At 39.9% G+C, this 54,315-nt stretch overlaps 2 protein-coding genes across 2 annotated transcripts in view; one reads left to right on the top strand and one right to left on the bottom strand.

Annotated features, from left to right (window-relative positions):
- LOC139471305 (microfibril-associated glycoprotein 4-like) overlaps nucleotides 1-13,618 on the top strand; it is a 23,882-nt gene extending 10,264 nt beyond the window's left edge. Inside the window, exons 2-5 of the mRNA XM_071253613.1 lie at nucleotides 6,415-6,533; nucleotides 8,494-8,590; nucleotides 11,497-11,661; nucleotides 13,358-13,618. Of these exons, the coding sequence (XP_071109714.1) occupies nucleotides 6,415-6,533; nucleotides 8,494-8,590; nucleotides 11,497-11,661; nucleotides 13,358-13,596 (620 nt within the window). The 3' untranslated portion in view covers nucleotides 13,597-13,618. The remainder of the gene's footprint in view (nucleotides 1-6,414; nucleotides 6,534-8,493; nucleotides 8,591-11,496; nucleotides 11,662-13,357) is intronic.
- A 22,843-nt stretch (nucleotides 13,619-36,461) lies between these two features.
- LOC139471387 (F-box/LRR-repeat protein 4-like) lies at nucleotides 36,462-45,974 on the bottom strand. Its single transcript, XM_071253749.1, has 5 exons — nucleotides 45,661-45,974; nucleotides 45,223-45,286; nucleotides 38,750-38,858; nucleotides 37,524-37,697; nucleotides 36,462-36,832 (listed from the first exon to the last, which is right to left on the bottom strand). Exons 1-5 carry the CDS (start codon nucleotides 45,968-45,970, stop codon nucleotides 36,731-36,733), a joined length of 759 nt encoding a protein of 252 aa, XP_071109850.1. The 5' UTR covers nucleotides 45,971-45,974; the 3' UTR covers nucleotides 36,462-36,730.
- Nucleotides 45,975-54,315: the final 8,341 nt, after the last annotated feature.

Consider the following 54,315-nt stretch of genomic DNA (forward strand, 5'->3'; position numbering starts at 1 on the left):
TGTTTATTCATTTTGTCAGCATTTAAATCGTTGCATTCCTGGCTCAATCATTCATTTGACGAAATCTTGTTACCTGTTTTGAATTACCGTCAGTTCCAGAACAATTATAAAATTTCCAGCCCTATCTGTTGCGCATAATTCCGAGATAATTCGAAGTTCATATTCTTCTACGAACACTTATCAAAATTCATTTATACCTAGTACTATTATGTACATATGTATATTAGTTCAAATTATCATAATAGGCCCTCTATATTCTCGAAACTGTCTTTGTTCTACGACAACCGTAAGTCGGTATGGGAAAACAAAATATTTGTTTAATTGTTCATAGTCAATGTCATATGATTATACACAAGGAAGATAAGAAATTAAACATCCTGAGTAAGTGTTTCTGTTGTGCTTCTCTGTTAGCATCGGTCGCCGGCATGGCGAGTGTTGTCGACTTGGTCGGCGGATCCGCACCTCGTGGGCAGTCACACAATTTCCAGGTCGCTAGGTTCACCTACCCGAGTGTTAGGAACTTTTCCGAGATCATGCCTAGGTCCACGCAGGCTGCGCGGAAAGGAATATGGGGTTCGAAGTGTCCGTCATGTACGTGATTTGGCGCGTCTCCAATCTCCGAGCGTCGTCACTGTTACCAGTGAATCTTAGTATCCAAGTATACGAATTTCCTTGATGTTTGCAGCCTTCATGGTCATGGATACGGGTATTAGGTCCTCTGTACTCAAACCCATTTGTTAGGCGACCTTAATGTCGATCAGGCAGCGCTGGCACCCCGTGTCGGCCATAGCGGGCAGGGAAACTGTGCTGGTGCTTTACAGGAGGTCAAAACCTAGCGCTCTGTAATCTTCACACTCAGTGGTGAAAGTTAGGCTGACGTACGGCTGCAGGCTGGACAAACGTCTCATCCACTTATCGCACATATCATCGTACAGGTGGTGATCGAGGGGGAGTGTGTGTAACTTGTTTTCCGTGCTGGCCATGGTGACCGTGCATAGCTCTACGAAGGCTGCCGTCTTCTCGTCGTACATCCCGTCAGGCTCCCCGATGGGGGCCCAGTCGGTCGGCCGTTCAGGCACTTCTTTTCAAGGTGGTTCTGACGGCCACATTTCCGGCACTTTTTTCCATACGCGGGGCACTCGGTGCGTCTGGGGCGCCACTGAGGTGTCTTGCTGTGGTCCACCTCATCGCAGTAGGTGCATACCCCTTCGGGCTTGGCTTTCGGTTTCTCCGGCTTGGCTTTCGGTTTCTACGGCCTGGCTCCTCCCCTGGTGCGAACGTCGTGTTGTATCCCCCGCCGATAGGAACTATTGATCGCATCTGTGCTCTGAGGGTCGAGTAGACGCGATGCCGAGCGCTTCCCAGACTCCTTGGCCTCAATATACTCCACCATGTCTTTTAAAGGCATATCCTGGTTCTTTTCATCCAGCAGGTCAAGTTGTATTTCTTGGTCCGCGATGCCACCGGCAATCACATTGCGTAGTATTTCTTCAATGAAGTCGTTGACTTGATTGCACCCATCTTGGTGCATTTCATCTCATACTTGCATGTGTCCGCCCTGCCCCTTGATGCGGGCGTGGAATGACCGCATGGGCTCCTCATGTCCCTGCCGCATGTTATACATTGCCACCCGTGCTACCATTGTGATCTCCGCTCGGACGGCCAGCTCCTTCTTTTTCGTCACTGTCCACGAGGCTCTTGCCCGACGCGCGATTGAGATCTTTTCTCTGCTCCTCCTCGCAGCACTCCAGTAGCTGTGCGACTATGTCGGGTTCGACAAGTTTAGTACCCGTCTTGTACTCGCCCCAGCGGGTTATGAAGTACGACCAGGCCTCGCCCATCCCGGCCAGTGCTATGGAGGGACGCTTGAGTTGCTCCATCTTGGCATTCGCGCATGGCGCCCGGTGGGCTGCGGCGTGTACAGTGGCGTGTATACTCAGCATGGCCGCCACCACTGTCGCCTCTGCGTTCGTAGCTATATGGTCAAAACCCTCGATCGGGCACTCCACATTCATAGGCGCCATCCATCAGGACTGTTATTCTGTAGCGAATGTCCTACGTTTGGTACTACAGACGTGTATACAGTGTTCCGCGGACTTCGGTTGGGCACAGTACCTTTCGACGTTCTCGTGGCCCGTTTGCACCAAGTCGTGTCTTCCTCAGCACTCTCTGCTTGACTGCCTCAACTTGTTTAGTTATAAATAAGAACAGAGTTCCATTTGTTCGATCACTTTACTTGAGAAAATCAGCGTGAAATGACAATAACTAAACAAGTATCGAACAGGTTGAAACACGGGCGTGTTTATAATTACATCTGGTTCCGGTTCCGATAGCGCATGTGCACTGGTACAAGGGACCGTCTATTACACAGGGGCGCCATATAGTACAATGTATCTACCAACCGGTTTCGTAATACAGTAAACTACGTTTATAACAACCTGAGGGACATAACGAACTATATCTTGGTCCCGTCCATTTGCTGTATATATGTTGTACATATGCTCATGACGATCTACGGTTATAACGAATTAAAATTAGTGGTCCCTTTGAGTTTGTTATAACCGTAGTTTACTGCATATCGAATGCCTAGGTACAGATTTAGGTAAATCAGTTACACTGCCTTTTGTTTTTAATTTCTAACTTTGTCTTCAATGCAACCATTCCATACCTCAAACGTGTAAAAGAAAGAAAAGAGTTTCTTTTCTTAAGGGCGTTTGAGTTTTCTTGTCATCCATGTGTAACCTTGAGTTTGACTTTCCACACGGGTCCATTCTTGGGTCTCCCAGTATATATTTGTAAAATATTCTTGGAAATCTTTGAATATGAAATACATGGATACACCCCAATTTACTTAGCTTATCGCGATTGCTTGGGGGCAAATATGGATCAATATAGTGTAGGGTCTGGATTTCTTTGGCTATGACGTGCACCGGTCGTTATAGTCTTGGTATAGTTCGGAAAGGGCATAGACAGTGTTTTATGGATTGAAGTCGACTCATGTTTGTTAGATTGCTCAGAGGCCTAAAGTACATGTACGACATCGTGAACTGTAGGCTACTATAAGTTAGATTGCTTGGAGGCCTAAAGTACGAGATCGTGAACAGTAGGCTAATATAAGTTATGTGGTTTATATTTTCTGCAGAAATGTATACAGTTAAACCCGTTTTCTAGACACCACTTGGTAATTTTATTTTGACAAAATTGTAATTGCCTTTCTATTGTGTGCATATTTTTACCGCGACAAGATATATTAAAATCATCCACAAAAGTGATCCATCTACTGAATCAGTTAAAACTTTTGACAAACTGTTAATTTTTATACTGAATAGAGTGACAGACAAAATACTACCTTGTGGGACACCCTCACCCTGTTTATAATGATCAGACAGGTCCCTGATGTCCAAATATCATGGAATATATTCAATATCGTTTCAAGACATGATTCGGGCAAGTGTTTTAGTAGCTGATAATGAATATTATAAGCGCCCGCTGCTGTATCAGGAGCTTGCCCTAAGGCAGTGTAAAGCTGATGTAGTGAAAATACTTGTAATCTACACCATTATCTGATTAAAATTAATGTTTTTCTTTTCATGTTGGAGCTGATATTCTTTTAATTCAGGAAGGTAATTAGATGAAGATGAACTTTGAGATAATGTTTTTCCAAGTCTGTTGGCAATATCAGATTTATCAGTCAGCAAAGTATTGCCATCCTTCAGATGGTTAACTGTAGAATGTGATCCCTTGTCTTTGTTCTTTTTTATCATGTTCCAAACCTTGAACATAAGGGTACGAGAGAAATAATTCTTCCATGATGGACGTTTATTTTGTTTGAATATACGTCTTGCCTTCGCATGTGACATTTTGACAGTTTTTAAGTTATGGACAGTAGGATGTTTACGAAAGGATAATTCCGCCTTCTTATATTTCGTAGCTTGTTTGCAATTATCTTCTAAAACCATGGTTTACAAACACGTGGGATTGATTCATAAGCAATCCATTCAGTTGATATGAGAACAACTGAATTGGGTCAATAACATTCTGAAAAGATGTAGGTTGTAATCTATCTTTGCATAAAGATTGGAATAAAAGCCAATCAGCCTTCATAAAATTCCATCGAGCTGAAGGTGGATCATCAGTAGGATTATTTGGTTTAAGAACGGTGGGTAAATGGTCATTTCGACATAGGTCATCGTGGACTGACCATGAGAATTCATTTACCAAAACTGAATCCGTCAGAGACAGATCTAATGATGAATATGTACTAGTAGCAGGGTGTAATTAAGTAAGTCTGAATCATCATATGTCATTATCGCAAACAAAATCCTCGATCACTTTTCCCTTTTGATTAATGATAAAAATTCCCAAAGGATTATGCCCATGTAGATCACCCATGATGATACAAGGCTTTGGGAGTTGGTCGTATAGCTTTTGAAGGTCATTCCGCTGAAGACTCGTATAAGGAGAAAGGTGCCAAGGCAATATGCAGTGTAAATCTAACTTCAACCGCTTCAAGATTTGTGTTAAGCAGAACGGAACTGTGAACAACGCGTCGCCGCACTAAAATAGAAGCACCTCCAGTAGCTTTATCGCCCGGAGGAGAGAAGGAATGATAGGAACTATACTGAATGGTTCAAGATGGTTCTATAGGAGATCGCTCATGTGAACGTGAATAGGAGTCACTACTGTTGGAAGATTGAGTAACATCCATCTCGTGAGGGTCAAAGAAATTATGAACATCTAAAGATGTTTCAGTAAGAGTAGAGATCTTATTTGTAATTTTCTTGTTTTGTTTTTTTCTTTTGTTTCTTGGGCATTTCAGTTGATGGTTACATACTTGCTTGTACTTCAGGAGCTGGTTTAGATGGGGCCATAGCCTGAGTCACAACCTGAGATGCTATGACTATCTGAATCATTTGTCTGACTCTCAAATGTTGTAACCATAGGCACAGGGTGTTCAGAGTGTGCCCGTGTCAAGTCAGTTTGACATTCTATAGATCTTGTGGTAGAATTTCGAGTGACAGCAGCAGCATAGGTTTGCGCAGATGGAGGTGACCGGCTGGCAAAGACTTTTTTAGCCTCCTGAAAAGAAATGTTTTTTTGACATTTGACTGTTATATCTTTTTCATGATTCCAAAGAGGACATGATTTTGAAGACGCAACATATTTATCCAAACAATTAGCACAGTTGGGGTCAGCTGTACAATCTGAGGCGTCATGATTTCCACCACAACGGTGACAAACATTCGGCGGATCGCATGATTTGGAGCCGTGTCCAAACTTCTGACACTTTGGGACATAAACCTCCACTCCGATGTTAAAATAGCCTGCCTTTATAGATTGGGGTATGGTCGATAGGGAAAAAGTGAACAAATATGTATTTGTTTGGACAATTTTTTCTACATCATTTTTTGTAAAACGTTTCACTGAAGTGACAGGTTGATCTTTGATTTCATCAAGAGTTTCCTCTTCTGTCAATTCTGTCAGACAACGAACTCTGTCGCGACTGATCCCTTGACCTGACTTAAGCATTCTGTGCGCAAAGACAGCAGCTTCAGTATTTGCAAAAGTATCACATTTCAAAAGAATGACAGCTTGCTGTCTCCGTGCACACTTTACCAAACGAGAACCGCTCCGGAGCCGTGAAACATTCTTGACTTCACCACTAATACCTGCACTGGATTTAAATATGGCAAATGGGTTTATTCTTTATTAAGTCCAACAGAACTCTGAGGTCGAAAGTACCAGGTTGGTCCATGAGCCACCGCCTTCTGGCAAAGGACTCTAGGCAAAATTGAAACTCGGATAATCAAGGTTATAAAGTATCCTGATCAAAAGGTTTGATATATTTCGAAATAAGTCCATTCAAAAAAATTATTCCATGCACAGGGCATGGCGTGACCAGCCGATTGATAGGAACGGGCCAATTCTACCACCTGTCTAGGTGAAGTAAGGGCCGAAGTATTGTGCTAAAGGAACACCTGTTCCTGGCTCCAGTGCCCTCAACAACGAGTATCCCGTCCTCCACCGCTCAGAAGCGCCACCCACGGCAAACAGGTTGCCTAATTTAGTCGCCTCGTACAACAAGCAATGGGGTGCTGAGGACACATTCTACCACACGGGGGAAGGGCGTTTAGCGTTACCCAGCACTCGCCACGTGGAGGTTGCTCTTCAGGAGTGCCAGATTGCTCGGACGCCTATCAGTACGACATCGTCAACTGTTGTCTTCATTGGTTTGTTAGATTGCTCGGATACTTTAAGTACGGCATCGTGGACTGTTGTTTTCATTTGTGTGTTAGATTGCTCGGACGTCTATAAGTACGACGTCGTGGACTGTTGTCTTCATTTGATTGTCAGATTGCTTGGACGCCCATTAGAACAGCTTCGTGAACTGTTGTCTTCATTTGTTTTTGTTAGATTGCTCGGACGCCTATAAGTACGGCGTCGTGGACGGTCTTTATACCGTGACTCCAGGAGCTGAAGATGCAACTGTCAAGGTGTACTGTGACATGAAGACACCAGGCGGGGGTTGGTTGGTAAGTACAGGTCCACACACTACATGAATTCTGACCATTTACAGGAGTAAATACCAGTATTTGTTCACTGTAACATGGACGAATGGTGCGGTGAAATAGGGGTTAAGGTCGCTTTCAAAATTATTGCACTTACATAGCGAAGTACATGCACGTATGTGTGCGTGTGGCTGATTGTACTGGTCTGCACTAGTGCCGAATTAATAGTGTTATTTTGCATCACATTTTGCAGTATGTTGTCACTCCGTATTATTTCAACTTAAGCAGTGTTTGAAGCGTCAGAATAATGCTCAACTCCCGCATATTTTTGCTGTTTGTTTCACCTGCATGTCATGTGCAGCTAGAGATTGAGTTATGGGGTCACCTGTCTATTGCGTGTGTTGCAGCTAGGTGTTTAGTGATGAGTTCACCTGTATGTCACGTGTAGCTAGGTGTTCAGTGGTGACTTCACCTGTAATGTCACATGCAGTTAGGCGTTCAGTAAAGAGTTGACATAAATGTCATGTGTAGCTAGGAGTCCAGTATGCGTTTATTTACATTTCGGAGAAAGTTGTTACTCTGTATTATTTAAAGTTACAAAGTGAATATATTAGTCCACCTGTATGTCACGTGTAACTAGGTTCTCAGTGATCAGTCCACCCGTATGCACGTGTAACTAGGTGCTCAGTGATCTGTCCACCTGTATGTCAAATTTAACTAGGTGCTCAGTTATCTGTCCACCTGTATGTCAAATGTAACTAGGTGCTCAGTGATCTGTCCACCCGTATGCACGTGTAACTAGGTGCTCAGTGATCTGTCCACCCGTATGCACGTGTAACTAGGTGCTCAGTGATCTGTCCACCTGTATGTCAAATGTAACTAGGTGCTCAGTGATCAGTCCACCTGTATGCACGTGTAACTAGGTGCTCAGTGATCAGTCCACCCGTATGCACGTGTAACTAGGTGCTCAGTGATCTGTCCACCTGTATGTCAAATGTAACTAGGTGCTCAGTGATCTGTCCACCTGTATGTCAAATGTAACTAGGTTCTCAGTGATCAGTCCACCCGTATGCACGTGTAACTAGGTGCTCAGTGATCTGTCCACCTGTATGTCAAATGTAACTAGGTGCTCAGTGATCTGTCCACCTGTATGTCAAATGTGACTAGGTGCTCAGTCATTAGTCCACCTGTATGTCACGTGTAACAAGGTGCTCAGTCATCAGTCCACCTATATGTCAAAGTTGTTACTCTGTATTATTTAAAGTTACAAAGTGAATATATTAGTCCACCTGTATGTCAAATGTAACTAGGTTCTCAGTGATCAGTCCACCCGTATGCACGTGTAACTAGGTGCTCAGTGATATGTCCACCTGTATGTCAAATGTAACTAGGTGCTCAGTGATCTGTCCACCTGTATGTCAAATGTGACTAGGTGCTCAGTCATTAGTCCACCTGTATGTCACGTGTAACAAGGTGCTCAGTCATCAGTCCACCTATATGTCACGTGTAACTAGGTGCTCAGTGATCAGTCCACCTATATGTCAAATGTAACTAGGTGCTCAGTCATCAGTCCACCTGTATGTCACGTGTAACTAGGTGCTCAGTCATCAGTCCACCTGTATGTCACGTGTCACTAGGTGCTCAGTCATCAGTCCACCTGTATGTCACGTGTCACTAGGTGCTCAGTCATCAGTCCACGTATATGTCCCACGCAGCTAGACGTCCAGTGATGTGTTCACCTATATGTCACGTGTAACTAGGTTGTCGGTGATCAATTCGCCAGCTGTATGTCACGTGTAACTAGGTGTTCAGTGATCAGACCACCTGTTTGTCACATGAGTCCATATGTAGCTGTATATTGCTTCATTACAGCAGGGGGGTGAGAAGTAGGTTCCCCTCATGCACAGATAAGAAATCTAGAATTTGCCATTGCTACACATGTTTGTATTGTCAGGACGTTTAATGGTAACACATTTTTTTGCAGGTAATTCAAAGGCGAATGGATGGGTCGGTGGATTTTAAGAGAACCTGGGACGAGTATAAAGAAGGATTCGGCTATTTGGGGACTGAATTTTGGCTAGGTATAATACAGACCAGAGAGTATATTTTACATTATATGTGACCAACTAGGAGAAAAGGGACTTTATGGGTTCTAGGATACAATTGTGCTTTGACGTCATAAAGACGTTTGACGTCAATTTGTATCACTATGTATCTCTGTAATAACGATGAATGAAAGCTTGTGAATTGTAGTAGATGCTGTAGTTTTAAAATAGAATGAAAAGTCAAAATGTGATTTTTTTTTACCCATAAGGTCCCTTATCTAATGGTTGGTCACATATATTATCATTGTACTTGTTCCAAGTTCTTCCCAGTGACTTCAAGACTATCTGCCATTGGGGGCGTAACTACAGTGTATATTGTAGAATTGATATTAAACAGAAAGTACTTAAATATCCCAGGGTCAGTCTTTCTTCTGAATAACAGTCAAACGTGCCTGGTTTTCCCTGTGCATATTAAATATCGGTCGAACAAATGTCTTTATACAGCTGCTTACAATATTTCTGACGAATGCCTCCGTGACACGACGGTTCACTGGTTAAGAGGTGACCTTTCCAAGTCTGAACTTGCTTATCACGTGTATTAAATACTGAAAGGGACATTGTCGAGTTATCGTAAAATAAACTACACATGACAAAAGTGCGAGAGCGCGAGAAGACAAAACGTCGCATTCTCGCGTTCTCACGATTTCGTATTTTCATGGCCAGATTTGGAAAGTCGAGATTGCGGTATTTTACATCAAGTCCAAATGCCGCATTCTCATGTTCTCATACTTTTACAAAAAAGTACTATGTACAAAAAAAATCAACAATACAAGATCGCGAACTTTGGCCAAATCGGGCGTTTTCCCGCTGTCGAAATCTCGAATTATTTGCATATTTAGCTTGCTTGCAAAGGTCAGGATCCCTAGAATACGAGTACTCGAGAATGTTCCTGAATGACCTTACAGATGTAGCATTTGTGTCTGTGTAGTGTCTCGTACTGGCACAGGTAGATCCGACTTTAAAACGAGTGTCAGGTGACAGTGTGTATTATAATATCAAATTCATTTTGAGGGGTAGGTATTCCAGTGAAGTCAGTGAGGTCATTATCCTGGCCGTCGGGAAAGGAACTATAGTATCAGATAGTTCCGAGAAGTTGTGTCTGTCTGTCCATTAAGATATCCTTTACATTATCACTTTGAGATAAACATGTCCTTACTTAATAAAGACCATGTGATGAGACCCGCGAACCTCATCATTTTGAGGAGGCATGTACAGTCTAGTCGTCTAAGCCGTTCCGATTACTTGTGATCGTGGGTTCGAATCCCGATTCGTCCTAAATTATGTTTCTAGGATTGTCAGCACCAAACTCGTCCTCTTGGGTTTCACCAAATTGGTAAACGTCTCACGCCGGTCTTTCGTGACACACCGTGGAATCACTGAAACAATGTTCAAACGAAACTCCCTCATCCGCTCATCACTCAGAGATACAGTATGACCAGAAATTATTGAGAATTTAAAGATTGTAATTTTTTTTTTCACTCATTACTAACGTATTAAATGTGAATGTTAGTACAACATAACTCCAGCTTCAAAGCCAGGTGAACACTTAGTATTTTGTCAAGACACCTTGGGCAGCATTGCAGGCTTCAAGGCGATGGGGCATACTACTGATCAAAGAAGTTAGAAAGTCGTGGTTCATGCTGTCCCAATATCGGACCACGTCTTCTTCTTTTATTTCAACAATATTTGTCAGATTTGTTTTATTGACACTTTCCTTCATAAGCCCCCAAACGTTTTCTGTTGGATTTAGGTCAGGGCTGTAGCTTGGCCAAACTAATAATGTCATATTTTGGGTTCGAAACCAGCCCCGAGAATGCTTTGAACGATGATTTGGGTCGTTGTCTTGCTGGAAAATCCAAGAATTTCCATGGAATACTTGAGCAGATGGAAGTAAATGTCCCTCGAGAATATCTGTGTACCGTTCACTGTTCATATTCCCTTTAAATACACACAGGGGCGTTGCCCCTAACACAGATATGCCACCCCACACGAGAAATTTTGGACTGTACTTCTTTCAGTTTTTTTTGGTCCAGAATGTTAGTGTATTAGGAAACAGCCACACAACAGCCAACTTTCATCTGAGAAAATCACATTGTCCCAGTTAAAATTTCTATGCTCTAAGCACCAGTTCAACCTTTGCTCCTTTTGTTCAGGTTCCATGATCGGTGATGGAATTCCTCGACTTTTCTCCCAACCTATTGCATGCAGCTCAGTTCTAATTGTCTCCTTACAGACAGCCACAGTTCCTCTATCAATCATATCCAGTCTTAAGGTTTCTAAACTCCTTCGTTTGTTTTTAGAAACAAGAATACCAAGCCGCCTCCTGTCACCGATTGTCAATTGTCTGGGCCTACCTGCGCCTCTCTTGTGCTCAATGCCACCTCCACTTTCAATATTTTTCAAAACACGATAAACAGTGGACAAGGGGATGCCTGTTCTACTTGAAATCACTTTAGCTGGTCTGATGTCCTTGTTATAATACTCTAAAATCAACTTCCTCTTCTCTAAATCATTCATACTGAGGATCACTAAAAATGACGTCTGCTAACAAGTAAACAAAGGGGGATAACCCTTGACAAACTTATGAAATAGGATTAACTGAGTTGTCTCTCTTGAATGAAACCAAGCACTTGATAGCTGGTCAGTGTTTTTTATACTAGATACCCACTTAAACATATCCCTAAAATACTCAATAATTTCTGGTCATACTATATATCCACTACATGTACCTCCGTGATCAGGATTTTGTTTTAGCACCTCCGGACATTTTGAAACGTCTAGGAATCAATATTACGTGGTGATAAACCGACCCCTTGATACTATTTATTAGGAATGGCAGATATATCTGTTTAAATCCGATTCACATTATCTCTATGTTTAAGGCAATGATAACATCCATCGGCTAACGTCTCAGAAAGACTACAAGCTTCGTATCGACCTAGCAGACTTTGAAGACAATACCTGTGTGTCCACCTATGACCAATTCGCTCTAGCCGACGAGGATGGTTTATACATGCTGTCCACCAGTAACTACACGGGAGAGTGTGGTGAGTATTTTCCGGTTGGCCTTTGCTACTCTGTGTCCGATGTATTGCATGTGTTTCTCCCTTCTTTCGCGATGGTTAACTCCGTACTTCCGCGGCCCCGGTTAATAACAATACATTCTCTTGAAAGTACCACAATATTTACTCAAAAAGTATTACGGGGCGCTGGTATTGTTCCTGAATTGAAAATAGCAGTTAACATTTGTTGTACCAATAAATTATTTATTATCAATGCCTTGAGATGTATTTGAAGCCATCGACATTTCGTGGCCTAGAAATCTTCAGCGATTAAAAGTACTGCAAATCATGCGACAGTTTGAGTCCCTTTCATTGTCAATAACAAGCTGGTGATCAGGCAATATAGACTTTATATTTTTTTCGAGACTTTACAATGATTTACGAAACTTGTCGTTACTGGTACACGTCTGTAATTGAGTTTTGGGAAAAGACAACAGTGAAAGAGTGCGAGGTCAGGAGAGTAAGAGATACGGTAGGGTAATTCAAAGCCATTGTAAATTTTGACGTGTACACAGCGCATTGGCCTGAAGCAGTAGCACAGCTGATCGGAACTCTTCTCGGCGTTTTTCTTTGATAGCTTCTCTCGGCGGATGTAGTTATGTGATGTAGCATTGTCCATTGAAAGTCAATCATGAATATCCTCAAACTGTCACAGGTAACCTAATCCATGACATACAAACTGACGCCACCCGTTTGAACTTCTTTTGTAGGGGTTGAGACAAATATTTTCACTTCTCCAGGAGACATATCCAGGTCTCGTCTTTTAAATATGACTAGGGTTATAGGAATAAGTGCTAACAAAGGTCCTCGTATATTTCCACTCGGCTCAGTTTCTGATTTGGTGTCAAACTTCTGAGTACACATGTTGCACACAGCCTGCTCATATGGAGTGTTAGTTGCGATCGACTGTACTGACCCAATATTGATTCCAATAGCAATAGCGACCTTCAGGGTGATTAGAGTTTAAGTAAGTGAGTTGGGTTAAACGCCGCTTTTAACAGTATTCCAGTTATATCACGGCGTGTCAGCTTAATGTGGGAGGAAAGCCCGAATTTATGCAGGTCTCAGACGTTTACCACTTCGGTGAAACCCACGAGCACGGGTATGGTGCTGACAAACCTAGAATCATAATTGGGGCGAACCGGGATTCGAACCCACAATCATAGGTTTCTGGCGTGCCCAAGGGACGCAACTCTGCACAGCGAATCGCGGCGCTTTAGACGACTGGTCCACCCCTGCCCCCGATTAGAGTTTAAGTCCATCAACAATTCTTTTGGCACAAGTTCTTTTATGAATCAAATCACATGAAGAAATATATTTAACATTTAAGTTGGCCTTAGGTGAATTGTGAACCGTGACTTACCAAGAAATGTTACTTCAGGATGGTCACAGGTAACATGATTTAATAACCCTTTTTTCTTCACTATTATAAATGAATTTGGTGATCAGTTATGTGACTCTGACAAGTGGGCTAACAGCTAGCAGTTGGATAAATGATCGCCAACAATGTCAAAATGTCTATCACTCAGTGTTGTATGATCACGAGATGATATTCTTCAGATACGTTTCGAAACCTCACATTACACAAAGCAATATCTATGAGGCCACGAAAGTTTCGATTTACCCACGAACTGATATGGATATATGTAGCAGCTCAAACACATTATGTCTATTTTGACAGGGGACAGTTTCTCATATGGAAACGGTCGCAATTTTACAACCCTTGACCGAGACAACGACGTCTACGCGTCTAACTGTGGCGCTCTCTACCCTAGTGGCTGGTGGTATGGAGCGTGTCACTCCTCTCAGCTCAACGGCCAATACAACAACACGAACTACGCATCCGGAGTGTGCTGGTCCAGGTGGAAGGGATATTATTACTCTCTTCGATTCTCAGAAATGAAAATTAAACCTGTGTAAACCTCTGACGGAATTGTATACTACTCAACAATGCAGAGTGTACATAATTAAGACTGCACAAAACTACAGCACTGAACTTAAATTATCAGACAGATCACAGTGATGTGAACAAAATTTATTTGCACAAAACGAATGTCTGATTGGTCAACATGCAAAATTAGTTTTCAAAGACACACCCACATACAGTGCACATATTTATAATGTTTAGAACAGATGTAAGTACAACGCACTTCCTGGGTACGATCGAATGTATGCATGTTTTAACTGTTGATTCTTGTACAAGCATATCAATATTTGGTCACTCATCCGTCAAATTTCGAAGTGTCCACAAGTCTACCATAAAACATTTTGAAGCTTTACCGAAGTTTTGATTGTTGTAACCTTGATCAAACAACTTCAGAGCAAGAGTCGCATAGGATTCTTAGTCTGCCGTCTTGGTGTTATCGTTTGATGATTAGTTTCTATAGTTTTAAAAAAGGCAGGGCTACTCGCGTTTATTTTATGATGAAGATTAGGCCAGGGGTCAACGTCGCATTAATTTCATATTTTACAGTACATAGTATCAGAAGGATATTGTTCTGAAGGCGACATTTCAAACTTCGTAAATAATCTATCATTGAGATCACAGTTGTAATAATACCATTGATATGGGTTCGCCACTGACAATCACACTGCTAAAATATCCAAGATGTTTATGAGCAAAAACTGATTCAATCCTGATGTCATTCATGAAGATATTTGGCATTTGAGTTATATTTCTAAAAAAGAAATGGTTATGTTCGGTTAGGATCAAAATGATCTACATAAGCTTTTGCCCATGTTGATAACAATTCTATATCGCTATTTAGCAAAGTGCTTGATGATTCTGGGACATTAACATATATATTATAAGCAAATAATTGAATTTTCCACTATATCATTTATGATTACTAAAAATAACAGAGGTCCTGGTGGCAGTCCCGCAAGCTCTGGTCTCAATAGTCCTTTATTACAGTACATTGTTCTTCATTTTGACAACTTTCTACCCTTTTCAAATGAGGTCATGCGTCGTACTAAGACGAAATGTATGTAGAGCACATTTGTTTAGCTCTATCAAAGGCGTGTGTGATTAAGCTTTCATCAACGTCATTAAGTGCGCTATTGTGTCGAAGAATGTTCTAGTCCATCACTTGATTGTCTGGTTTGTTTACATGTCGCCGTCTCATGACAAGGGAACTGCTGTACGGCTTCCCCTAGCAAAGTTTATGGGTATTGTGAGAGTGGAGGGTGGTACCGGTAGGGCAGAGTATGCTTATATTATTGCTTTCGCAAACACCTTGTGTCACCATTGCTTTAGGGGCGGTCGGGTAGCCTAGTGGTTAAAGCGTTAGCTCGTCACGCCGAAGACCCGGGTTCGATTCCCGACATGGGTACAATGTGTGAAGCCCATTTCCGGTGTCCCCCGCCGTGATATTGCTGGAATATGGCTAAAAGCGGCGTAAAACCTCACTCACTCACGCACTCACCATTGCTTTACTGTGGCCCATTCATATAATTTCACTGCGGTTGTGTCTTTTGCGCCGAATGGAATTTGTTGGGGTGGTTAATCCAGACTGGTTTTTCTCTGGCGTTGACGTTTTATATTTACCTATGTCACAAAGGATTGCTCTGTTGTTTTTACCTTCATCCAGTGCTTTTTGCTATGAGATTATATGGATGGTTCGGATGCTATACTGTAGACTCATAACAATTTATGTAATTATTCTATATTAGGACAGTCACGATATGGCTGAAATATTGCCGATGTGACGTTAAATATGAATTCACTCACTCACTCACTATATTAGGATAAAACAAAAAAAAGGTGATGGATAGGCAAAAAACTAAAAGAGTGAGGGATGTGCTCTTCGATTGAAAGGAAGGGGCGTTGTTGTTTATATTCATAACATAGAACAAAATTACGTTGTATATGCAGATTATATTATATATCTATTACACTCAGAAACAACCAAATTTAAAAGGTGGAAGGGGTTGTGTGTTTCTCTCATAGACAAGATGGTGTTGTATATGCAGATTATATAATATATCTATTACACTCAGAAACAACCAAATTAAAAGGGGGAAGGGGTTGTGTGTTTCTCTCATAGACAAGATGGTGTTGTATATGCAGATTATATTATATATCTATTACACTCAGAAACAACCAAATTAAAAGGGTAAGGGGTTGTGTGTTTCTCTCATAGACATGATGGTGTTGTATATGCAGATTATATTATATATCTATTACACTCAGAAACAACCAAATTAAAAGGGGTAAGGGGTTGTGTGTTTCTCTCATAGACATGATGGTGTTGTATATGCAGATGATATTATATATCTATTATACATGGGAACAACCAAAATTAAAAGGGGTAAGGGGTTGTGTGTTTCTCTCATAGACAAGAGGGTGTTGTATATGCAGACTATATTATATATCTATCATACATGGGAACAACCAAAATTAAAAGGGGTAAGGGGTTGTGTGTTTCTCTCATAGACATGATGGTGTTGTATATGCAGATTATATTATATAGCTATTATACATGGGAACAACCAAAATTAAAAGGTGGAAGGGGTTGTGTGTTTCTCTCATAGACATGATGGTGTTGTATATGCAGATTATATTATATCTCATACACAAGATGGTGTTGTATATGCAGATTATATTATATATCTATTATACATGGGAACAACCAAAATTAAAAGGTGGAAGGGGTTGTGTGTTTCTCTCATAGACATGATGGTGTTGTATATGCAGATTATATTATATCTCATACACAAGATGGTGTTGTATATGCAGATTATATTATATATCTATTATACATGGGAACAACCAAAATTAAAAGGGGGAAGGGGTTGTGTGTTTCTCTCATAGACAAGATGGTGTCGTATATGCAGATTATATTATCTATCTATTATACATCATCTTCCCGAGGCAAGTGAGTTAACTGACTATAAAAGTCCAGTTTCCACCCTTGCCGAACTAGGCTGGTATTATGGAGTTACATTTTGGCTGGACTAACGAGTCTATGCATAGTCCAATCAAATTCTCACACCGAAATCGAAATCCGGTTCGTAAAGTGTCATGCAGATTTCGGTCGATTGCAGGATTTGCAAAGCATGTGCACCGCTAACTCGTTGTCAACAGATATTTTCTAAATCTTTTCATGTTTTTAATCAAGGTGCTCACGTGATCTGATGCACTTCTCGATGTATGACTCATTTTATCACAATATAGATCTTGGTTATCGATCAGATCGTCTTGACTGGGCGCAACCGTTTTGTTTGAAGCAAATGCAAGTGATACGAGAGGTTGAATCTGATTGGTCAACAGGAGAGGCATAGAAAGGACATAACTCGTAATAGCCACTGGTCGCGCTACGATCGAGCCCAGGTATTCCAGCCTAGTTCGGCAAGGGTGGAAACTGGACTTTTAAAGTCAGTTAACTCTCTTGCCTCGGGAAGATGATTATACATGGGAACAAGATAAAGTAAGGGTGGGGTGGTGTTCCCCACATAGAAAAAGTGATATTGTATGTGCAGATTATATGTCTATCATACATAAAAACAAACAATTTAATGGGTAGAACAACATAGAGCAACATTATGTTATGTATTAAGATTATATTATAAATCTATTACACATAGGAACAACCAAATTTAAAACCGGGTGGGGGAGGGGGTGGGGGGGCGTTCTTCACATGGAAAGTTAGTGTTGTATATGCGGTACTGAACCGCAAGAGAAACGTCACACCAAGTAACATTGCATGAAAAGTTGTCATTTACATATCTGGGTATTTTTTGTCAAAGTTTCTAAAATTTAACATTACCTTTTCCGGAAAAATGAAATTTGATGATAAAAAAACCCAAAACAGATGACAATAAAACCGATCGCCCAAACGCATCACGGCAACGGCCATGGTAACCCGATGCACGTTAGTTCCGTTCAAATTGAAATGCACATGCGTTCCCCCATTTCATGTCCCATAAAAATCCACCCAGATCCAGTGACACGCTAATAAAATATTTTTTTTCTATTTCTTCTTCTTCTTCTTCCTATAAGTATGTATGTATACTTGTTGTTTAACGCCGCACTCAGCAATATTCCAGCTATATGACGGAGGTCAGTAAAATAATTGAGTCTGGACGGACCAGACAATCCAGTGATTGACATCATGCGCATCGATCCACGCAATTGGGATCGACATTTTCCTATAAAAATCCACCTAGATCGGATAACATTCATAAGTTATTGAATTGCTACCTCATGCCAAGAAATCAGCGACATCATGCCCATGGACGATTGCAAGCTGGAGAAAGTGCCCGGCAAGTAGCCAATACATCATAAGTCAACGTTGACTAAGTTATGTCCCCTGGCAAGACAAGTCGTGTTCAGCAAGGTTCTCGCAAATTTTCCAACAAAATCGTGTTCAATCACATCCATCCGGCAATTAGCGAATGTAGTTACGCTTTATATGTGATTTATTAAGGCCAAACATTTAATTTTGAGTCTTATTACTGTATAAAGAGCGTTAAATCCCAACGAACTTGGAAATCTGAAAATTGACTGGTTGAAAATGGCAGTCATTGAGTGTGGATATGGACACGTCGGTAAATATCGCCAGCGATGTCCTCCAGGATTCAAATTGGTATAGTGACGCTGTTTTAAGTCAACAAAACAAAAATGTTCACCAGTGTGACACGGACCCTTCTCAGCCAAGCACAGCAAAAAAACGTAAGCCTTCAGTCCCGACTTCGCCTAGTGACACCACCGGATTGGATGATATGTTTTAATCTAACGCCGAACTTAGCGGTAAAAATGATGTAAAAGGCATTTAAGACGCAATTTCAAGACCTAGAAGCTCGCTTGACAGTAAGTCTGACATGCATACTAAAAGCAGAAATAGCTGAAATAAGACGTGAATTCAACGAACAGGTTAAAAATGTAACTGCAAACATTGCAAAACTTGACACAACGTGTGACAAATCTGAAAAAAAACATGTGAAAATAACAACGAATCACTTTCAAAATAAGCGTGCGATATTGAAGGCAAAATAAAATCAATGCCTCGTGAAACAGGTAGCAACAGATTGGATAAATCTGTCATCATGAGAAATCTATCTGTGGCTAAACGAGAAAAGGAGGATTAAAACGTGCTCTGTAATCGCGTTAACCAGGTGTTTCTCGATGGGTTGAAGTTAAATTACGTCAGAGCGGTGTCCGCCATTAGAAAAAATGCTCAGACGATAAACCGGGTCTTGTAGTAATTGAACTCGAATCAGTTGAGCAAAAGGTATAATTGCTAAAATAAAAAAAGGACTTGAAGAACAGCAAAGACTTTTCACATGTTTTTTTATTGATCAAGCTCAATCACAAGAAGAATTAATGTCCAGGGCAAATATCCAGACATTACTTAAAGAGGTCGGTAAATCTGACTTGTATCGGTTTCAAGGAAAGATATTGGTGGCTGCAAAAAATTAAGAATAGGACTTCTTACGGTTTGGATTCTGGAATACTGGAGGTTGGGGTAAGAGGAACTCTGAAAACTGTAAATTCAAAGAGTCAGTTGTTAAATCTTTCAACTCTGACGTTTTCGGTGTTTGTGAAACTTTTTAACAAGGAACTCTGTTATTAACCTGGAGGAATACTCTTAGTATGGAAATAATAGGACACATATAAATAAACAAGCTGAAATGGGATCCGGTGGTGTAGGGGCTTTTGTAAAGAACAGTCTGCTACAAACATATAAAGTTGATGTAAGGAGGACATCCTGTGGTTAAATTTAGTTTCTCTAATGAAGCCTGACTTCAAAATCCTGCTTTGTATGTGTTATTTGCAGCCAGCCTGCTCGTCACATGCTAATCATGGTGAACTGTTTTTCACAACTCTTTTAGAACAGCTATATATGTACAAGAATGAAGGTCTTCTATGTATATGTGGAGATTTCAACTCGAGGATGGGGGATGAAAGTGATTATATTCAGGGAGCTGACGAAATACCAGACAGAAGTACAATCGATTCGGTTAAAAATGCCTATGGAGATTTATTTATTGACTTCCTAGTCAACGGGAGTATGTCGGACATCAGGACTTTACATACATCAAGAATGGGCATTCTGTCGTGGACTGCTTCACAGATTTCAATGTGATGAGAATATCATCTTTAATCAATGGCAGCAACGTTCCCGACAGCTTCCCTGACCACTCTCTCCTGACCTGGCAGATCCATACCCCTCCTGAGATCGCTGACAATACCCAGGTCTCCCCTCCAGACCACGATGCCTCTTTCTCAAAAAGGTACATACAAAATAAAATCACTGCCACTTTTTATATTTTTAAAAAGACATTAATACTGCCTATTCTGATTTTCTTGCTTTCCTGCACAACGAGATGGTTAAGGTGGCTCTACCATCTACCAGGCAGACAGAGAGTCAGCAACCCAAGGACTCAGTCTACCTACAAACCTTACTGGTGTGAGTCTCTACAAACGCAGTGGGACAAGATGTGCAGCTGTGAAAGCCTCTGGTTGAAGTGTAAAACACTGCGATGCAAGCAGCTTAAGGGCAGGTTCATTGCTGAACGTAAAGTGTTTCATAAACTTTTAATGTAAAAGAAATTATCACCTACTAGAAAAGTTTAGCAATAGAGACTCACGTTTGTTCTGGAAGACCACTGTCAAAATAGGCATATCAAACAATAGAAATAACAGTATTCCACAAGAAATTATTGATGGTGATGTTTTTATTACAGATAAAGATGTTGTGTTAGAAACATGGAACAATGACTATAGTTCTCTGTATTCATAACATGTTAATGTTTGTTTACAATCTGATCAAGCTGACCTAGATAATGAGGTAAAATGTATCGAAGGACTTGACACTAGTGACCAAGATGCAGTAATAACGCGTGCTGAGGCTGTACGCGCTGTAGCACGTGCTAAACATGGAAAGGCTGTTGGTCCAGACCTACTCAAGGCTGAAGCTTTGAAAAACAACATTGCCCCGATTTATGGCAACTTAGTGTTGTTAATCCAATTTGAAAATCTGATACAAATCCACGTGATCCCCCCAGCTTCGGAGGAATTTCCCTACTATCGGTTCATTGTAAAATGTACTCTGACATTATAAATTCCAGATAAAATACCTGGCTAGAAAATAATGAAACTTTAGCTGATGAGTAAAATGTTTTTTGCTCAAACCGTAGTACCCAAGAACATATTTATGCATTATATTCAGTTGTTAATAACCATAAACAATCTAAACTATCCACTTTTGTTTGTTTCATCGATATTATGAAGGCTTTGATAAAGTCCATAGACAGTCCCTGTGGGATAAATGGAACGTTTAGGCATTAGTAGCAGGTTCCTTAATGCTGTTCATTCCATGTATAATAACACACAATCTTGGGTAAGAGTGAATGATCTCCATACTGATGTATTTTCTGCTTATTCCGGTGTGCGACAAGGTTGTGTTATGTGGCCGACACTTTTTTCGGTTTACATTAATGATCTAGTAAATGAAATTAATAGTTTACGTTGTGGTATCAACGTTGACGGACGTTCCCTCTCGTGAAACATCATGTTGAGGTTCTCAGATTCTGGCGCCGTTTACATAGAGCACAGCAATCTATCATTGTTAGATCTGTGAATAAGTGGTCGCTCAAGTTTAGAAAATCCTGGTATAATGTTACATGTTCACTGCAGTTTTAAACTGGGCTTTACCTGTGTCAAATGTTTTGAACATATCCCCAGCTGAATTTGATTCTGCAAAACAGTGGTTAATGTGTATTGATTTGAATACCTTGCTTGTAGAATTATGGAATGATAGAAATTTAGTAAATGGTAATAAGCTAAGAACATATAGACAATTTAAAACTGATTTTATATACTGAGAAGTATGTCAGTGTTTCACTTGATAGATATGGAAGAAGTATTCTGAGGAAATTCTGATGTGGAACCCTGCCTTTCGAGATTGAATTAGGGAGATACACAAAACCTGTAACACCTTTATTATATAGACTCTGCAAGTTTTGTACCAACTGTGTTGAAGATGAAATACACTTCCTTGTAACTTGTGATCTTTACTCAGACCTACGTTACAATTTGTTTAATTCTATTTCGAGTTTAGATCCCTCCTTCCTACAACTTAATCCAGCAGACCAGTTTAATTATATAATGAATAATGATTCAATATGTAATAAGTTAGCCGTTGTACTAACAAAAATGTATAAGCGTCTTTGTCACACACTCTCTTAATATCATGTCACTACCCAATTAATCCCGTTTTAATGACTTGTGGTGCCATTTTCCCAGAGACTTGTGTTGTGTTTCTCTTTAAGATTATTTGACACTTTAATTGCAACCTTGATGATCAGTTTTGACAAGTTTCATCTTTTAATATACTTTTCAAAGTATGTTAACAGTGTTTGGACAAATAAGGTTTCTCATATATCTATCCATGGTGCCGTTTCTTTTGCGATTCAGTATATATATCTATTGCACATAGAAACAAATAAATAAAAGATTGGGTCGATGTGTTCCTCGCTTAGAAAAGGGGATATTGTAGATGCTGATTACATGTTCGTTATACATAGAAACAAACACATAAAGATATTGAAAAAAATGATGTCACATATGATTTGTTTGTTTGTTGTTTAAAGCTGCACTCTCAAATATTCCAGAGATATGACAATGCTAATACAACAATGCGTCATCATGTTTTGCTACCATGGTTTGCACTATTTATATCATCCAGTGTGTCTGCTTGTAATACTTTGCATTGGCTTATCTCTGTAACTGTATTTTAAAATGTCATAAGCGCTCCTACTCCGCAGGTGAATTATTACGTTTTGCGTTTCTGTGAATTCTGCTTCTCTACCGCAAAAGCTTTCAAATATGTCCGTTAATTAAATGAGCATCTTTTTTTATTTCATTTTTTGGAATATTTATGTGACAGAACTCAGTAATAGCATCTGCTAAATTCGATGCAGATGTGTTAATGTCTCCATTTGATATAGTATCCCAATTTACTTGACTAATATATTGAAATAAATAGACATTGAAGTCATAAGATAAAGAAATTATCCTGCCAACACAGGATACTTTAGTCTATACATTTCTTCCACTTCCGGTTACAACCAACAAGGTCACACACATGTTCATCACACCAATGCATCAAAGTCTAAAATTGTCTAAAAAAAGTCTAGGATTGTGTTTTGTTTTAGATTTTGAATATACTGGAAAGATCACAATGAATTGCTAGTACTTACTGAAACGGATTATTACTAGTATATTTCTCTTCCGGTAAGAAAGGTGACATTGAAAGCCCTAGTAAATGTATCAATTTCTAGGGCTTGATTTTGATTAATCAATTCCCAGTAATGCGAAATTGCGTCTACCCTGTAGAGTGGACCGATGACTGCTTCTTGGCCATGAAATTCTAAATCGTCCCTGTGTTTCGAAGGAAACGTTCCTTTGACATGCATGGCGACACCGCCGCCCATGTCTGTCAATCCTTCAGTAATGGTGGATGAGTGAGTGAGTATGGTTTTACACCGCTTTTAGCAATATTCCAGCAATATGACGACGGGAACACCAGAATGTGGCTTCACACTTACCCTTGCACCTCATGTATCCATGAGAGAAATCGAACCGGGTCTTCGGCGTGACGAGCGATCGCTTTAACCACTAGGCTACCCCTCCGCCACCCAAAATGTTGGATGAAAACCTGAATGCTGCCATGTCTCATAAAAGCATATGGTGTCATCACATCGTTATTAACAAGCTCTCCCAGCAAGCATTAATGCAGGGGTACTGTTCTAATAGAAGTGAATGTTATTGATAACAAAGTGTCTTATACACGAATAATTATTATCAAAATTGAATTAAAATAGAGAATCCGGGGTAGAATAGGTCTTTAGCAACCCATGCTTGCCGTTAAAGGCGACTATGCTTGTCGTAAGAGGCAACTAACGGGATCGGGTGGTCAGGGTCGCTGACTTGGTTTAATTAAGCATGTCATCGATCCCAGTTGCGTGGATTGATGCTCACAATATCAATCACGGATTGTCTGGTCCAGATTCGGTCGCACTCAGCAATATTCCAGCTCTATGACGGCGGTGTGAAAATAATCGAGTCTGGACCAGACAATCCAATGATTAATATCATGAGCATCAACGATGACCTGCATCTAAAAAAGTCAGCGACCCTGACCACCCTATCCCGTTATTCGCCTTTTTTATCAGCTAAAACGCCCTGACAAGCGATTAAAACAGTATTACATTATAGGTACCACCAAGCAAATAACAGCACCAAGTTACACGTGACAAGTGAAAAAAACAGTGTGAATGTAGAGGTCTAAACAAGCGAAAAAAAAAAGTATTACGTAATAGGTCCCGACAATCGAAAAACCAATATTAGGTTAAATGTCGTGTGAGAGCAAAACCAGTATGAAATCATAGGTCCTGACAAGTGCGAAGCCAGAAGCCTCAAGTTATTCGTCCTAACTTAGCAAATTGAAAGAAAATCGTATGTAAACAATTGAGTCATTTTTTAAGTAGACACGTAAAGAAAGGGGATCAATGCCTTTGCAAGGATCAAGTGCATCAACGAGTTAAATTGATTTTAGCTTTCTTTCCTTGGAATTCCTTCGACCGATGAACAGGCTTTTGTTACACCCTTGGAAATAAGGAGCCCCGTGTGATTATTGATGTCGTTTAGGTAGCATTACTAAAAAGCAACTAAGACGGTTGGTACATTTGCATTGGCAAATAATAACAGTATAGTTGAAAGAACAAGGGATGTCAGTGGAGTTCTTATAAAACACTACACGAATAATCTATTCGAAGAATTATCGAAGCAAATATACATTATTCTGAGAAATAAAATGCGAATGTTTGCGACAACGGCCGCATGTCCGAAAGGTTATTGTGTAGACTAGCTGTAAGAAAACCTGGTCACAAGGCTGTATATTCCGCTATATGACGTCGGGCTGCAAATAATCGAATCTGGACCAGACAATCCAGTGATTGATATCATGAGCATCGATCCACGCAATCGGGATCGATGACATGCATCAACCAAGTCAGCAAGCCTGACCACCCGATCCCGTTAGTCGCCTTTTACGACAAGTATGTTTGTCCAGGTACCTGGTATACAGCCAGTAATAAAACATACAGTGAATACGTTGTACAGGTATCTGATACACGTGTCGTTGCCAATAACGTCCACTGGAATATTGTCTATACCACTTGCCTTGCCCATTTTTAACTTTGAATGCCGCATAATGCACTTCCTCTAAGGGTGAGTGAGTGAGTAAGGTTTTACGCCGCTTTTAGCAATATCAAGACGGGGGGACACCAGAAATGTGCTTCACACATTGTGCGCTTGTCGGGAATCGAACCCTGGTCTTCAGCACAACGAACGAATGCTTTAACCACTAGGCTACCGACCGCCCCACTTCCTCTATGGTAATAAGAAGGGCGCCCGTCAGTCTCTGTGACAACTGAACATTACAGAAAAAAGGGTGTGGTGTTACCACTGCTGGCGATACAGTTCAACCGATCCGAGTATGATTTTCACCCATTTTCTCAACTCAATATCCTGATCATACTGGACCATTGCTTAAAACCACCTCCATAGGAATATTATTTTTTTCGCTCGCAACCCACTTCCCCTTTTCCAGTTTACTTCCAGAACAGCACCATGTCAGAATCGCGTACATACCCTATGTAATAACAAAGTCTCTTGTGTTAGTTAGTTATTCTGGTTTCTGTTATATTTTCTTATCTATTTTCTTTTTGATCTTTTTACACAATGCAGATTGACTGAAACAGATGAGAAGCTGTCGCAGTGCTTAACAAAAACAAATATTTAAGTGATTAACTTTATCGTTTTAAACGATAATTAACTTAAAGAGAGAACTAGGCCGACATTTAAATTTGATGGACAAGTATGGTGAGGTAAGCTGCTACAAGTGAACTAATACACACATGGTGAAACAATTATCTGTTCTATACACCAGAGAATTACTTAAAGTTTAGTATAATATACTAGTATGTAATGTAACATTGCATTTACAGTAATTGCTTAAGGCTTGGTGTGAAATTGTGAAACTGGCTTACTAATACCATTGTTTTAGACCATACATTTTGACTTGATGACTTGGTGACATGGTGACTTGGACATGTGCCTTCTAAGAAACGAGACATGCATATACCCTTTTAGAAGCAAAAATGAAAACGGATGAAAATTGACCACTACACCCTATATGGACGCAACCGGAAATACATTAGGAATACATAATTTAAACAGTAACTCGTATTGCAAAACACTTCTTGAAAATCCTTGATAGTCAAATCAAGACCACTTCCGACTGATTCACACGATTCTTTGTCGGCAAATTAAACTCACAAATGATCAACCATGAATGTATACTATGACATTAAGTATTTTATATCTGTCATTGTTAGGATACGTACTTTCCAGTGATATGAATTATGAGGGCTTACTTTACTTCGCACATTTGGGTGCTTCCGAATAAGGTAGAAAGGCAGGAACGTAACATAATACTTAGAATACAAGAATTTTCACCCATGGCGAGGCAGTGCATATCCATTTTGGATTTGATGAATTTAAATACATATTTTAAGGAAATTAACTGACGTACAAATTGTCGAACAAGGAAGAGAGGCTGAACAGTTCTAAGCCTAACTTCGAAAGATGTATGGTACATACTAAACATGCATGTATTATTAAGTACTATGTCGTACAATGTTGAACTCTCGATTATTTCACTCCATCACACTTAAACATTTATTGTTCCTTCTCTCCTTTATCTCACTCCATCAAATATAGACGTTCATTCTCCCTACTCTCCTTTATCTCACTCCATCAAATATAGACATTCATTCTTCCTACTCTCCTTTATCTCACTCCATCAAATATAGACATTCATTCTTCCTTCTCTCCTTTATTTCACTCCATCAAATATATACATTCATTCTTCCTACTCTCCTTTATCTCACTCCATCAAATATAGACATTCATTCTTCCTTGTCTGCTTTATCTCACTCCATCAAATATAGACATTCATTCTTCCTACTCTCCTTTATCTCACTCCATCAAATATAGACATTCATTCTTCCTTCTCTCCTTTATCTCACTCCATCAAATATAGACGTTCATTCTTCCTACTCTCCTTTATCTCACTCCATCAAATATAGACGTTCATTCTTCCTACTCTCCTTTATCTCACTCCATCAAATATAGACGTTCATTCTTCCTACTCTCCTTTACCTCACTCCATCAAATATAGACGTTCATTCTTCCTTCTCTCCTTTATCTCACTCCATCAAATATAGACGTTCATTCTTCCTACTCTCCTTTATCTCACTCCATCAAATATAGACGTTCATTCTTCCTTCTCTCCTTTATCTCAATCCATCAAATATAGATGTTCATTCTTCCTTGTCTCCTTTATCACACGCGATCAAATATAGACATTTATTCTTCCTACTCTACTTTATCTCACTCCATCAACTATAGACGTTCATTCCTCTTATTCTCCTTTATCTCACTTCATCAAATATAGACGTTCATTCTTCCTACTCTCCTTTATCTCACTCCATCAACTATAGACGTTCATTCCTCTTATTCTCCTTTATCTCACTTCATCAAATATAGACGTTCATTCTTCCTTCTCTCCTTTACCTCACTCCATCAAATATAGACGTTCATTCTTCCTTCTCACCTTTACCTCACTCCATCAAATATAGACGTTCATTCTTCCTTCTCTCCTTTACCTCACTCCATCAAATATAGACGTTCATTCTTCCTTCTCTCCTTTATCTCACTCCATCAACTATAGACGTTCATTCCTCTTATTCTCCTTTATCTCACTCCATCAAATATAGACGTTCATTCTTCCTTCTCTCCTTTTTCTCACTCCATCAAATATAGACGTTCATTCTTCCTTCTCTTCTTTATCTCACTCCATCAAATATAGACGTTCATTCTTCCTTGTCTCCTTTATCACACGCGATCAAATATAGACGTTCATTCTTCCTACTCTCCTTTATCTCACCCCATCAACTATAGATGTTCATTCCTCTTATTCTCCTTTATCTCACTTCATCAAATATAGACGTTCATTCTTCCTTCTCTCCTTTACCTCACTCCATCAAATATAGACGTTCACTCTTCCTTGTCTCCTTTATCACACGCGATCAAATATAGACGTTCATTCTTCCTACTCTCCTTTATCTCACTCCATCAACTATAGACGTTCATTCCTCTTATTCTCCTTTATCTCACTCCATCAAATATAGACGTTCATTCTTCCTTCTCTCCTTTACCTCACTCCATCAAATATAGACGTTCATTCTTCCTACTCTCCTTTATCTCACTCCATCAAATATAGACGTTCATTCTTCCTTCTCTCCTTTATCTCACTCCATCAAATATAGACGTCCATTCTTCCTACTCTCCTTTATCTCACTCCATCAAATATAGACGTTCATTCTTCCTTGTCTCCTTTATCACACGCGATCAAATATAGACGTTCATTCTTCCTACTCTCCTTTATCTCACTCCATCAACTATAGACGTTCATTCCTCTTATTCTCCTTTATCTCACTCCATCAAATATAGACGTTCATTCTTCCTTCTCTCCTTTACCTCACTCCATCAACTATAGACGTTCATTCTTCCTACTCTCCTTTATCTCACTCCATCAAATATAGACGTTCATTCTTCCTTCTCTCCTTTATCTCACTCCATCAAATATAGACGTCCATTCTTCCTACTCTCCTTTATCTCACTCCATCAAATATAGACGTTCATTCTTCCTTGTCTCCTTTATCACACGCGATCAAATATATACATTCATTCTTCCTACTCTCCTTTATCTCACTCCATCAAATATAGACGTTCATTCTTCCTACTCTCTTTTATCTCACTCCATCAAATATATACATTCATTCTTCCTTGTCTCCTTTATCTCACTCCATCAAATATAGACGTTGATTCTTCCTACTCTCCTTTATCTCACTACATCAAATATAGGCGTTCATTCTTCCTTGTCTCCTTTATCTCACTCCATCAAATATAGACATTCATTCTTCCTACTCTACTTTATCTCACTCCATCAAATATATACATTCATTCTTTCTACTCAACAAAGGATGATTGACTTAAATCTCACAACGCCAAACAAATACTCCAAAACAGAAGTAAAAGAACCCCCCTCTTTTCATATTGTTATAGTTATTCTGTCATGTTCATTGAAATATTTTTTGTACTTTTATTGAATTGTCTTTTCCAAACCTTATGAAACTGTTTACTAGCTTAATGATGACTCTTAATGAAACCTAAATGGATGAGTCCATGACGAAGTGTCTTACTTATACGTAGTAACATTCTGATCAGTATGTTAACCAGAATGCATAAACGAGAGAATAGGCTCCGCCCAATGACACTACGGTTATCAACTGTATAACAAATGGAACTGTCATGTCAGTCCCTTAACACAGAGATTGGTTGTTGCTGCAATCATCACTTGTAGGTGAGGCGACTACGTGCAGTACGTGTTCAGTAGATGTCTAAGAGACGTACAGATATGACTGTTGTCATTCCTCCACAAGCAGTGGTAAGTAGTGCACGAGTATCCTGTGCGTAGAGGTCTTATCGTTCTCTGCACGTGTGTCCTGGACACACCCTTGAATGTTCAGTGTCCCTGAGTTCTGGCATTGCAATCAAATTGTGGATGTATACATGAAAGGCATTTAGTGAATTCGTCACAATAAAAATATATTTAAACTTTCAATCAGCTAAATTCGTTATGTAAACAACCCTCTTTAATGATACTGTACGCACAAAATTGAGATATGTTTTTATTTGAATGTGCATGCTTAAGTTATCACACGTAACATCATTTGATATAACCTTCAGTTTCAAAGTTGTCAATCAACGGGTGTTTATATCAACGTTCCTTGATGTAGGCAAAGACATGCATCATGCAAACCCTGTATACTTCATCAATAAGGAGGAAAGGACATAGTTTAAATGTTTAAATGTAACATATGAATGACTGCTATCTGCTGAAAGTTGTTGTGTGTCCTTCTAAGATCATTGACCATGTACGGTGGATAATGTATTCAGCGCGTGTTTACTAATGCGTTTCTAGAGATAGTCAAGCCTTTTTTAAGATGGAGTATGCAATGAATGGAAATCATGACAATGTATCAATGTTGGTAATCCAAAATTGGTTGTTCGGTTCAAAGAGAACACTGCAAACAGCCACCCCAGAAATGATTCTAACATGATACCCAAATACTTGACCAAACGTCAAGGATATAAAGTAAGAGCACTTGGCAAATCCTACACCACTTCTATAATCAAGGTTTGTTATTAGATATACATATCACCAGTTCAGTAAAAAATATCTCATGTCAAGGTTTCCGAACTAGGAAAACCCCACACAATTACATGTTTGTGAATCTCTGCCTACTGATTCAGTCATGTTTTAAGTAAATTGTTCTTATTGAAGTGATTACAAGGCGGGCGTTGTTAAGAGGTGGTAGGAATATGAGAGGTGCTGTGTACATGCACCAGTTCCATGGATCTACTATTTTTAGTTCCTGAAATAACGCACATAGTATAAGGAAGAATGGAAATATATTACGCATAATTTACACGCAACCTAGCAAAACAATGGTGTACCACCAAAAGACTCGGCAAATACCGATTAAATAAGACTCGGTTGATATTTCCCATATTATAAAACACTCGTGATGAAACCTGTCAACAAGGGACACTAAAATAACTAGAATTATCACAGACCGATATTAAAAACTAGCATGTAACCACAACAATACATCACTATACATAACAATATATTTTTAAAAAAACGGTCTATACATCGCCAGCAACCAAAGTTAGGTCACAATACTAAGGACCTACGATACTTCTTTTTCCCCTTCTTTAATAATCTCAGCAGGTACAGCATATATATAATTTTATATATATATATATATATATATATATATATATATATATATATATATATATATATATATATATATATATATATATATATATATATATACACACATGTAACGTCAATAAAATTGTGATACATGGTATTCAAGAAGTGTATATATTTTCATACATATAATTTATTGCCTATAAACTCAACGTACTGTATCAGTGTGTCTTACAAATTGATTTACATAATTTGTTATTAAAACTACATATTCAATGGGTTGTTGTGTTTGCCTTGAAATCCAAACAAAACATGTTCACTGTTCAAATCAATGGTTCCTTCCACAACGCATGTTATCCAAATGTTAAGTTTCTCCCAAATCTGTCTTACATGTTCACAATCATATAACAAATGGATTATAGTTTAGGTTGATTTGTACAGAAAGTACACATAGTAGAGTCAACATATCCAATTTGTGTATAAATATTTGTTAGTTGTAAGAATGTAGTGAATAATCTTGAACTGAAACCATCTAGTATCCTCACTTTGAGTGCATTATTTTTGTCATCAATATATGTTCTTGCCAATCCGTTTCATTAAATGTCTTTCTTAGCATACTTTCCCATTTTTCAATGCCATGCCATTTAACATAATCCTGTGCTGATAAAGTCTTGTAAAAGTCTTTACTACCTACATTTTTGTTTAACAGATATTATATATTGAGTGGCATGGTTGGTCGAGGCGATATAGAATTGAAAACATTGTATTCCTTTACCTTACAAAATTGTTTGACTGTATTTAAAACTCCATAATATTCTATATGATTTGTTCCGATTCAATATATATGCACAAAAGCATCAAATACATAAATTTACCTTTATCATCAACTAAATCACCAATAAAGGTAACAACCCTGTTTGACCAATGTTTAGAAAATATTGGGCTACTTCCTATTTGTATTCTACTATTACACCATTACTATTTCGGTTTCTTTTGGGACAAGTATGTAACCCAAGCTACAAAAACACACTTCCAAAATATATTCATGGTACTTGGTGCAATAAATACACCAACATAGGAGGCATCGGTCAACCATTATCTCTCTCTATTTGGAATACAGCAAGCAACTAACTCCATTTAACCATTTTGAGTGATAACAATATCATTTTTTAATTTGAAGTTAACACGATATACGGCTTTTCCATTGGACGAGAGCGCGGTTACATGGCCGCGAAATTGACGTTCATAAGTGTATGAACGACACAATTTAACGTTCATACGTTTTTCACGAGACCGTGTTCTTGAAATGATGTAAACACTGACGGACTACTTCAACATTCCTGGGGAAACCCCTGGGAATTCCCTACCACGAAAACACACATAAGCGTTCTTTCTGATCATTTAGAACCTTTATTCTTGATCTCAGCGTTTCAGTATACATTGAGAAATATCAGAGAGCGTGACTGCATGATTGTTCATGAATATCCTCGCTGCGGCCTATCCTAATGAACAAACGATGAAATGCACATCTAAACTATCGTAGTGTCGACTCGATCCGTGCCTAGGCTGACATTGACCGTCTCCAGCAATCAATGAATTTACCTTAGTGTCTGTTCGACGCATCTTTATTCACCTTTCAATGATCGGCCAGTTGATCAATGATGACTAACACATGTTAGTCGCAAGCTCCGACGTTCATACAGTTTGGCCCTCACTCTAGATATGAAGGTACATACTCCAATGAACTCACACAAAGTGAAGGTCAATTCTTAAATAATATTCTGATCCATGAAAGTTTTTGTGCTGCAGTCACATCCTGTATAATTGGCATGTTAATTCCGCTTTGTTTTGGGGGTTCAGACATTATCTGTCTTTACACATTATCCGGTTTTCCCTTCTATACACATTTAAAACATCTTTTCTGGAAAGTATCAATCACATCTTTCCGAGGTGTGGGTAGGGGAAAAAATACATGATTCAATTTTGACAATTAGAGGCTTTTTAGAACTATATTTCTACCTGTTGGAGTCAAATTTCTTACCGTCCTTAGGTTCATTTTTCTCTCAATCTTTTCAAACTATATTTTATAATCATCCTCAACAATATTATCTAAATCAACATCAAAGTTCCTAATAGTTTTAACTTTGTATTAGTCCAGTCTAGATGCCAATCCTTATATAGTATAAATCTTGATCTCTTTTTTTAACAAATCCAAATTAGTTTTCTCCGTATTAACCTTAAGACCAGAAAATCTAGCCAAAAACCGCAATGTGTGCAGCACTACAGCATAAAGGCCTTTTTCTGTTCCATCTAAACTTAGTGATGTGTCATCTGCAAATTGTGACAGCAAGTGTTCAATTTGTCTTCTCTTAATGCCTTTTATTTTTGAATTATTTCTTATAATATTTGCCAAAATTTCCGCATAAATCATATAAATATATGGCGACACTGGGTCACCTTGACGACAGATTCTTAATATTTTTAAAAAGGGACTCGCAAATCCATTAACTACTACACTTGATTCCATGCTGTACCCTTACCAGTAACAGTAATATTTTATTTAATGGATTTCAAGCATACGCTTCGCTTAGGACTGGAAGTGCTAGATTTAGAACGTTGGTCCTGTGGGTTCCCCAAATTGGTTTTCAGCATTGCATGCTATATCAGGTCGAACTTCAGCTATCCACAGTGTAAGTTTATTGATTATATCGTTAAGAACCTTTTAGATATGTTTTGGATGTAACTTATGTTATATTTTGTCTTTATTCAGTGTATGAAAATTCTTGTGTAATTTAGCATCAGAAACCACCTGCGCACTTAAAATCTCCACGTAGTTTTTTTATAAATGTTTGCTGTATAAGCTCAATGATTGCTCTGACGCTTCTTCCAGTATTAATGCTATGCTGGGATGATTCGGATTTATATAAAGTTATAGTCTACCACACGGTAGTAAAAGTACCAACGTACATGTGTCTTTTCTTTATTGCATGAGGAGTAAGTCCATTGTTTTATTTTGTTGTAGCCTTTTACGAAATACATCCATGCACACTGGTGTGCGCTGAAATAATTAACTTTTGAATCTGGAATCTCAATTTTGTCCAGTATTTTACAAGACTGTGCCTTAGTGTTGGAACGGTAAACTGAATGGCTGCTAGAACGTAAATCACGTTTGGGGAAGACAGTACACTTGCTATTAAAATGTTGACATCCATATTTGAATATTTGGTCCAAATTGAAAGACTTTTAGTGCATTAATGATAAAAGGTCTATTTACCGTGTCAAAAGCTGTTTACACCTGGGATCTGGTAACTTTCTGTATGATCCATTAAATCATATATAAGTCTAGTCACCTCTCCAATATATCTCCCAGGAACTTTATAACCGCTGTATGGGAGAAGAAGTGGTGTCACAGATTTGTTGAGAGCTGCTTCAGTTCGGGCATCAGCCAATGTGTTACCAACGATCCCAACATGGCTGGGTAACCCACAAAAGACGATGTCGTTTTGTACAGTAGCTAGATTATCATGAAATTCAAGTGAAAAATGTCAAGTAAAACTTGATGTTGCCACGAAGTATATTTTATTGCATGAAAACAGGGCAGCGAGTCTGAAAAAATAATGAATTCCTTGAGTTTAGACTGTTTACTCATACATTCCAGATCTGTTAAAATGGCCTTAGATTCGGCTGTGATGATGAGAGAGTTATCTGGTAATAACGTTCTGGATCCAATTATAGTGGCGCTGGCAACAGCATCACCATCCTTGGATCCATCTGTACAAATAGATTTGTAAGTATCATATTCGCTTCTTAACTAAATATATACTAAACCGCAAAAGAAACATCACCATTGAAAGATATATGAGAAACCTGTTTCGTCCAAACACTGTAAACATACTTTGAGACATATTAAAAAGATGACACTTTCCAAAACTGATCATCAAGGTTGAAATTAAAGTGTCAAATGTTCTTAAAGTGAAATACAACACTAGTCTCTGAGAAAATGACCTCACAAGTCAGTATCTCGTGTGTCCGCCATGTGCATTGATGACTGCCGTGCAACGTCGATACATGGAATGGATGAGGCGGTTGATGAGGGCCATAGGCACTTGAGCCCACGCTCTGAGGAACGCCTGGCGCAGTTCAGCTGCAGTTTTCGGCCTTGGTCGGACGTCATCCAGCCGTCTTTGAATCTCGTCCAACAGGTGCTCAATGGGATTTAAATCGGGACTGAGGTCAGATCACTGCATGGTTCTTATGCCATTTTGCTGGAGGAAGTCTCTTGTTGCTCTGATGTGATACCATTGCCTCTCCCTGAACCGATGTTCTGGAAGACCACAGGGCCGACCCTACGTGCAAGATCAATTCAAACCCACACGATGATGCTCGGACCACCCCATGAGTCTCTCTCAACAACACAAGACGTCAATGCTGGTGCTGTGTTGCCCACTGAAGATGGTCCCGGCGATGACGTGATCAGAATGGGTCCTCGGTGTGGCCTGTGACAGTGGAGGTGTCTGCTCGTCAATCGTCAAGCACGGTGTCCGCACTAATGTGTCGCTGGTGTGTCCCCATGGTCTGTTGTGCAGTTTCCACAGCAGTAACTAGGCAATTTTGAAGAAGCTGTCGCACAATCTGACGATCCCGACGTCATGTGGCCTGTGACAATGGAGGTGTCTGCTTGTCAATCGTCGAGCACGGTGTCCGCACTAATGTGTCGCTGGTGTGTCCCCATGGTCCGTTGTGCAGTTTCCATAGCAGTAACAAATCAATTTTGAAGAAGCTGTCGCACAATCTGACGATCCCGACATCGGGTGGTAAACCTTGGTCTTTCACTACGTGGTCGGTCATCTGTAGTGTTGGTGGTCTGGTACTGTTGCTTGAGCCTGTATATGGTCCTTACGTGGACTTATAATACATGGGCTACTCGCCGGGCACTTTCTCCAGTTTGCAATCGTCCAAGGGCTTGGTGTCGCTGATTTCTTGTCAATTTTGGCATGTTGTAGTAACTCAATAACGAATGAATGTTATCCGATCTGGATGGATATTTTTAGGGCAAGAAATGGGGGGAACGCATGTGCATTTCAATTTGTACGGAACTCACGTGCATCGGGTTATCATGGCCTCTGCCGTGATGCATTTGGGCGATCCGGTTTATTGTCATCTGCTTTGGTGTTTTTTATCATCAAATTTATTTTTTTCCGGACAAGGTACTGTTAAGTTTTAGAAACTTTGACAAAAATTACCCAGACATTTAAATGACAACTTTTCATGCAATGTTACTTGGGGTGACGTTTCTTTTGCGGTTCAGTATATTCTTTTAGATTAGTGTCAGATTTTAGTTTAGATAAGGATACAGATCCAGAACAACATGTAGCTTTACCAATTGCCAATTAGGAGAAGAAAGAAGGCTGAAAAGAGATTTTTTTCGATTTCAATTTTAGCAGCAGGAATAGAAGGTTATATTCTGATTCCTGGGGATGGGATAAGAAATGACTTCTTATTGAAAAGATCCTCATAAGGAGGGTTGAAAAAGCAGTTAAAAGCAGTATTTGACTCATTTCAATATGATTTCTTTATGTATTGTAAAGATAATGTTATACGGTGCTGATTAAGAGATGGCTCATCGGCCTCAATGTACAAACTGCCAATTGGGATGGTTCGGAAAGATCCCACAGCTAAGTCTTAGACCTTGATGGTGGATAGAATTTAAAAGTTTAAGGTTGCTTTTAAAGGCTCCACCATGGATTCAAAGTTGAGTTTTGCAAGAAATAGTTATCTATACATTTGAAGGAGGGTCGACTGACGGCATAGAGGAACTGGCTTGTTGATAATCATCAACTTTCGGAAAACTAAGATCTTTTAGGCGATTCTATGCAGTAGAAGGCACCTATCCCTATATAAATGCGAGGCGAGGGCGAATACAGAAACCATAGAATAGTCTTCGCCCAAAGACACTAATCAGTATGCCAATTTCTGCTAATATCAGCACACCCAACTGCATTGATCTTGGACAGTCAGTAATGCGTACATTGCATCTTTACTGGTCCTTTTTCTGATTGCATAATCAGGGTGGAGAGATGCAACGAGTATTGATCCTTGTTAGTAGGCATGCGTCAGGGTCTTTCCCAAAGCGTCCATTATTTCCGACCCACGGCAAGCATCGCGTCCAGCTGCACCCACCAAGATGCCACAGTCATGTCAACATGAAGACGAAAACCAGTTACTTGGAACGAAGGGGACTGAAACATGTAATATATACTTCAGTAATCCTTAGTTTCAATTTGAACACTATAACATCAACACATGAATACATATATAATATACTGGCATGCACAGTGTTTAATAGTGGATCTGTGCATACATCTGAAATGATCCATATTATTGTATATTAGCTGGATGTAAATGCTTATATGCAATATGTAAAAACGAGATATAGCGGTAGTTCTTGTTGCTGTATACTAAATATAAATAGTCTCACTGGTAAAACCTTATCCCCAAAGCACTAAAAAGAGCAGAAGATTAAAGATGTATAACCCCGTCAACATGACAAGAGTCTTATTACGATGGAGTATACAAGGAATGCAACTCATGTCAATGTGCCAGTGTTGGTAATCAAAGCCTTATTTTTCGGCACAGAGAGAACCCTGTAAACCCTTCTCTACCCAGCCACCCTAGTAATTATCCTTATCTGGTAACCAAATATTTTACCAAACTCTGTAAGTGAATTAGGCAAATCGTATACCTCTTCTATACTCTAGGCGTATTATTAAGATATACACATCACCTGAATTCGAACTCAGTATATTCAAGTCATGGTTGCCATAGCTCGATTCCGGCCGATGGAACAAATAACATACATTTACACTTGTCTACCGTACAACAATCATCCTGATTCAGTAAATAAGTAAGTCGCAGTCTGTAGTCTAATACCTGGATTTCTGGTGCAAAGATCCTGCTGTGACTGATGGCCACGACGTTTGGTGTTGTCCAGACAAGGTGCCAGCTGTTGGCCGTGTCTCGTACAGACAGGTTTTGAAGGCCGCCAGCGTGGTAGGTTTCGTATATGTACACTTGATCCACGAACATAGGTTCCAAGATGGCCAACTGAGTGAAAAAGTGGGGGAACGTAAATACAAGGATTGGAGAGAAGATGAGAGGAGAGAAGATGAGAGGCGAGTAACACAGGCACTCTTCACATTAATCACGAGGAAGTTTTAACGAGGATCGTAAATACTAAGCGTAAATGTCTTAGACTCATGTTATATGGTTTCATCAATTGCATTTCATTTCCAATTTGAATGTCATGCTTGATCCAGACAGAGAGTCACAGCTTGATCATTTATGGGGGAATCCAGAATTAGGGAAAGCGGTCGGTCAGTGGCAGGCGGTGATCCAGAGACAAGGAAAGTAGTGGGTCAATGTTATGACGGGGTCCACAGAGAGAAAGCAGTTGGTGAATACTATGAGAGGATCCAAAGATAGGGAAAACAGTTGGATAATGTAATACGGGAATCCAAAAAGAGGGAAAACAGCCGTTAAATGTTATGATGGGAACCGGAGAGTGGGTTGGTTGGTTGGTTGGTTGGTTTTTTAACGCCGCACTCAGCAACATTCCAGCTGTATGACGGCGGTCTGTAAATCGAGTCTGGACCACACAATCCAGTGATTGATTTAATGAGCATCGATCCACGCAATTGGGATCGATGACATGCATCAAGCAAGTCAGCGAGCCTGACCGCCCGATCCCGTAAGTCGCCTTTTACGACAAGCATAATCACCTTTTACGGCAAGCATGGGTTGCTGAGGACCTACTCTACCCCGGATCTTCACGGGTCTGCGGAGAGTGGGAATGCAGTGGGTCAATGTGATTGAAAGCAGAGGGTCTTACTCTGACAATGATCCAGAGAGGACACGTAACGTTTGCGTATTTGTGCCTATTTAAAACTTAATATGCTTTCATGAAATATAAAACGACTACCATACACAAACTGATTCGCATCTTATTTGCATTCAAATAGCGCTTGTATCCTAACTTCCGGCCACAAACTGCGTCCCCTTTCCGCGGTTTTCATGGTTTGGTTTGTGGTTGTGATAATATTGTCTGGTACTAAGCGAAATTAAGAAATTATTGTGAGGAAAAGAAATAAAATGCTCACCTCAATCCACTGTTTATCGTCATAAGAATTGGCACACCAGGTCCCTGCTAAATCTCCATAATTTGGATAGACATCTGGAGGCCCTAGCATCTGTGTTGCTAGGTAACGCCTGAAACAATGGCATATATTACATGTTGTCCTATAGTTCTGTTGTATTCAAGGCCGCATTAGCGCCAAATATGTGAATATGTGTGTACATGGAACGAAATTAGACGTGACATATGTACAGTTTACAGTAAAGTGTTCTATATTTGAACAAGGATATTTTATTCCAATAATTGATAAATTATTCATTTGGAATGGTACACTATCGCTGTAATAAGAAAGGTCGTGAGTGTTTTAATGTAGCAGGACTAAGTCAGGCGAGCACAAACAACAGACTTTACGGTGTTGATCAATGGCCAATATGTAATCCCAGATAGTATGAACGTGAAACCAGCAAAGCGTGTTTGCCTGGGTTCATATCGATCCTTGGGACGATGCTGCGCCAAGTGTCTACACAGTAATACAAAACTCGTCTTGGAATCGGATCCGAAGTTCCCCAAAGAGATACTTGTAAATGACGAGTGAGAATAAAGATATATGTTTATCCTTTGAAAGGTTTTTGTGGAGTGACCACAGTCCATCTATGGTGTCCATTATACAACACGGCTGAGTATCCAAGCCAACCATGTTGGCAAAAGGGCTGAGGCTATTGTGTTATAGAGCAGCAGCCCAGAGCACTTTGGTCAAACGAACAAGGTACCAATATCGGAACACAGGAACATTTACTGTGTAACCCAACATATTCATATATGGATGTCTGCTGGGGACCCCCTGCTGCGTGTGGCCCCTGGCCCCCAAAAGAAGGAACCATTCAAGGGCTGGATCAAACATTGGAGGTACCACATGAAAGTAAGTGTAAAAGAACTGGTTCATCTCACAGAGTACAGAATGGGCCACACCAGACAAATCTTCCAGTGGAGACTCTGACTAGAGTATATATTCAAAGTACCAGATGAAAGTAAGTTTAGATGAACAGGTACATGTTACTGAGTACAAAACGGCCCATACTGGACAAACCCCCCAGAGAGGGTCCCAAAATTTGGGCTAGGTTAAACACTGGAGGTACCACATAAAACCAACATAAAATGAACAATTGCACTCTACTTATTGCACAGTACCCATTGCCAGACAAATCATCTTCTGCATATAGTCCAGTTCCTTATGTATTTTCGTTGGAGTTTTTTGGAGATTTGCTAAACCATATATTTTTAGAATTGTTAGGATACAGTGAATAGGGAAACTGATGTTCCCCTTTTTTCAGGGTTTTAATGGCGGCCATCTTGGATTTTCAAAATGGCGACCACAAAAACCAAAACCTGCTCGATAACTAGGCCACACATATTGTAATTATTGCTGAATAAACACATGATTTAAGTCAATAGGAATCCACTCAGACTAACAACAATCATCCGAGTAAAATGTAAAGTCAGATATTTATTATGAATAACCATTTTTTAACCACAAAAATATTAAAATTTACAACAAATATACTGAAATAGTGTCTCTGCTTGCGATTAACATCTTGACACCTCTATCAAACAATCTTCATATAACTTCAAATCAACATCAACTATTGGCACAGTTTATGATTGTCATTATAATGTATCAATCATTGTTTTCATCATCATTGTCATCCGAATCCCGGTTTTCAGTACGTGAGTCTTGTCATGTTCACACTTTGTAGTGCATAAGCAGAGTTCAGTGCACTTTAAGCTTTTTGACCTGCAAGAACACCTTTGTGACGAACAATCTCCATTGCACTGGCATCTCACCATCTCGATAGTGGCCTTTGGTGCAGGAAGAACATCAGTGGTAGTCGGTCTAAGCGCTGACCTCCGACGTCCTTGTGGTAGCCATATTGCATCGGATCCAGTAGAACTTGTTGTTCAATGCTTGCCTGGCCCAAAACTCCAGCCTGTACATGTACCCTCATTATATTCTGTTTAAGGGCACCGATTGTGGGTGGCAGTTTATCACTGTCCGCAATGTACTTGCAGAATAAGTGCCATCGCAATGCTGCTAATTTGGATTCCTGTCGGCAATAAACAGAACAAACAAACCTAGCCAAACTTGTCATCAGATCTTCTGATAGTTTGACATCATATGAAAGCATATATATTTATTTTAGTATATTTGAGTTGCCAAAGCGTGTGCTACTCCTAACGTATTCACATAGGTATTCTGGTGTCTGCCATAGAAAGATAAGCACCACGTTTGGTTTGTACATCAATGAGTCCACAAGTTCAATGAAACTTGCAATTTGTAATGGACACCCAGGCTTCTCATCTCCTTTGCTAGATGTGGCTTCATCGCTCAGAACATGAAATACATGTTGTGTCCAACAATCTTTGTGATATTGGAGATTAACAGAGTGGGCATCTCCTTCGGCGATGCAAGATGCAAGTCTAGTTTTAAGTTCTGGATTGGAGGAGAGGAACACATCTTTTTTCAGAGCTTGAACTGCATTCTCAGTTCTAACTGCACACAACGTTTGGTCAGAACCCCTTTTGGCAGAAAAAAACCCACAAGTCTCTGTGCAGCGATCGTGTCGCTGACTGTGTTGTTGCCGCAGCAGAAGTTGATGGTTCACTTGTATCAACGCCTGAATGACGCCCCCGTTCCCTATGGATATGTGATCCAGTAGACAATGAACGTTGGTAGTGATCTCTAGCACGTTGCAAGTGGCATTAGAGTAGCAAGTCCTATGACAATTAGCCTCATTGTTCCTCAGAGTCTCTGTTGTGCAGTGGGGCGGTCGGGTAGCCTAGTGGTTAAAGCGTTCGCTCGTCACGCCGAAGACGCGGGTTCGATTCCCGACATGGGTACAATGTGTGAAGCCCATTTCTGGTGTCCCCCGCCGTGATATTGCTGGAATATTGCTAAAAGCGGCGTAAAACATACTCACTCACTCACTCACTCACTCACTGTTGTGCAGTTTAGTTGCCTCTTGTTAATTACGATGAATTCACCATCCTGCAGTGATGCTCGCTCCTTTACTGCTAACAACAAGGTCTGGTAGGAATCTAATTGTTAATGTTCTAATTACACTGTCTGTTGGATGAATTACTGGTTTGAGAGGTACAGCAATCCTACAATAACACCGATGTGCCACAAAGCAAACATGCCTTACTTAGCAGCCTGATTTTTTTTTCATTTATAAATCTATCCGTGGTTAGCTGGAATATACACTTCTACAAGACATACAAGGAGTCAAACACTCAGAAGCTACCAGTCCTAGGCTAACTCAAATATCATACCACCTGCTTCTTTTCAGCAAATACGTTAATCCCTTCAGGAGCCCACGTTTAGGTTAGATGCATTGTTTCATTGCAGTATCTGACATGATTGCGTTGGATTCAAAGACGTAATCATAATTTCAAATAATATAGACAAAAATGGTCCATGGGAAGCCAGATTAGAATTATCATTTACAAGTTATTTCTTATTTTACCCTTTTTGGGACCTCACAAGTACATACATATATGTATGTTTTGCCAACATTTTTACCACTATTTTACCTTTACAACATTTTTAAGTGACGAACCTGCTGAAATTATGATTTAACCCTCATTAAAAATAAGTACATGAAGAATCACCTTACCTACTTGTTACCTGTTACTAAAATGCAAAATTACCCCTTAAGGAGCCACTTTTTCGCCCAATTTGTTTTAAATCTTCTCCATATTGCTGCAAGTATTTCCAGTGTGTTCATTGTCTCAAAAATATAGAATTTGCCACGAAAATTACAAGCTAAGTTGACTTATCTTTTGAAATATAGTAGAAAATCAGTTATTGGTAGACGCCATTTTGAAATTCCAAGATGGCCGCCATAGAGACATTGAAAAAAATGGGAACATTGGTTTTCAGGTTCAGTAGGTCCTAACCTTTCCAAAAATGTATAGTTATGCAAATCTCAAAAAAAAATTGAACGAAACTTTTCATGAGAACATTGTAAACTGAACTAATAAGGCCCACCAGACATCCACTAAAAGTTGAACCTTCAGGTATACACGGGTAAAATTGGGCTGGAATATATATCGATGGTACCACATTAAGGTAAGTTTGAATGAACAGGTTCATATCACAGAGTACAGAATGGACCACACCAGACAAAACTTCCTCTGCATAAGGCTTAAACATTGGAGGTATCACATGGAACCAACATAAAATGAACTATTACACTCAACTTATTACAAAATATCCATTGCCAGACAAATCATTTTTTGCATAAGGCCCACCAGACACACCCTCACCCCACCCCACACTGTTGACCCTCTGTAACCCCATTGAGCATAATGAAACATAGAAGGCAGAAGAGCATTGGACATCAGCTCTGAGAGTCAACAAATGCTCAAATTTATGTTTGTTCTAAAAGATGGAAGGATTTTATTGAGATTAAAATCACGTATTTATAAAATTAGCTCTCTGGATACTAGTATTGATATCATAGATATCGTTGAAATGTTATGAAAATGGCATGAATTTGATTCTTGTGAATATATATCTGATCAGCTATGAAGTCCTCAAAGCCTGCTATAGCCTGATAGCTTGGCTATGGATTCCTACAAGCCCAAACATGCTCAGATAGGCATATGATGCTATGTGCCATGATTTTTATATACTGAACAACAAAAGTTCCTGTGACAGTGAATAAGATTTAATGCAAAGTTATGTTTTTTACCAAATCTGAAACAATTTCGGTTTGCAACAGAAAAAAAGACTCCTGTAAGTGTTCAAATGGTTTAGTTTGTCATACTGACTTCAGAAAATGCGTGATTTCATAACAAAACAAAAACATATATGAACATGCCAAAACGTCAATTTAAAAATCAACAGTGAGTGTGTCCACCTCTGAATGCGATGCAAGCAACACATCTTCGTCTCATGGAATGGACCAGACGTCGCACAAAGTTCTGTGGGATATCTGTCCATATCTGCTGGTGCATGTTTCGAAGCTCCTGGAGTGTCTGTGAAACGTCGAAGGCGCCGATCCATCTCATCCCACATGTGCTTGATTGATGATAGATCAGGGGAGCGACCCGGCCAGGGAATGACATTCACGTTGTTTTGTGGAAGGAATCCTGAACAAGTCGAGTCGAGTATGAGGCCGGGTGTTGTCATGTTGATAGGTAATGCCTGGGCCATGACGACGCAAAAACGGTAGAACAACAGGGCCGATGATCTCGTCGCGGTAGCACTGTGCATTGAGATTTACCTCTACCACTATCAAACGGGTCTGTCTTGCTGTAATCCCACCCGATACCATTACGCTGCCGCTCAAGAACTGATCTTCTTCCATGACACAATGATTGACGGAACGTTCACCTCAACGTCGGTACACTCGATTCCGTCCATCGCTGTGGCTGAGGTGAAAACGAGACTCTTCGGTGAATAGAAGTTGTCCTCATTGTATGACCGTCCAGCGTAGACACTGTCTGCACCACTGTAGTCGTGCTTGACGGTGGTTTCCTGTCAAAATGGGAGGTCTGGTGGGTCTTCTGGTGACAATCACTGCACATCTGAGGTTTGTGAAGATATTCGTCGAAGGCCAGGGATGCTTGTTGCAGTCACTGTTGCTGGCTGGATGCGATTTCGCAGGTGTGTTCATCGAATCCAGTAGTCTTGTCGATTATTGGTTACGGGTGGCCTGCCACTCCGAGGATGGTCTCTGACTGCGTTCGTCTGTTGCCAACATTGCCATAAACACCAAATGGTGTTTCTGTTGACGTTGAATTGTCTTGCAACATCACGTTGACTCGATCATGCTTCAAGCATACCAATGGCTCCCAGACGCTCATTTTGACCAGAGCGTCCACTGAGTGCATTAAGGGTCAACATTTGGGGGTGTCTGGCGGGCCTTATGCAGCAGACGATTTGTCTGGCAATGGGTATTTTATACTTAGTAGAGTGTAATAGTTCATTTTATGTTGATTTAATATGGTACCTCCAATGTTTAACCCAGCCCAAATTTTGGGACCCTCTCGGGGGGGGGGGGGGGGGGGGGGGGGGGGGTCTGGCAGGCCTTATGCAGAGGAAGATTTGTCTAGTGGGGCCCATTCGGTACTCTGTGAGATGAATCAGTTCTTTAACACTTACTTTCATGTGGTACCTCCAATGTTTGATCCAGCCCTTGAATGGTCCCTCCTTTTGGGGGGCCAGGGGCCACACGCAGCAGGGGGTCCCCGGCAGACATCCATATATGAATATGTTAGGTTACACAGTGAATATTCCTGCGTTCGGATATTGGTACCTTCTTTGTTTGACCAAAGTGCTCTGGGCTGCCGGTCTATTAGTGCACAGGGTGTGACTTTCACAAATGAATCATGCAGTAAGTTTAGAAAAAAGGTAAAACTACAAACAATATTAACACTTTGGTAACTGCCACATTGATGCTATTTCAAAGCGAAAGTAAATATGTATATACATACGGATCATTGACACCGAATTCTGACGACACTCCAATCACTGACGACATCCAGGTCTCAACAATGCCTGAAAATGAATAGCCCCTTAGTGCTCATATCAAAATGATGAACTGTATTTGTAGAATAGTTTAATTTGTAGAGCGTTTTCTGTAAGTTATTTGCCTGCTATAATCTTTGTGTCAAACACTTTTGAACTTTGATTCCAATCACAATAGTTCTGATGAAAAAATATGAATGAACAATATGAAACCTATTTGTATAAATGGGTGACCCCCGAAGCAAACAAACACACCTGTTTAGTCATCTTGATAAATGTGATCGCCTGGATAAACGCTTACCTGTCATTTTTAATAGGATTGTCATCAATATGTGTTTCCTGACAAGAGAAATGCATTTAGTGTTTTGATCACACTGTAACTAGGCCACTTTGATGTCACTCACCCATGGGTTGAAAACATATAGTTCCTGCTTCATCCTCTAGATTCAGGGACGACGGAGGTTCGTTGGCACAGTAGCAGGTAAGTGTTGAGTCAGTGTAGAAAACAGACCGTGTGTGGTTGGCGACGAAACAGGCGCGGAAACACATCATACGGCTGGATACGAGTGACTGGACATGGATGCCTGTTGTCGGCTTTTTACCATTATAGTCAGACCAAGGAATGAAAACTCTTGGTTCACACGGAGGCGCCACTACTACACTAAATATTGCCGCGAGTATTGGGGCAAGACATACGTGTTGTAGTATGATCATGGCGTTCCCTGTAACACAACAGCCTTACAGTATGAATGTATGCAATAAGTGCTGCCGTAAGTGTTGTTGAAGATGCGCGAGTATATGTGCTGTCTACATCCACTAATGAACCCGAACCATGACATTTCCCATAGCGCACAAATGTTTCGGTCCCCCTTGTTTTTCTGGTTGGAATCTGTATAGCTAAGGAATAACAATTCTCCCGTACTAATCATCAGAGTGCTGAATTATTGATGGCTCTTTGTATTCATGATGTATTCAGACGATTGATTGATAGACATTGCCTTTAAAACCCGAACATGTGTCTAGTAATGTCAATGGGTGCATTTAATGCGTATGTTCATGGTTATGATGGGGCACTTAGAACATGCTGAGACCATCAGGTTAAAGTGAGGTGGTGCAAGTCAGTCATTTTATGAATGCCCTGTTGATTTGCATTTCTTCATTTGAGACTGAACATGGTAAAGCAAATAGATTTGTATTCAAAGTCAGAGTTCATATGAACATACGATAAGAACATAAGAGTTGTGAAAGGTTTGACAATCCAAGCTGACTTAAATAAAAGCTTTTATAATTAAGAGTGACAAAACCCATAATACATAATAACAAATCGAATCATATCAGCTAAATAAAGCAACAAATACCTATCCATAGCCAATAGAAATCATTGCATAAAGCAGAGTCAATAGTTTGATTCCGACCATATAATGCAATAGATACATGTGTTCACGAATCACTGTCAAAACCTGTCAATGCATATCCTTTGAGCATGTTTTCTTCACGACTAATTAGTTTGTATGAATCAGATGACCCGAGGACCAAGATTGGGGTGAATCTAGAAATCATTCACAATCAGTATATTCAGTCACAACTGCGAATTTCGTTCTCATACACAACACCCGATTCCGAAGACAATTGATACAAATGAGTTCTGAGGAATGTCACACACATTAGCCAACTATACTTTTGTCTATGAATGTCTTATTGATTAATATAGAATAGGTGTTGTATCCATGCAGAATAAATACATTTTTTAAGAAATGTCCATGTAAAGCCTTGCACTGCTACTGGATGTAACCGGATACACCTTTCTAAATATAACATGAGGAACACAAACAAAATGTTTTGCACACTGTCTGGCTTACTATAGCTCCAGGTTAGACTGAACGTGTATGTATCTTACAAATTGGGAAGTAACACACGGCATTATTTCTGAAATGTAGTGTATCAACATGGCGCAACTTTTGCGATACTATTGCACAACTAATGCAGCACTATCGCGCCACTTTCATGGTACTTTTGCACAACTAATGCAGCATTATCGCGCCACTTTCATGGTACTATTGCACAACTAATGCAGCATTATCGCGCCACTTTCATGGTACTATTGCACAACTAATGCAGCACTATCGCGCCACTTTCATGGTACTATTGCACAACTAATGCAGCACTATCGCGCCACTTTCATGGTACTATTGCACAACTAATGCAGCACTATCGCGCCACTTTCATGGTACTATTGCACAACTAATGCAGCACTATCGCGCCACTTTCATGGTACTATTGCACAACTAATGCAGCACTATCGCGCCACTTTCATGGTACTATTGCACAACTAATGCAGCACTATCGCGCCACTTTCATGGTACTATTGCACAACTAATGCAGCATTATCGCGCCACTTTCATGGTACTATTGCACAACTAATGCAGCACTATAGCGCCACTTTCATGGTACTATTGCACAACTAATGCAGCACTATCGCGCCACTTTCATGGTACTATCGCACAACTAATGCAGCATTATCGCGCCACTTTCATGGTACTATCGCACAACTAATGCAGCATTATCGCGCCACTTTCATGGTACTATCGCACAACTAATGCAGCACTATCGCGCCACTTTCATGGTACTATCGCACAACTAATGCAGCATTATCGCGCCACTTTCATGGTACTATTGCACAACTAATGCAGCATTATCGCGCCACTTTCATGGTACTATTGCACAACTAATGCAGCATTATCGCGCCACTTTCATGGTACTATTGCACAACTAATGCAGCATTATCGCGCCACTTTCATGGTACTATTGCACAACTAATGCAGCATTATCGCGCCACTTTCATGGTACTATTGCACAACTAATGCAGCATTATCGCGCCACTTTCATGGTACTATTGCACAACTAATGCAGCATTATCGCGCCACTTTCATGGTACTATTGCACAACTAATGCAGCATTATCGCGCCACTTTCATGGTACTATTGCACAACTAATGCAGCACTATCGCGCCACTTTCATGGTACTATTGCACAACTAATGCAGCACTATCGCGCCACTTTCATGGTACTATTGCACAACTAATGCAGCATTATCGCGCCACTTTCATGGTACTATTGCACAACTAATGCAGCATTATCGCGCCACTTTCATGGTACTATTGCACAACTAATGCAGCATTATCGCGCCACTTTCATGGTACTATTGCACAACTAATGCAGCATTATCGCGCCACTTTCATGGTACTATTGCACAACTAATGCAGCATTATCGCGCCACTTTCATGGTACTATCGCACAACTAATGCAGCATTATCGCGCCACTTTTGCGGCACTAAGTTCGCAAAATATACGCGCCACTTTCACGGCATTTTCTAGCCACTTTCGCGGTATTATCGCCCCAATTTCGATTCACTTTCGCGATACTTTCACGGCACTATCGCGAAACTATTTCGCGATACAGGGGAAGGATCTTTTGAAACGTTGTATATGCAGGGAGTAGTTGATGGTAACTATTTCAACTTTAAGAAGGATGGAGTCTATTCACCTTCTAACACTTACCTGCTTACGTTTGATGTTCCAAATTACCTCAAACAATTAAGTAGGATGCCTCTCTATGAAAAGTGGCATGTCCGTTCCAAACCCTCTCAGATGCTATAACTGCAAGAACTGGACAGAAAACAAATCATGCTCCTTGCCATCGTTGTGGTGGCACAGATCATGATTGCAGCACATGTACATCTGAACTTAAATGTGTACATTGCACTGGTTCACACAACCCAGTTTAGCAATTTGAAATCTTCTTCACATACAGCATCAGAAACTCCTTCAGCACTGAAAAAGTATTAATGTTGACTACTCAAGACAACAAAACAAAACTGATCGTATTCCAAATTTGATACAGAGACCTTGTATCCATTTTCAACGGATTTGGTGTGTCAGATGACATGGAAGTGTCACTCCATCAGACCACCCGCTCCACGAGCCACTCACATTCGGGAGCGATCTCTAATAACTCACCCCTATTGAATATTACGCTGATACAATGGAATTGACGAGGACTTCCAGCCAACTTTGAAGAAGTCAACCTTCTAGCCAAAGAATATTCCCCCGAGGCATTTAGCCTCCAGAAAACATTCTGAAGAGACGATCACCCATTTCATTTGCGCCAGTATGCCACCTTCGTTCGTTTACAAGGATTACTAATGGTAAGGCGTCTGGTTGCACAATCAGGATGGACTGAATACTAACTTACAATCTGTTGCAGAGTGTATAACTTAGCACATTGCAATAACTTTGTGCTCTTTATATATACCTCATTTATCCAGCTTACCAAACCATTCTTGATTACGGGACTTAATTGGTCACAATCCCTTATGGGGTTCATATGATCATAATGATAAGGGAACAGTGCTAGAAGACCCAAAGTAAAGAGGATGATCCAAATCTTATTAGACAACATAAATTCATAAGGTTCACGGACAGGTCTACCTACAGGAGCTGATAAAAAACACTGTCTGTATCTGTCAACAGTTTGAGCTTGTCACTATATTCTTTCAACATAACATCAAAATTCAAAGAATATAAAATGTGTTTAGCGTGTTCTCAAATTGTAAAACCTGCTGACACTTGTTGATTTAAAGTCACAGAAAGTTTCTTAGTAATCACTACATAAAGATTTTCTGACACTTTTTTAAGTTTCTAAACTTTGTTGTTCTTCTATATCTCAGCAGACGTTTTGAACTGGTGATCAACTCTACCTGTTGATACTTGCGAACATTCTACAACTTCTCACCGTAGCAACTATTTGTACATTATTTCCGTAAATCCTTTGAAAATCATCTTTTCCGTCTCTTGTCTATAAAAGTTTAGCTTCTCACCAGTAGTTGTTTCTCCTTTGATCCCTTGTTCAATAAGCAATTCTTTTTAAATAGGATGAAAACTCAGGCGCTACAGGCAAGGAGGCATGGATACTGTGTAATTCCACAGGAGAGTGGAGGTCCACCTTCAGAATGTACCCGTGCGCTTCATCAGGATCATGACTCAACAGATCAATTTGATTAATTTGATGTGATGGTAGAAATGTAAACTGACCTTAAGGCAGTAACATTGACATTGCTGTGCCATACAGGTTATTCTATCATAATAAACTGAGCGGCAAAAGAAAATATAGGTCGAGTTCCATGATCGATAAAAAAAATAACAAGAAGAGGTTTTGTTGTGAATTATAATATAATCTAGGGGGCGGTAATAAATAATTGATCAAACACAGTTTGAATGAGGTTGTGCAATCACAGGTAATGTAAGCTCAAGGTAAGCAATGGTGGGGTAAGAAATTTCATTTTCAAAAGTTGTCTGAAATGTCACCAAAATATTGTCAGACACTACAAGTTCATTGTCGACACAGTTGCCTTAATAGCCTGTATGACCTCCAGCTGCCTCAATACATGCTGTGATACGCCGCCTCATCATTGCCACTCGTCTCTCAGGGCCTGTGGAAATTCTTGTCTGTTGACGGGAGGCTGGTGGCGTGCTCTAATCTGTCTGTCAAAATGGTCCCACAGATGTTCAAAAGAATTCATATAGGGTGAGTGGGCAGGCCAGGGCAAAACGTCAACGTTCTGCTTGTTTAGAAAGTTCCCTGTATAATCACCAAATCAGTCTTCTGATCTCCACTTACCGCCCCGTACCATGATACTTCCCCCGCCGAATGGATGGACCTCTCGAATACACGCCGGAGCCAAACGTTCCCCTCTGCGTCGATAAACTCGTTCTCTGACGTCATTTCGAAACAAGTTAAACCAACTTTCATCAGTAAACAGCACTCGACGCCAATTTCTCACTTGCCAGCGTCGAACCTGCCTCGCCCATCGCAGTCTCAGGCGTCGATGTTGAGCAGTCAGTAACATTCCTCGGAAAGGACGATACGCTGGGATTCCAGCAGCACGAAGTCGTCGTAGTACTGTACGTTGGCTAATGGGATGTCCCAACGCTGTTGCTGCCGTTGACGTCGCCGTTACGAATCTGTTTCGCAGGTGAATGAGCCGTATGTGACCGTCGTCCAGTGGTCTTGTCACTCGGGGTCGTCCGGTTCTAGACCTGTTCTGTGTCCTCCCTGTCTGCCTGTACCGTTGAATCAGCGTGGCTACTGTCAATGGTGTACAACCAAACCTTCTGGCAATTTGGACCTGTGTTTCGCCCATACCTCTCTCTCTCTCTCTCTCTCTCTCTCTCTCTCTCTCTCTCTCTCTCTCTCTCTCTTGTGACAGTCGTGGCATTTCTTTTGTGTGCTTTCATCACGTGTGGTTATACCCTGCAGACGAACGCATTTATACAGCTAACATGCACGTGCAGTTTATGCCATAGGCGGGAAACCTGTTTCACCATTTTTTGACACCACACGAGCGCTGTCAAAGGTGGCGCGTTCCACTTTCCACTAGTAATCGCTGTTTTTAGGAAAATTACAAATTGCCAACCTATACTTTCTTTTGCCGCTTAGTTTATAATAGATATTACTCGTCTCTCTGCGAGTCATAGTCAGGCATATACTCATTGTTGGCTTGTCCGTAACGCTGGGCAACCAGCCCCCCCACTATAGTCTTGCCATGAGGCCAATAGTACAGATGATCGGATGATATTTAACACATTGCGACGGAGCGATTCATTTTATTTTGGTTTAGGAATGTCTAAGTTTAATCATTTTTTTCAAGATAGAGGGCTAACTGATATAAAATGGTGTTATTTGTTGTGAGTAGCGATACAAAACTTGTGCATGGTAGGATATTCATAATAGCAAGGCAAATAGCTTGACCTTAAGTTAGTATAAGATGCACATATAAATAGTGCATGGTATTCATCCTCCAGGTCTTCTTTACAGAAAATGCATAGACAATGGTAGATAAACATTCTATTTTAATGTATTTTATGTAGCACTTCTTACATTTACAGTCTTAATATACGTATTTTTCAGGTCGTGGTGTAGGTGCAATATAATTCTTACCTTGATGAATTATATATACAATCTGACCATTCTTGCATAAACGTAAACTCTTGTTCCTGGCGTAAATGTATGAATAAAAGCATCACAGTCTCTAACATCTTGCATCAACCATACATAACCAATGTATCTTACAAATGAAACCCAATTCTTATAACCTAATTCGTCATTTATACAACAATATTTGGGATGGGTTTTTTTTAAGCATTCTTAATTGATTAATCCAGTACTAAATTACTCTAACAAGTCCATGTTCATACATTCTCGTTCTTCCCAGCTTCCTAATACAGCAGTGTTTGAAGGTTTGTATCCTATTTTCAAAGTATATTTACCATATTTAGTATTTAGTATTTCAATGCTTTTTCTTACTTCTGTACACCATATTTCTGAACCCGATAGCAAGATAGGTAAATTTTAAGGATCAACGTTTACATCTGGATATTTGAACATCATCCATTAAATAGGTACTAACGCCTCGTTTGCCTGTTAAGCTAAAGAAACCAATGCTTCAGTAAATATATTTCAACATAAAGTTAAAATACCAAGATATATATAGTATGACACCACTTCAATCTGTTCACAATTCATAAACCATTTTTATGTTGTGGTGGAGTTGCACCATTTTAAAATACCATAAATATTCTTATTAATGTTCATTGTTAGACCCTATTTATAACAGTATCTTTCTAAACTAGTATTTTTGGCAGATTTATAACAGATTCAGCAAGTTCTGACACATTATCTGAAAATTAGACCAAACATATTTTTCGTCAATATCACAATCAATGAGGATACCATGAACGTCATCAATTTCCATAACTTGTACTAGTTCATTTATGTACGCCAACAACAGTAGTGGTGAAGGCATACATCCTTGTCAAACACCGTCTAAACAGGTGTCAAATAAATCTGTAAAAAGCGACGAGAAGCTTTAACGTTGCTTTAACGTCGCTATACATTTAAGTATTTTAACAACACTTCCCTGGATTCATTGTGTCAAGCCAAAATACTGCAAAACCATGGCAAAAGCCTTCTTAAATCAATAAACAGTGTTAGCTAACTTACTTGGTCCAAATTTGCGATTTAGGCATTTTAACTGTTCGCGCTTTGTAAAAATAGTAATGCTTATGAGCTTTCTTCAGAAGTATAGCACCATAAACATTTCCTACATACAAATTTTGAGTGGTCCCCTTTCTTTCTACAAAGGAAATAACTCATGCTGGTGATAAGACAATATTGAGCAAACATGGAGTTTCATCTTCTTCTATTTCCACTGCTACTTCGTCTACTTCCGAAGTTATAAATAGCAAATCTACGTGTCTGTCTGGAGCGACACCTGTGTTGTCACTCACCCTCAATGAAAACACTCTGTACCTTCATACCCATAAACGTTGATAGCCAATTGATTCAAACGTTCAAAGCGAGTGATGTCTTTAATAGCCATGGCAAAAGTAAATCCATTTCCGTCAAATTCATGTAGGTAAGTATTTTATTTTCTTTGACCATGGGTGAAAATGAACCGAGACAGAATATGCAAAACACTTATCATCCTCTTACTTGCGAATATATAAGATGCTTTGTTTTCTATGTAGTTCAGGTGGCCTTTGCAGAAACGATTATCCTTTGAATGGTGTAAATTTAAAAACGGATGCTTTCAAAATAATTATTTCTTCGAAATTAAGATTTAAAGAATCTCCATAATTGTCCATTTTCCGACATAATTTATTTATAACCTAGAAAAAGCATATGACACTACATGGAAGCACGGCATTTTAAAAGATTTACATGACTTAGGATTGCGAGGCCCCTTGCCTCAATTTATATCCAAATTTTTAACTGACAGGCAATTTCAAGTCCGTGTGGGCTCTTCCCTGTCTGATCATTGTAATCAGGATCAGGGTGTCCTGATCCATCTTGTCCATCTTGTCTGTCACATTACACTGCAAACACGAAAACGTCGTTTTTTTCCGTATATGGTCATTCGACGGGAAAACGACGTTATTTGGACGTTTTCAAACCATCGTTTTTCCGTCCAAATAACGTCGTTATTTGACATCGGAATTTAC

This window comes from Haliotis cracherodii, unplaced genomic scaffold (genome assembly GCF_022045235.1).
Source record: "Haliotis cracherodii isolate W230 unplaced genomic scaffold, xgHalCrac1.p SCAF_22, whole genome shotgun sequence".
NCBI lineage: Eukaryota > Metazoa > Mollusca > Gastropoda > Lepetellida > Haliotidae > Haliotis > Haliotis cracherodii.

Excerpts from the sequence above, each read along its gene's own strand:
- LOC139471387 (XM_071253749.1), bottom strand. The coding sequence starts at position 45,970 with ATGATCATACTACAACACGTATGTCTTGCCCCAATACTCGCGGCAATA. Across the intron at positions 45,287-45,660 it reads TATATGTTTTCAACCCATGG|GCATTGTTGAGACCTGGATG; the intron begins GTGAGTGACATC and ends ATTCATTTTCAG. Across the intron at positions 37,698-38,749 it reads ACGATAAACAGTGGATTGAG|TTGGCCATCTTGGAACCTAT; the intron begins GTGAGCATTTTA and ends TTTTTCACTCAG.